The sequence below is a fragment of the Pleurodeles waltl genome, chromosome 7 (genome assembly GCF_031143425.1).
Source record: "Pleurodeles waltl isolate 20211129_DDA chromosome 7, aPleWal1.hap1.20221129, whole genome shotgun sequence".
Taxonomy (NCBI): Eukaryota; Metazoa; Chordata; class Amphibia; order Caudata; family Salamandridae; genus Pleurodeles; species Pleurodeles waltl.
This window is the reverse complement of record NC_090446.1, coordinates 802,069,108-802,141,196: the sequence shown is the minus strand read 5'-3', so window position 1 is coordinate 802,141,196 and position 72,089 is coordinate 802,069,108.

The window sequence follows — 72,089 nt, the reverse complement described above, 5'->3', positions numbered from 1 at the left end:
GCTATATGGACATGCCCCGAGATACAGACTTACTGGCAGGGGGTTGCTGGGGTGGCGGCCAGGGTGCTCGGGAAGGCAGTCCTGTTGGATCCCAAGTTGTTTCTACTCAACATAGTGGGGGAGGAATACTAGCAGAAACATCAGGAATTGTGGTTGGCCAAAGCTGTAATGGTAGCTAAGTGCAATATAGCGCAGGCGTACAGTGCGGAGTCTTCGCCCAGTATACAGGAATAGCAAACAGACCTGGACTGGTACCGAAGTGAAGAAAAAGTAATCTACCAGAGCCAGGCGTTGCCCGAGAAAGTGAGAGAAAATTTAGGGATAGTGGGGAGCCTACAGGAGTAAGGAGTGATCCTTTGTTAGGGTGGGCATTGTACCTGTTATACCAAACTAAGGGGGTCATTTCGACCCCGGAGGTCGGTGTTAATGTGGCGGTAAGTACCGCCAACAGGCTGCTGTTACTTACCGCCATATTATGACAATGTACCACTCTGACAGCCACGGCGGTAACAGCCGCTGAGCTGGAGATATCCAACTCCAGCCCTGCAGCTGCCATTGTACCTCCTGCGGGATTATGACCCCACCTACCACCAGGGTTTCCGTGGCGTTCGTAATGCCATGAAAACCATGGTGGTAGGCCATATCAGTGACAGGGAATTCCTTCCCTGTTACAGATAGGGGTCTCCCCCCTTTCCTCTCCAGTCACCCCTCCGCCCCTCAACCTCTCAAGACCTCCCCACCCTCCCCGCATTCACGCCCGTCACGCTAACGTCACACACACACGCATACACACACCCATTCCCACATGCTTACACGCATGCACACATCCATTCACACACACATCTGCACACACTTTACAACAAGCATTTATATCACACAACATACATGCACTCACACCTCCATACATGCACACACGCATTCAACACGCAACATACACCCACATCCATGCACACACAGTCACACACCCCCCCCCCCACACACACACAACACCCCGACCCCCTCCCCTGTCAGAGACCCGACTTACCTGGATCCAGGGGATCCTCCGGCAGGAGACAGGACGGGGCGCTGCTATCGCCAGCAGCGCCCACCAGCAGAACACCTTCAGGCCATATTATTGGTCATAATACGGCTGGAGGCGGTCTACTGGCGTGGCACTGCTGCTGGCAGCAGCGCCACCTGACTGCTATCCGCCAGCATGGCCAAAGCCAGATTCCTACCACTCTTGTGGCAGAAATACTGCTGTGATCGCCACAAACGAATCTCACCACACCTCAAATCTCTTCACTGGCTCCCCATAGACAAGAGAATCACTTTCAAGATCCTCATCCACGCACACAAATCCCTCCACAACACCCGACCTACCTCAACGAAAGAGTGAACTTCCACACTGCCACCTGCAACCTCCGATCAGCCAACCTCGCACTAGCCACAGTCCTCCGCATCCATCGAACCACCACAGGAGGCAGGGCCTTCTCCTACCTTGCACCAACCTCCGCAAAACCAAAGACCTCCTACTCTTCAGAAAAAACCTCAAGACATGGCTGTTCGAACAGTAACCCCCCTCACCCCATCCCCACTAGCGCCTTGAGACCCTCACGGGTGAGTAGCGCGCTCTATACATTTTTTTTGATTCATTGATTGATCGATCATTATATGGCAGACAGCTGATAGCCGTGGCGACGGTTTTTGGCGGCCGTCGCGGTAGGTGGTTTTTACCGCCAATGTAAAAATGAGGGCCTAAGTCCCCTGGGGAATTCCTGATCGAAATGCTATAGTTTTCATATTTGGCACCTATTGTAATCTTTCTCTGAGTTGTGATACCCTTTGTGTTCATGGTTGCCGCATGCTACATTGTGCAATGGCTGTTTTTGTTGTTTGATAAAAAGATTTCCAAAAAAAAGATTTTTTACAACTCAGCTAATGTTGCCTGTCACATCAAGGAAGGGGTTAAAAGCATTGCATCTGGGGTGTGAGTTATGATTTGTGAAGCTGTTGTGCCAGTGATGGCTTGCAGATACATGATAAGGAGAGCAGATCCATACATAAGCTGGTAACTTATTTAATTATGTTTTCCATGCGCAGCATGCATGAATACCGCTTCCGAATTAGCCAATTCAGGTTGATATTCTTTGTTTTCATCTGAAACCGATGAAGAATGGAACTTGAAAGCCTCTCTGCACAACTGGTGTCAGCGTTGGAATATCACAGTTTACTGCCTTCCAGCAGCGTGTTAAAAAAAGATTATACTTCCATTATATTGATACATATGTCAAACTTGTTTGATTTCTTTGCTTCTATGCGCCTGACAAAGAAGCAATATGGTTGCGTCCTTGATACAATCTAATCTGCATATGAACTCAGGCTCATGAAAGGAGTGATTTCATAAGACACTGCAGTGCTTCGCACCCTCTGGCTGTGTTGAGTGTTTTAGAATTCTGAGGCTACCATTCAGACGCAATATAAATTTAACAGCTTGGCAACCCCAGATTACAGTTTGCAATTTCTCAATATGTCCTTAGTTTGCCTACCCTGAGAGAATGGAAAGATGAGTCAATCGTGCTTGTATTTATTTGAATCTAATAACCCGTAGGGCCAGATTTTGTGCATTGCACTGATGACAGAGCAGTTTTGCCCTCGTGACAAGGACATTCTGCACTGCTATTTAATCTAACTGAAAGGTCTTTGGTGTAAATGTCATTCTTGACCTGGTCAGTGCAAATGCTTCCACAAAACTGCCTGGTGTCTACAGCAAGGCCCTCATTCCGACCCTGGCGGTTTCAAACCGCCAGGGTGGAGGGCAGAGGAAGCACCGCCAACAGGCTGGCGGTGCTTCCCGGGCCATTCTGACAGCGGCGGTAAAGCCGCGGTCAGAAAAGGGGAACCGGCTGTTTCCCGCCGGTTTTCCCCTGGCCCAGGGAATCCTCCATGGCGGCGCTGCTTGCAGCGCCGCCATGGGGATTCCGACCCCCTTCCCGCCAGCCTGTTCCTGGCGGTTTACACCGCCAGGAAGAGGCTGGCGGGAACGGGATTTGTGGGGCCCCTTGGGGCCCCTGCACTGCCCATGCCACTGGCATGGGTAGTGCAGGGGCCCCCTAACAGGGCCCCACAAAGATTTTCACTGCACCCGTCGCACCCCTGCAAATCCGACGGCTCCATTCGGAGCCGGCTTCCTCTTTGCAGGGGCTTTCCCGCTGGGCCGGCGGGCAATCTTTTGGAGATCGCCCGCCGGCCCAGCGGGAAAGTTGTAATGACCCCCACGGTCATTTGACCGCGGTGCGGTCTTTTGGAGGTTTCCGCCCGGCGGGGTCGGAATGACCTCCCAAGTTCCTTTCACTAGTATAGTGTGCATAACCTGGCTGGTCTCTGCTGTGTATAACTCAAGCCAGATAGACCAAAACAACATTTACTGCTATGAATGTCCATGTTTCCTTAGTTTACTCTGTACATCTTTAGAGCCAGATCCATCACCCCCTGTCCATTTGTTAATAAATAAAACCAGAGTCTTTCTGTCTAATGTTTATAAACGCCCCAACCTAAATGTATGTAACCTGTGCAACAGCTCTGTATTCCTTGTTTGCTGCCTTGTATGTTTTACTTAAATTCTAAATGTCTCTAATTGTCCCATGTCCACAGAGTTCACCGTGTCTCTGATCCAGTTCACAAGGGAGATGTGGGTTGGAAGTGTTTTAATTTATTTTGAGTTTATTTCAAGATATGAATTGATTCTACTAAACCTAACCCATAAATTAATCTCATACAGTTGATCTTCATACACTTTATGAAGAAATTCTCTATGCCTGTGTGGCAAGTAGGGCAGCCTATTTAGAATGCAGGCTCGCATGTCATGGAATGGTGTTGGGGGCATAATAACTGGAATGTAAGTTTTTGAAATTAATCAGCTCGTGGCTTTTCCCTGGAGAGAATGGTTGAGATGTCTTATCCTGAATTAAGGACCAAAGAAATCCTCGTTAATCTCTACAGACGGCTCTGGACTTATTTTCAGCACATTAATATATTTTAGCACTGGAGACGAGCTGGAAGAAGATAAGGCATCTCAACATCAAATTTAATTTCATCGCTCTGCTATAAATTTCTGCTTATAAGTGGGTCCCTTGAACTCACAATGAATCATCGCTGTTGGATCAAACATTGACGTAATCACATCGATATAAGGTACTATGTTGCTTACCTGTACTTTGTGAGTTTTGTGAACCGCAGTTGTACATGCCTCTTGTGCATGATGAAGTCCATGCTCACAAGACCTGCGCCAAGTACTTGAGTTCTACGGTGGAGCATGATGACGACGCCAATTACTCTGCAGAGGTCTTCCTGTGATGAAGCTGTTGTTGCTTCAGGGTCATGAGCAACTATTGGCTTGTTCTGATACCACGCACGCCCTGCCTACAAGTGCTATTTCCTGCAAGGATTGATGCAGGTTCAAGCCGTAACAAGCTCCACCGCCTACAGGAAGTGATGTTGGTCAATGTCCTGAAGGCCATATCTGTTTACTCTTTACCTGACATTGTTAGCTGGATATGCAGCGGTAGGCACGCCATCTGTAGTGCCTCGTATAAATTTGTGGTCAGCAAAGGAACACTAGGGAGCACTGAGAGTGCCTTGCACATTGATAGGCATGTCTTCACAGTGTTTGTCATCTACCTTGTATTGGTTCAGAATTCACAATGTTTTTCACAGCAATAAGCACGCCTAACTGGAAACGCATACTGTGGTTTTCGAAGACATTGTGAGTGCCTCACACAGCATAGGCACACCCATAACATCAAAAGATACATTATCTTCTCATTAACAAAAAAAACAGGAAAAACAGTAGAAATAGCTCAAACAGGCATTTTCCTTGTCACAGGGCATTTTAATGCATTTAATTTGCACTCTCATCTGCAATCTGGGTTATTATGTTCACTCCCTGCTATGTAAGTGTTCCTAGGTCCCAGTGAAGTGAAGAGTAGTAGATTCAAGTGACAGTGATGTCAGGAATAACTCAGATTTTGAATGTGGACAAATAGCCCTAGAGGCTGTAAACAAAAGTAACAATTGACCTCTAGACTACACTGAGGTTGGGGGAAAGAGAACCTGGGTTTTGTTTGATTCTTGGGCCAAGATCACTGTTGTAGCGAGTACATTTAACAAAAGTATTCTTTAAGTTAAAGTGTCACTATTGAAATTGGACATTAAGCCTTGCACTTATAGGGAAGACCCTGTAGAATTGCATAGATATTTTATGTGTCTGATTGAATATGAAAATCAATATACCCTATGGCAAAATTATGGGGGTCATTATGACCCCGGGTGACGGTGGTAAAGTTGCGAAAAGTACTGCCAACAGGCTGGCGGTACCTTTCTCCATATTATGACATTGGCGGTTTGGCTCAAGACAAACCTCCAATATACCACACCGTCCGCCATGGCGGTAATGACCGCTGGGCTGGAGACTTCTTTCTACAGCCAGGCAGCTGTCACTAGCCTGCCCGCGGGATTATGACCCCGCCTACCGTCATGGTTTTTGTGGCAACCTTACAGCCATGAAAACCATGGCGGTAGGCACCATCAGTGACAGGGAATTCATTCCCTGTCACTGATGGGGGTCTTCCCCGCCCCCTTCTCTAGATTCTCCCCAACCCACCCTCCCTCTCCAGATCTCACCCTTGACATACACGCACCTTCACTCACCAATGTACATACGCATACACACACTCATACCCACGTTCATCCACGCATGCCTACATCCATTCAGACACACATCCACACACACTGACATACATACATGCACACACGCATGCACACAACACAACATACACGTCAATCAGTCAATCATTTGTAAAGCGCACTACTCACCCGCTAGGGTCTCAAGACGCTGATGGGGGGGGGGGAAGAGAATGATACTGCTCGAACAACCAGGTCTTGAGGCATTTCCTGAAGGTCAGGAGGTCCTGGGTCTGTCGTAGGTGGAAGGGGAGGGAGTTCCATGGGTTAGCAGCGAGGTGTGAAAAGGATCTGCTGCTGCTAGTTCGGTGGATGCGAGGGACGGTGGCGAGGGCGAGGTTGGCGGAGCAGAGTTGGCGGTTGGGAGTGCGGAAGGTGAGTCGCTCGTTGAGGTGGGCAGGGCCAGCATTGTGGAGAGCTTTGTGGGCGTGGATGAGGAGTTTGAAGGTGATCCTCTGGTTGATGGGGAGCCAGTGTAGGTCTCTGAGGTGGGCTGAGATGTGGTTGCGGCGTGGAATGTCGAGGATGAGGTGTGCAGAGGCGTTCTGTATACGTTGCAGTTTCTTCTGGAGCTTGGCCGTGGTTCCAGCATAGAGAGCGTTGCCGTAGTCCAGTCTGCTGCTGATGAGGGTGTGGGTGACTGTCCTTCTGGTTTCGGTGGGGATCCACCTGAAGATCTTGCGGAGCATGCCGAGGGTGTTAAAGCAGGAAGATGAGACGGTGTTGACTTGCTGGGTCATGGTGAACGATGAGTCTAGGATGAAACCTAGATTGTGCGCGTGGTTGGTGGCCATTGGTGCAGCTCCTAGGGCGGCTGGCCACCAGGAGTCATCCCATGCAGAGCGGTTGGAGCCGAGGATGAGGATATCTGTCTTGTCTGAGTTCAATTTAAGGTGGCTCTTCTCCATCCAGTTGGAGATGGTATGTAGTCCGTCGTGAAGGTTGGTTTTGGCTGTGGTGGAGTCCTTGGTGAGTGAGAGGATCAGCTGCGTGTCTTCGGTGTAGGAGACGATGTTGAGGATGTGGGATCGGATGATGTTGGCGAGCGGTTCCATGTAGATGTTAAAAAGGGTTGGGCTGAGGGAGGATCCTTGAGGAACGCTGCAGATGGTCTTGGTGGCTTCGGAAAGGAAGGGAGGAAGGCGGACTTTCTGGGTTCTGCCGGAGAGGAAGGATGTGATCCAGTCCAGGGCCTTGTGGAGGATCCCTGCGTCGTAGAGGCGAGTGCGGAGGGTGTGGTGACATACGGTGTCGAAGGCAGCCGATAGGTCCAGGAGGATGAGGGCAGCGGTTTCGCCTTTGTCGAGCATGGTCCTGATGTCATCGGTTGCTGCGATGAGGGCGGTCTCGGTGCTGTGGTTCCTACGGAATCCGGATTGGGAGATGACCAGAGTGTTGTTGTCCTCCAGGAAGTGGGTCAGTTGGCCGTTGATGATCTCCTCGATGACCTTCTCCGGGAAGGGAAGGAGGGAGATGGGGAAGTAGTTCTTGAGATCTCTGGGGTCTGCTTTGGGTTTCTTTAGCAGGGCATTGACTTTGTTGGTTGCTTCCAACTCTCCAGGAAGGTGGCAGTCTCAAATGAATTGTTGACGATCATACAGAGTTGGGGGGTGATGATGGGGCTTGCTTTGTTGAAGACATGGTGGGAGCAGGGATCGGAGGGTGATCCGGAGTGGATGGTGTACATGGTTTTGATGGTGTCCTCATCATTAATGTGGGTCCAGGAGAGCAGGAGGTTGGTGTGGCTGAGTGCGTTTGGATTTGTGGTAGCTGCAGTGGTCGTGGGGGTCGAGGAGTGGAAGCTGTTGTGGATGTCCGTGATCTTGCGGTGGAAAAAGGAGGCGAGGGAGTCGCAGAGGTCTTGCGAAGGAGCGGGTCGGTGGAGGAGGACCTGGGGTTGGCGAGTTCCTTGACGATGCTGAAGAGCTCTTTGCTGTCATGCACGTAGTTGTCGAAATGAAATTAAGCTGGCCCTAGGTTTACTGCCAAGTTGCAACAAAGTTTGCGGTGTTCCCATAACGATAAGAGAAGAGATGTGAGCAGAGTTTAAAAAAACTTTAAACTCAGGGACTAATTGAGGAGGTGGAGGGGGTCATGTGGGTTGCTCCAGTGGTCGCAGTTAAGAAACTAAATGGGTGCCTGATATTGTGTGTAGATCTTTGCTGACGATGATAGGAGGAGGAAAGGTCTTCAGCATTATATACCTTACCTTAGCCTATTATCAAATACAATAGGATTAGACTTCCAAGGATCTCACTGCCTTTGACACACCGTTCAGAACATTCAGGTACACCAGGCTACCTTTTGGTCTAGTTTTGGTAGCATCATCATTCCAACGAGCTATGGAAATAATATTATGTGGGATAGATGGAGTTTGTATATACCAAAATGACATAATGGTGTATGGAAAGGATGACTCTAAACATGATGCCAGGGCCAGACAGGTGTTGGGTAAGCAAAGTGATCCTAACGTTCAGAACACTGCTTCTCCATCCACCAAGGAAGAACCTTGAAATGGCAGAATATTATAATAAGTTAATTCAGAATTTTGCTGATATCAGCTCCAACATGAGACAGTTACTAAGGAAAGGAGCTACCTTTGTGTAGAGTTCTGATTGGAGTGAAAGAGATTTAATTTAATTAAATAATTAAAAAATAGACTACCACAGGCTCCTAAACTAGAAAAGGTTAATCCAAATAAGAGTTCAATAATCACAACAGAGGCAGTCTTAAAGGACTAGGTGCTGTTTTGCAACAAGGAAAGTTTGGCACAGGAAATACCATCATGTTAATATCCAGGAGTTTGAAAGGAGCTGAAACTAGATACTCTGTAATGGAGAGGGATGCCCTTGCGGTTCATTGGGCAGTTAAAAAATGTGAGAACTTTTTGTGGGGCAGTGATAAACCCTTGTGTGAGGTCTTTACTTGTAAAGGCATTGCCTCTATTTCAGCTAGAATTTCAAAGTGGGTTGTAAATTTACAGGAATAGAATTTTCATATAAAATATATTTAAGGGAAAATGTGATTGCAGATACCTTGTCCCGATTAGTATCTGATTAGTATCTGAAGTAGGTTTGGAACAGGATAACAATTCAACGACAGGTGATCCCACAGATTTTGTATGTGAAGTTGACTAGGAAATAATCGCTAAAAAGAAGAGAAAAGAAGTGGTGAAAGGGGATAAATTGCTGCAAAAGGTGATGGATTTGATATGCACAGTTGGCATAATAAAGATCAAGGTAGTGTAGAGTGTGAAGACTTCTGGTTAGTGAAGGATCAGTTAACAGTTAAATTCTAACAATAATAAGCTGTTGAATTGTACCATATTAGTTCCTCCTACCATGCTATGAGAAGAATTGTTGAATAAAGCACACAGATGTCATTTGGGATTTTCAAAAACCAAAGAAAGACTATGCTCAACATACTGGTGGCCTGCAATAAATCTACAGGTAGAAGGCCCGTCAGAGATTGCATACAGGGTGCTGTGAACGAAAAAGCTATGAAGCCTAAATTGCAACCTATGATTATTAGTGTCCTGATGGTCAGTTGAAAGACTTCGGCCTGGACATTCTAGGGCCCATACCAGGAGATGGTCATGAAAGCTAGGTCATTGTTCTGATGGATTTATTATCCAGGTGGCCAGAAGTATGTTTTTCCAGGGGCGTTACGACGTTACATGTGACTACATTTTTTAAAGCCCTGATTGCATGTGAGGGTCTTCCCGAAACGTTGTTGACAGACAATGGGGTGCAATTTGTGTCAAAAGAGATGGAGAATTTTCTTCACGGATGTGGTATTAATCACAAGAAATGTGGTCTCTATCATACTGAGACCAACAGGATGGTAGGGAGTTTAATTGTGTGCTATTAGAAACCATCTCTGTAGCTAAGAACAATCAACTCAATTGGAAAGATGAAGTGAATCACCATTTGTATTGTTTCGGGGAAGGCATCCTAATACTATATTAGAGCACTCTTGAGTCAGCAAGTTTCTGAGTGGTGAGAGAAGGAAAGTTGTGTCTGAGGACTGGAAGTTGAAGGAGGACAAGAAAATGAAAAACAGTCAACATGTGATGTTGTCATGATTAAGAGTCCGTGTGGAATGAAGTTGGAGGCAAATTGTTGAAGCCTATGAGGGTTATAAATGTATTTACCAATGCCATCAGGACAGGGCATCACCGCCTGTGGAATCTCAGTTGTGTGGTGTTTTACAAAGGAAGGAATAGGGAGAATGCTGAGAAAGCCATGACAAAGGAGTTGACAAGAACACCAGTAGCAAGGCTGGTGGCAAACACCTCTTGTCAAAGAAGGCTGGCAGGAAAATACAGAGTCCTCCATATTTGGATGACTATATTTCTTAAGGTTTAATTATACAATAATTCTGCAGTAAAATGTGTTTTATTTTCTGTAAATTAGTAGTCTTCTTTTCAGTAAGCTTTCAATGCGTGTTATATTTTCTCATGTCATGTTGTGTTATTTTTATGATTATGTTATTATATGAGAGGGAGGTAGTGGTAACTAAGGCTGGCACCAGCTCTGGCATCAGCCTATTTAGAATGCTGGCTTGTGTGTCATGGAATAGTCTTGGGGGCATTCTTACTGGAATGTGGGGTTTTGAAAGTATTCAAATGGTGGCTTTCCCTGAAGAGGACCGGCGAGATGACTTTCCCTGAATTATGAACCAAATTAATCCTCATTAATCTCTACAATTGGCTCTGGACTTATTTTCAGCCCATTATTACACTTTAACAGCCTCCTTGATGAGGCCCAGGCACTGCTCATTAAACTTCTTTTTCAAGTCAGGAAAATTACTGGGTAAAAATCTTGCAAGAGTTTTATTTTTTATTTTTGCCAGGAAACAATGTAAATATTCAGTCCATGTTGTGATGTGTTTTTTGCTTACATTGTGTTCCTTCTCAAGATCCTGGCCTGTCTATATCAGGCAGAAAACTATGGGCCTCATTTATGGAGCCTGTGGAGCAGAGCGGCACAGCAAGTACCTTGTGCTGCCCTGTGCCACTGGGAAAGGGCAGAAATGTGCTCTATCTATAAGATATGGCACATTTCTGTCCTCACCGCCTGCGCTGGTGCATGAATTGCTGCCTAGCCCCAACACAGGCACAATTGCACCATGGTGCAAGGATGCCTGCATTGTTTCAGTGATTGCTTTTGTGCAGGAAGGCACACCTTCCTGCATAAAAGCAATCACAAGAGGTGTTTCCTCTTTCTATGGATGCTGCAGAAGGCAGCACCCATAGAAAGAGGAACAAGCATTTTCAATACAATGGGTCTCGCGCTTGTTCGAGTTAGAGCTATTAGCGTTGTAAAGCAAAAAAAACACAGCGTGATCGTGCTATGTAAAATGCAGGGCGATCGCGCTGTGTGGAAAATAAAAAGATAAAGTAGTCCGGACCCCAGGCTGAAACCATCGAGCCTCCTATGTTTTTGGTACTTTACTGGTGCTGTGTAGGTGGGCTAAACACCAGAAAATGAAAGCAAGCGGATTTTAAAAGGCAAGCCCACAAACCAATGTAAGTGACTAACGTGGCATGGGCGTGGTTTCAAGCCCAAAGAGAGATTACAGAATGGAGGGAGCGCTTTGCGCTCGCCCATAAAAATGGGGATAAATAAATGTATTTCTCCCTGTTGAGTCATTCTTACAGCACCCCTGAAGTGGTGTAGGAATCTGGCGCATTCCCAGACTTGTAAATCAGAGAACGCATCAGATTCCTTCAGGACCCATATGTGTTGCATGGGTACGCCCCAAGCAACACCCATGGAACGCTCCTTTCACACAGAGTTGTGCATGAAAGGGGTCTATATTTACAAGGCCATGAAAAGCCACTCAAGGTGGCTTTGTGTGGCCTTGAAAATATGGGCTGGCACATTGCGCACCTGGAGCTTAAAAAAAATGACACTTCGGTGGTGCAGTGTGCATCTAGGGCCTCATATATGGGGCCCTATGTGTTGGTTTCCAAAGTCAGATCATGTTCCTAAACATATCAATCTCAAATCACACAAATGTGTTTTGACTACATCTCGTGAAAATGTATATTTCTGTCACATATTAGTTTCTGTTATCCTAAAAATGCTTTTCATAAGTCACGTTTCTCACACCTCACGCATCGCTAGTCTGTCTACGCTTGTTCAATAAAACAATTTTCTCTTGAGATTTCAGTGCAGTGTTCCTAGTAATGCCTCTCTCTGGTCATCTCTCATGCCATGTTACCTCACACAGCTTTGATCTGCCTACCTGCCTATTTCAGATGGACAATGAGATTGATTCACAAAGGTATCTTCAACAGCAAACATGTTTATGGCAAAAACATTCCTCCATTTATCCTGCTAGTAATTTACAAAAAGGTTCTTGGTATGAGTAAACGGTTTTACTAGGCAATCGTCCCTACCACGAGAGCTGAGAAATCCACAGTAGTAAATCCAAAGCAAAGGGCCAGGAATTGGAGATTAGATTGTGTGACATGTCTAGTAAGACTGTGAACACGGATAAACATGTAGGTTTGAATTTATAGGCAAACTGCGATCCAACGACTTCCCAGCCTAGAAATTCTTAGCAATTTATTGTACCCAAGTACATTCCCATCCAGGATACAAAGGGAACTCATTGGCCCTCACTACAACATTGGCGGTAAATCCTGCTTACCGCCATGCAGAAGACTGCCAACACACCGCTGCGGCGCAGAAATCCACCACAGCTATTACGACCCACAGGCCGAATCCACCAAAATCCAGACACCCACACAAGTCCGCCACACCAAAGGTATGTGATAAACTGCCGATAACAAAACCTCCACCGTCACGCCAACAGGAATACGCCCACACTATCACGACCCACAAATCCACGCAGCGGTCTTTCAACCGCGGTATTCCATTGGCGGTACACACCCCGCTCTCAAAATACACACACATTTACAAAACACAACCACATTGGACAAATCGAAATACACACACCTGATACACATACACACACCACTCCCACACACCCAAACCAATATAAAACACACCCACATCACCCACGAACCCCTACGACAAAAATTGAGAATGAAGCACAGAGAGAGACACCACCATCAACAAACTAGCATCCACAGGCACACAACACCACTCACACAACATCCACGCACCTCACACAACACACAACACACAATACACACAAACACATCACACATCACAACACACATCACCTCACACATCACCCACACCACACCGTGGCACTGCAAAGACACCCCAGTTTCTCTGAGGAGGAGCTCAGGGTCATGCTGGAGGAAATCGTCCGGGTAGAGCCACAGCTATTCGGATCACAGGTGCAGCACACCTCCATAGCTAGGAAGATAGAGCTATGGCGCAGAATTGTAGACAGGGTCAACGCAGTGGGACAGCATCCAAGAACACGGGATGACATCAGGAAGAGGTGGAACGACATACGGGGGAAGGTGCGTTCCGTGGTCCAAGACAGCAGATTGCAGTTCAGAGAACTGGCGGTGGACCCCCACCTCCTCCCCCAAAACTAACAACATGGGAGGAGCAGGTCTTGGCTATACTGCATCCTGAGGGCCTCGCAGGAGTAGCAGGAGGAATGGACTCTGGTAAGTCAAATCTTAACTATTACATCCCTCACCCTACCTGCATGCTATCACATACCCCACCCTCACCCCCAGCACTCCAACACCTCACATATGTCCCACTATCACAACCCACACATCTCAATACCAAGCCCTGCATGCAACAACAAAGCATGGACACCCATCAGCAAAGCATGTCCACTACAGATACCCACACAGATCCCCAAACCACATAGCACACAAGGTCCTAGACAAGAATGTAAGCACTGGGGTACAGGGTCACCCACCCATTGCACACAATGGCACACACAGATGCAATAATCATGCCTTTACACCCCTGCAGGACCCCTACCCAACGTCACAGGGCAGGAGGTTCCAGACATGTCCACATCCCACAGAAGAGGCCCACAGTGATGACAGCAGCTCTGTCCAACTGGATCTAGATGACCAGCCCTGCCCATCTGGGACCTCGGGACAGTCGGTTCCCCACACACTGGCACATGCCACCACAGAGCCTCCCCCCTCAGGAAACACCAGCACAGCACCCACCCAGCTGGCCCATACCTCTGTCCCCAGGACACGTCAAGCAGCAGTGTGTCCACCACTACAGGGAACCCAGGCTAACCCACCACCCCAAGAACATCATGGACCTGGGGGCAGTGGCAGTGGGCACACGGTTCAGGGGACAGAGGAACAGGAAAACCGGGTAACTGGGAGGACTGCTGTGCGACAGGGGGAGGACAGGCCCAGGGAACCCACTCACCACGAGGCCCTCTCCAACATCATGGGAGCGTACCATCATTCCCAGGAGACGATGGCAACGGTACTGGCCAAGTTTCAGGAGACCCAGCGGCTGCAGGAGGAACAGTATTTGGGAATCAGGGAGGAACTCAAGTCCATCAACACCACTCTGGTCACCATTGTAGGGGTGCTGAAGGACCTTGTGAACACCAGGAGGGACACGGTGGCACAACAAGGGGCCTCTGACACTAGCCTCGATGATGAACAGCCCACCACTCCCACTGGCGCTAGTGGACAGGAGGCACCGCCACAGGACCACGACACCAGCACCCCACCCCCTGCAGATGGAGAGCCACCCCGCAAACGGTCCCTGAGATCCAGGACAAAGACAGAGAACAATGCCAAGACCCCCGCCAAGAAATGAGACCACCCTGAATGTCATCCTTCTGTCCCACTTCGTCACCCTGTCCATCCTTAAACTGCCCTAGCTTCACATACTATGCCCCTTTGGACAATGCACCTGTGAGACAAATAACTGGACTCTGCCATGGACATTCCTCCACCATCACTCCTGACCATTTTACAACCCCCTCCACTATTTTGCACTTAAATAAACACCTTTGAATCACAAAACAATCTGGAGTCAGTCTGTGCTTTCACAAATGTGTATTTGCCATAACTAAGGAAAATAGCAATGTCCATTGTATTGTCAACATACCTATGTCACACAGCTCTAGTCCATGAGGTCACACAGTGGAACCCACATCTGTGAAGTGGAAAGGCAAAGTGACAAGTCAGGGCCCATAAACTGGGTGAAAGTGACAGACATATGATAGGTCTAACAATTGTATGAGATGTAGCAGGCAGTGATGTCTTCTTACATGTGTCTCACTGGCAGTATTGCTGGATAACGTTGTTTCTGTTGTCGATATCCTCTTCTTTTGCCTCCTCTTCTTCACTGTCCACAGGCTCCACAGCTGCCAAAAGACCTCCTTCTGGACCATCCTCCTGCAGAAAAGGCACCTGTCGTCGCAAAGCCAGGTTGTGCAGCATACAGCAGGCCACGATGATCTGGCACACCTTCTTTTTTGAGTAGTATACCGAACCACCTGTCATATGGAGGCACCAGAATCTGACCTTCAGGAGGCCGAAGGTCCTTTCGATCACTCTCCTAGTTCGCCCATGTGTCTCATTGTAGCGTTCCTCTGCCCTTGTCCTGGGATTTCTCACTGGGGTCAGTAGCCATGACAGGTTGGGGTACCCAGAGTCACCTGCAAATGTCGAGGGACAACTGTTAGACACACACTAACCCTTAGGGACAACCCCAGACCCAGACAATCATTCACACGGTATAGGGTCCTTGTCCTCACCTATTAGCCACACACGATGCCTCTGTAGTTGCCCCATCACATAAGGGGTGCTGCTATTCCTCAAAATGTAAGCGTCATGCACTGAGCCTGGAAACATGGCGTTCACATGGGAGATATACTGGTCGGCCAAATGCACCATCTGCGAATTCATCGAATGGTAGCTCTTCCTGTTTCTGTACACCTGTTCACTTCTGCGGGGGGGGGGTACCAATGCCACATGGCTCCCATCAATGGCACCTATGATGTTGGGGATATGTCCCAGGGCATAGAAGTCACCTTTCACTGTGGGCAAATCCTCCACCTGAGAGGAAACGATGTAGCTGCGCATGTGTTTCAGCAGGGCAGACAACACTCTGGACAACACGTTTGAGAACATAGGCTGGGACATCCCTGATGCAATGGCCACTGTTGTTTGAAAAGACCCACTTGCCAGGAAATGGAGTACTGACAGGACCTGCACTAGAGGGGGGATTCCTGTGGGATGGTGGATAGCTGAAATCAGGTCTGGCTCCAACTGGGCACACAGTTCCTGGATTGTGGCACAATCAAGTCTGTAAGTGATAATGATGTGCCTGTCTTCCAGCGGTCTGTACACCGGAGGATGCTGCCATCTCCTCACCTGCCCCAGAGGACGTGCCCTATGGACGAGAACAGCGAGCACAGAGTCAGCCAACACTGAGGTCTTAAAAAAAGAATTTATTGCACACATTTGTCAATCCGCACTGTGCCTGTCACTGTGTGTATACAAGGCCTAGATAGGTGTGACGCATTTAAAATTAATGCCATGTGGCCCCCTGAAATGTCGGCTGCTTGACCTGTAATGTGGGACAAGGGGATATGAGGTGACTGCGCTGGCATTGTACACCGTCGCGGTAGGCGGTCGAAGACCATGGCGCAATCCTGCATTGGTTAACATTGGACCCTATGGGTCCCAGGAACCAATGATGATGTACGCCAGCGGTGATGGTACCCACCGCCGCAGACGTCACCACCATTTTCTATCTGTACACTCACTTGATACCTGACATTCAACAGGAGAGGACCTACACTGCAAGTGCTGCTGTGACCTCAGTCTGGAAGCGACAATGGCTCATGTTTCTGGGGAAAGGGCCGCTGCCTTCACTGCGGAGGAGTTGGAGAAGTTAGTGGATGGGGTCCTCCCCAGTACACGCTACTCTATGGTCCTGCATACAAACAGGTGAGTACACTGTAAGCATGCTGTATGTGCAATGCCAGTTTGGAGTGGTGTGGATGAAAGATACAGGGGAGGGGGGACTGAGGCCTGCATGAGTGGACGGTGAGTGTATGTGCGTCAGGGCAAGGGTGGGAACATGGGTCAATGACTGTGATGGTCCGGACGGTTAAAGAGTATCCTTTTCCCCTGTATTATTCCTCTAGGTCAGCGCCCACCAGAAGAAGGATATTTGGCGTACCATCGCCAAGGACGTCCGGACCCTGGGGGTCCACCACTGACGGAGCGCCGTAAAAGATGGGAGGACATTCGCCACTGGAGCAAGAAGACGGTGGAGGCCCAGCTGGGGATGGCCTCCCAACATGGGAGGGGTGCCCGTCGCACCATGACCCCCCTGATGTTCAGGATCCTGGCAGTGGCATATCCGGAGTTGGATGGGCGCTTGAGGTCATCAGAGCAGCCATAAGGGGGTGAGTACATTCACATCCATCTGACTCTGCATGCATTACAAGGTGTCTGGGTGGGGAGGTGGGCTGTGGGTTCCCCTAGGCCAGGGCGAGGTTTGTAGGCAAGGTCCCTTCGTGAGGCAGGCTATGTGGCACCCCAACCCCACCAGTGGTAAGAGCCATCTACACCTAGTCAGGCTCCTGTGACTTCCATGTGTGCAGCAATCGGGCATAGGCCTTGTACCCCATGTCCCTAATTAGGGAACTCTAAGTGCATGGCGTAGTGCAGAGGGCTGCTGTGTCTGTAGTGTCCGCCAACGGTAGCGGTATTGCATGCACTGAACATGTCTTTCTTCTTTCTTCCCCCCCCTTTTTGTGGTCTCCCTGTTCTTGTGTCCATCAGCATCATCAGGCAGAGGAGCAGTGCCACCAGAGCAAAAGGGAGCTGCATCCCACAATCCCACATGGCCCTGGAGGGCGAGACAACAGAGTCTGAAGTCACCAGTGGGACTGAGGGCGAGGGAAGCTCCACAGCGGGGACAAGAGCAGAGACCAGCGACAGCGATTCCTCCTCTGATGGGAGCTCCCTTGCGGTGGCGGGCCCCTCTGTGCCCCCCCATCAACAGGTACAGCCGCCACCCCCCCTACCAGCACTGCCCTCCCAGCAGCCCCTCAGCGTGTGTCCCGTGGCCGCTCACCCAGGAGGGTGGGTATTTCCTTCGCCTCAGGCCCTGCCCCAGTCAGCCCTGCTGCCCTCAGTGAGGAGGCTATTGACCTCTGGAGATTCCTCACTGTTGGGCAGTCTACCATTCTGAATGCCATGCAGGGTGTAGAGAGGCATTTACATCAAACAAATGCATACCTGGAGGGCATTCATTCTGGCCAGGCAGCCCAACAGCGAGCATTTCAGGCTCTGGCCTCTGCACGGATGGCAGCCATTGTCCCTGTGTGCAGCCTCCCCCCTTCAACCTCCTCCACCCAGACCCAATCCCCTGTACTTCAGCCTATCCCAAGCACACCATCAGACCAGCATGCACACACATCAACACACAAGGGTGGCTCAGGCAAACATAAGCACCACACATCCCATAGGCACTCACACAAGCATCATATCCATGCACACATACCAACACCCACTGCCTCCACTGTGTCCCACTCCTCCACGTCTCCCTCCTTCCTCCTTGTCTCATCTCCACTCACGCCTGCATGCACTACATGTTCAGCCACAACCTCCATCACCAGCACGCCCATCACCACACACCGCTCACGTGCACTCACCACCCCCACTACCATTCACACATCCCCTGTGTCCTCTACCAGTGTGTCTGTGAGCCCTCCTCCCAAAGTACACAAACGCAGCCACAGACCTACCCAACAGCCATTCACCTCACAACAGCCTCCAGCCCATGCACCTTCACCCAAAGTCAGCAAACGTACACCTCCTACATCCACTACCTCTTCCTCCACTCCCAAACCCCCTCCATCTACCCGTCCCAGTGTGTCTAAAAAGCTTTTCCTATCAAATGTTAACCTCTTTCCTACACCTCCCCTCGATCCCCTAGGGCCCGCCTTTCCAGGTCCCAACCCAGCACCTCAGCCACACATCACCGGGCACAGTGGTGCCAGCAATAGCGGGATTTTGGAGTGCGCCACGCAACAGGGCTGGCAGTGTCTCACGGAGCGAGGGCAAGGACATTCCACCACCTCCAAAAGTAAAAAAGTTGCCCACATCCTGGAGGGAGAAGGGGAAAACACCTGCCACCAAGGGCTCAGGCAAAACAAAAGTGGAAAGTGGCAAGACAGCTGCGCCACCATCCAAGGTGGGGAAGGGCCCGAAAATCAAGGGCAGGTCCACGTCCACGCCAACCTGCACGGCGGACAAGACCGCCACCAGCACCGACACCTGCACCGCTGCCACAGAGACCGCCGCCAGCACCGCAGACACTGAGCCCGCCACCAGCACCGCAGTCAGTGAGCCCGCCACCAGCACCGCAGTCAGTGAGCCCGCCACCAGCACTGCAGTCACTGAGCACGCCACCAGCACTGGCGCCACAAAGACCGCCACCACAAAGACCACCGCCAGCACCGATTCCACAGAGGCCGCCGCCAGCACAGATTCCACAGAGGCCGTCAACAGCACCGATGCCACAGAGTTTGCCGCAAGCACCGCCGCTAATGACACCGCCGCCAGCACTGATGCCACTGAGGCAGCCGCAAGCACCGCCGCGACTGACACCGCAGCCAGCACCACATCTGGTCCCGCGACATCCTGAGCCATGCCCCCTCCAGAACCAGTGGAGTATCACATCCACTACCTCAGTCCTTGGCAGGATGAAGCACTCTGGGCACAAAGCCCCCTCCAGAACCAGTGGAGAAAGGCATCCACTTGAGAGACTGTGGCTTTGCACTCCCCAGGATGCAGCAGTGGGCAACCCACCCACTGGAGAGACTTGAGAGACTGTGGCTTTGCACTCCCCAGGATAAAGCAGTGGGCAGCCCACCCACTGGAGAGACTTGAGAGACTGTGGCTTTGCACTCCCCAGGATAAAGCAGTGGGCAAACCACCCACTGGAGAGACTTGAGAGACTGTGGCTTTGCACTCCCCAGGATGCAGCAGTGGGCAAACCACCCACTGGAGAGACTTGAGAGACTGTGGCTTTGCACTCCCCAGGATGCAGCAGTGGGCAAACCACCCACTGCAGAGACTTGAGAGACTGTGGCATTGCACTCCCCAGGATAAAGGAGATTTGAGACACAGTGGCTTTGCACTCCCTAGGATACATCAATGGGCATGGAGCCCCCTCATGGAGCTGGCGTTGTGCACTCATTCGGCTGAGGTGCCCCCCCTTCCCTTCCCCCTGAGGTGCCTGTTTCATTTCGATCTAATGCCCCAGCAGCGTTCTCTCCGTTTGGAGTCTGGTATCGAGTGTGGGCCTCGCCCATGCATTTTGGGCCCAGTGGTCCACGGACTATGAATGGTGCACTATCCGGACTTGTATAGTTGGTGTACATAATTGTTTATACTGTATTTCAAGTTTTGTCTAATGTATTTTTATTGATTACATTTGTTACAATCATTTCCTTTTATCATTGCATTCTTCCAGTGGGGGTTGGGGGGTGTAAATGCAATGTTGCAGCATGTATTAGTGTGTGTGTTGTTGTGGGTGAGGGTGGGGGTGGGGGTGTTGCGTGTTGGGTGTGTGTGTCACTCTCTTTTCCCTCCCCCTCCCCTGTGTTCTAGGTGCAGTACTCACCATGGTCGTCGCCGCCGTCGTTCGTGCTTCTGGTAGAGGAGCAGGAATACTATTGCAGGGAGGATTTGGAGTTCTGGCTCCATGGCGTCCTGGTTCCTCGTGGGTTGTGTAGAGGTGAGTGTTTTCCCTTCCAAGTCCTGTTTCCGCCGTGTTTTTGTTCGCGTTGGTTCCGCCCCGGAAAAGGTGGCAGATTGGTCTCTCATAATAGTGTGGGCGGTACATTGTCTTCCGCCTGTCTGTTGGCGGTGACCGCCATGTTGTTTGTTGGTACCGCTGTGGCGGTCACAGTGTTAAAGTGCATGTCTATGTTGGCGGTTTCCGCCATGGTCGTGATTCAATTTCTTTTCCGCTGGCCTGTTGGCGGTCTTACCGCCGCTTTAACACCGACCGCCAGGGTTGTAATGAGGGCCATCATCTCCAGGTTTGTTAGAGGTGTATTTGAAGGGCTTTCTCCATAGAGAAAAATGTTTTCCTGCAGAGTAAAAAAAAAAATATATGAACAGCAGGCACAATTCCCACTGCTGCAGGGGGTAATGGGACCCTTTGCAAGATGTCACATTGCATTCCCAGGAGTATGCCTGGAAACTGCACCTGCCACAACCTTCAAGATGTTCTTCTTAGAATGTATGTGAATTGAAAAAAAAGGCAAAAACGTATATTCATGGTTTCCAAAAGTACTTTAGTTTTTTTGTGTATTGGGCCAAATGTAGTTTGTTTGATTACTTATCTTCAACTTTCCTTTATAACATTAACAACATCCGCAACCACCAGCTATGGCACTCACAGATTGTGTGCCATTTGAATATTTTCATGAAATATGAGAGGAGCATATTATTACACAGTTGTGCAGTGAGTCCTATATGTGCTTCTTGAATACTCTAAGCACACTTGAAATGATTCTAAAGTTATAGGAAGATGGCAATAGAGTCTTAAACATATTAGGACCAATTATGTTAATTTTTGCTATACAGACAGCACATTTGTGAATGAAAAACGTGAAAACATGACTTTACTTGGTAGAAAGGTTATAGACATGAACTTCATATTGCCCTCAAATAACACTCTGAAAACGCTATGCATCAAGAGGTTATGGTTATCGTGGATTCGTTTGTGCAGCAGCTGTGGGCAGACTGTCTTTCCTGGTGAAAGGCTATGCAAAGCAATGTACTGTATGTTCTAATCTCTGGCAGCCGTTCAGCACCAGACACGGCCAATGAGAGTGTCTGGTTTCTGTTAGGAAGGAAGCAGTGAAGCTTCATTAAAAATAATGAAAAAAAGGGAAAGTTAATGCTCAGTGCTGGAAATACAGGTCTGACCTGTTTAACCGACAAACCTAATAAATGACTGAAGGCAGCCAATGTTATGCAATCAGAGCTGAGCTCTGTTTCAAGCGCTTTGGATACATCTAGCTTCAATTATTAACAATTTTCTGACAATCTTTTTCAGATGAGACTGTGTAAAATGTGAATCCTGTGTTGTAATAGATCTGAAGCAGTGCACAAGCCACCCAGAACTAGATTAAGGGTGGAGCCCTTCACATTTATAGTGATTTTGATGGTAAAGTAGCACTTTAAGTCACAATTCTGAAAATGCTACTTTTAAAAGGTTTGCATTGTTTATCCTAACCATTTGTGCCTTCTGCCAGGGTCCTGGGACACATGACTGTGAACAGTTCTGCTGTTGGGGGTTTGTGTATTCTTCCAAACAGTGACACAAAGGGGGCTTAGGTGGGGACAGGATGGGCCATCCTGTTTAGATGAATGGAGAGGGGCTACACCTATCCCCACGTTGCCTTCAATCCACACAAAGGAATCTGACACCAGGCCTGCCTGCCTTTTGTGACACCCCAGACAGTTTGGTGCCTAGACAGAGTAAGGGGAAGAATTTTCCAGAACCAGTTATAGAGGTATAACAGGGAGTCCACACCTCACAAAGGCTGGCACCAGATATAAATATTAGACTGCCAAAGCCACTCAACAGAACACTCTTGAACATGTGAAAGTTACAGAAGAAGTGTTGCCTTTCTTCTAGAGGACTGCCTTCATGTCTGAGGAGGAAGAATGAATTTTATTTCCTTCATCCCAATCCAACCAGAATCCAAAGGGCAATTGGCTGGAAGGGACAAAACAGGCTTCAGAAGCCTCCCTGCAACTACCAAGCTGGCCAGCTTCAACTGGACGTGGCTGAGCCCTGCTGACCTCTGCTTGAGTGAGTGTCTGATCCTCAAGAGGTGCGTTCCCAGGTCCTGGATCCCTGTCTGGCAGCAGATATAACTCCTTTGTAAGAAAAGGTGAAAATCCTGAAGTTTGGGCTCCTTACAACCGCAAACAGACCCTATGATGCCAAAACTCTACTGCCCAGATTAAGTGAGTCCTGGTCTTCATCCTACAGCAAAGACAGCCACACTTTGCACTAAGAAATTATAGTCCACAGTGACCATAATGCAATACCCATCCAAGCTACAGCGACAAGAGCCCCCGATGCCATCCTGCTTTTCATACTACAGCAACAACAATCTATGACGCCCTACCTGATCCTCACAGCCTTCTTGTAGGAAGCTGGGTTCTCCCTGCAGTACCCCCTCACTTTCTGCCTGGTTTTTAGCTGTAACTTGGTCTGAAGTGCACTGGGTTCCTGTTAACCAGGTCCCCAATGCCAGTGTTCCTTCCCTAAAACAAGAAATCTGGTCACTTGATGCCCAACTGACCAGCCCTTCACCCCCCCATAAGTCGCTAATGAATGGTACCCGTGGTACCTAGGTCATGGGTACTGAAGAGGGCCCCTCAGAGCTGCAGCATGCCTTTTGCCAGTCCGAGGGACCCAGCACCAACCTTATGAAGGCTGCTATTGCAGGATGTGTGACAAGGTGCTCCCAAAATTAAAAACGCAACATGGCACACACGTGTGTGCCATGTCCCCTAAAACACTGCTTGTAATATTTGTAAGTCACCCCTACAGCGTGGCCTTCAGCCCTAAAGCAGGGTGCATTACATTACAAGTGAGGGCATATATGTATGAGCAAAGATGCCCCTAATATGTCTTTGTCAATTCTTAGACAGTCAGTGTACAGGGAAGACATTTTAAATACATGTGCTGGACACTGGTCAATACAAGTTCCCCAGCTGCATGATTCTCTGAACATAGGGATGTTTGGTATCAAACATCTTGTCTAAATAAACCTTCACTGATTCTTGTGATGGACTTATTAATAAATGCACCCATAGGGCACCTTAGAGGTGCCTCCCAGAAAACCTACCAACTGCTGGTGAGCTCACTGACTAGTTTTAGCCAGCCTGCCACCAACAGATGAGAATCTGACTTCCCAGGGGCAAAGCCTCCACTCGTGAGAGGTCAAAAACAAAAGCCTGTCCGGGCTGGAATGTTACCCAGCCCCTCCCCATAGGATGACCTGCATTTGAAGACAGAAGCTTCAAAGAAGCCCAATGGCTTTGATATGCAGAACTGGCCTTCCTAAGAGGAAGATGCCAATCCCCTGCCTCTGGGCCCATCTGGCAAGACGACCATCACCTACTACTTTTCATTCCCCTTAATGCCTCCTAAATTGAGTATTTACCCCCTGATACCAGATCCTCATATCTTCGCTGGACACAAAAGAAGGAGTGGACAAGAAGCTGCTGAACCAGAGAAATGAGCAGCATGACTGAATTGGTGCCAACCTTGCCGGCCTGTTTGCTGCACTGGACCCTTGAGGAGCAACTGACCTGTCCTGCCGCCCCTGCATCTGCAGGCACCCAAAAATCCCTGAGAGGACCGAGACCACCACAAACCCAACACAAAAGGATGATGAAGCACTCACCCCAAGTTACAGATCTGGGTTTAATCCATTGCTCTTTTGCTCACCATGCCACCCCATTTTGGACCCAGCCATATACAAATCAGTCTTGAACCTGTTCCCCTGTTTCTGGGGCTGGTTTCAGGGTATCATCCTTTATCAGCCAGGCTAGCTTGAATCCAGTGGCACAGTGAGCAAGAGACTCACATCTGGGTATGCCTTTCACACTTAGGGCAACTTTAGCAATACAAAAGGATGATGCATGATGTGTCTGCAGACCCCCTAGCAACCACAAGTGACCAGGAGGCAAAGATCCTACACTCTACAACACCTTTGCACCCGTTTGCCCCAAACCCAAGAGAAGAGACCTAGGTGTGCCCCCACATAACCCCACCTTGTCAGACCTGATCCCACTAGTTGGTTTGTTCAGAGTGGACCACCAGTCCACGCATGCAGAGTGTTTCTGCGCTCACCCCACAACAGCAAGAAACTGGACCCGGCACCAGAAGGCACCCCTGCAGCCACAACCAACAGCACAAGGAGGAGTGGACTGATGGTGTCCCCACATGCCTGAGGACCTCAAGGGGCAACCCTCCCTGTGGGATCCCATGGACTGTCTTTCTAGTCCATCCTTGCAGTGACTTTGTAACCAGACCGATCCCCAGAGACTTGAATGGGACACCTAATGCTGTAACACACCTCTGCACCCGGACACACCAGAGCTCCCCAAGGTGACCTGTTGGTGTGGCCTTAGACCATCCCCCAAATTCCCCTTGAGTCAAGGAGATTGGTCCCGTGAGTCATTGTTCTCTACCTGGATTGCTGTCCTTGTTTTCCTCCATAGGATTACATTGAAGCTTCCTGAACAATGCACAGTCTACTTTAAAAAAAAAACTCTAAACATTTTAAAGTGAGAATTACTCACCTGACTCCAGTGATCTTGGTATCAAACTTGATATAAAAGTATGTGTTATTTTTATAAATTGGTGTCAGATTTCTTTATTGAGTGTATCTCACTTACTGCATGAGTTTGTGCCTTACATGCTTAGCACTATCCTCTCATAAACCTGACTGCTCGATCACATTAACCAAAAAGAGAGCATTTGGGATGTCATTTATGCCTCTGTGATACCTCTGGGGATTGCTTGGACTCTTTGCACAGTGTACCTCTTTTTGGTCCACTGTATAAAGAGCCAACTTCCTACATTCCTCCAACTTCCTGTCAGTTGATTTGCCTCTGAAGTAATGAGGAATTCTTCAAATCTTTTCTCTGTGATGATGATGGAGTCTTCTGTATGGTCGAGAGTTGTTTGGTGTGGCAGAAAAGGAATTGTGTGTCATTGGGGGAGTATATTATTTGCTCAGGAATGTAGGGAGAGTTTGGAGAACATATGATTACAATATATTGTTTCTGTAATAATCTAGCCTAGGATAATATTTGGGATATTTTCACTTTTCTTTATTCTTTTTTCACATCTTGAGGATACTTTGTGATTTGGTTGGGCATTTAGATGAACATGGTTCAAATGATCTTTGAAATGTTGGAGACCAGGGTTGTCAGCAGTAGCTGTTAATATTTTCTCTCAATCATGAGTAGTGTTTTTGTTGCTCCTATAGATGGTCGAGATGCTTGAGCTTAGGGTGGTGATGTCCTTGGTAGGAGGAGAAGTTGTTTTCTGATTAAGCAGCTGAGTTTTCTGGTCTTCAAGGCTTGATTCTGGAAGGATTAGAGTTGTTAGGAATGTGAAATAGGATTGCTTGGTGGTTAGGCGAGTCTGGGTTAGAGTTATCTTTTCAGAAGGTGACATTGCCATTGTAAAGGCACTTTTGCAAAGGGATCAGAATTTAACCCCTCCTGGTGAGGCCCTTGGTGTTTTGTGTTTTTTGGGTGGGTCGTAGATTGTATCTATATAAAGGGTAACAATGCATGAAATCCTAATTGTTAGGTTCAGGCATTCAAAAGTATCATATGCATGTGCAGAGGAGGCCGTTCAAGTGATGGAACTTTTACTGATCATGTCTTTGCCCCTTCTATTTTGTGTTGTCTGTATGCTCTGTGGATTGTGTCTTATGGCATAAGGAAGTCTAAAATGGTGTTGGATTGTTCTTTCAGGCCTGATTCTTTGATGAAAAGTGTGTCAATATTATGATTGTTGATGAGGTTGAATATTTCATTGTGCTGTGTGTTTACTGACCAGGCATTTAAAAGGATGTAAAAAAATAATTACTGATCGTACCTATGTTGGCACTTTGTGATTGAATAGATCTGATGTGTCCAAAGTTTGCAAGGTCAGCTCTTTTCCAGGGTTGTGGAAGGTGTTTTTGTCTAGTGCTTCCTAGCAATGGTGTGCATAGTGGGAAATGGGAAGGCATCATATTTGTGGAGTTGTTGAATCTTGCTAAAGGAGAGTGCAGGCTGCTCTAGGAGTTTGGGGTAATTGGAGTGGGTGGAACTAAGATTGAACAGATGCAGTTGAATACCTAATGCTCTTAGTTGGAATTGGGATATCCAGGATTCAGTTTCAGCAATACAAGCTTGCTGTTCGTTTCATGGATAGTTAGATGTTTTACAGTTTTCTTCTGTAAAGACTCTGTTATTCAGCTTGGAAAATATGGCAAACTGGATGTGAAGTTTGTATGTGTTTTGCAATCAGATTGCACTATGACATTCTGGAGAATCAGTAATTAGTGTTTGAGAAGGTGGGTTTGTTGTGCCACTCTGAGTAATATCTCACTAGGTTTGTTCTCTGTTGTTTGAAGACTGACGATGTGAATAGTGGGGAGTTTTGTTTTGGCCATTTGGTTGCAGTGTAGTTCTTGTATGGAATAACAGATTAATAGTAATTTGAAGCTGGTACAAAAATCATGCTGTAGACAGTAAATGGCAGTTTGCTTGTTCTAGTGTTATGGGGGATGACAGTGACAGGACCATAACTATAGTATGGCTGGAGAGGTATGAAAGACAGAAATGTTAGGGAATAAGATGCTATTGCTTCATTATGATCATTGTGTTGCTTAGATTGTATTTAGGAATGATGTTGGTCCCATTTCAATTGTTATTGAGGATTTGCTAATGCATTTTTCTATTTATTGTTCAGAAATGGGAGGAAGAATTTTCACTAGTATTTCTGGTGACTTCAGGAAGTTCATGGATAAACAGAGAGTGATTTTTGTAAATTAGTTGGCTTATATTCCAGGGGAAACAGGTCCTTGTGATTCAGGGCCTGCAATGCCAGGCAGCAATCCCACAGGGATAGCAATAGAGGTTTTTGGTAGATGATTACCCACAAAGGTGGTGCAGAAGTTAAACTTCTTACTTAGGTAAACTTCTGTGCTGTTGAATTTCAGTTAAGCATTAGTTTTTTGTTGTTCCACAGAAAATAAATAATTCCAGCTGTGATACTCAAAGTTAGCACGCTCATTGTCATTGGATTATCTATTTATTTCACATGAAGCAATTTGTCCGAGAATTAATATCCTCAAATTTTGATATTTTCCCCTGAATTTCCTTTCAGTCACAATATTTAGTTTCATGCCCATTATATTTAAAATCAGTATTTCTGGTTTTAGAATTCCTCTCTCATGCAGCATAATTCTACAGAGACACAGTATGGCTTTGCAGTCTTTTCTATAGCTCAGTTTTTAATACATTACTCAATTACTCACTTTATTACAGGCCAGTAAATTCTGTCCTCTTATTTCTCAACTAACTTTATTTATTCCTCCTGCTATCTGGCATACCCTTTACACATCTGGTCCATTGTTCCACCTAGATTATGTTGTCTGTTAAAAGAAATACAGTTCCATTATTCAGTTATACAAAAGGTGCAATTTGCGCCAAATATTTAATTTATAACTTGACAACTTGTCTCATTATAATCCATTTTGTTTTTCGCCTTTTTACTTAAACTAGGAGCCTGATTACGAGTTTGGCGGTCGGTCTGGTATAAGAAGAGGACCCAAAAACACAGACTTTCGATACTTCTTGGGGTAGACACTCTACCTCACAGACACGTCTGAACAAGAAACCTGCTGGAGAAGAATCCCTGAACCAGACCTGCCAAGAGGAACTGCCTGGCTGCCCAAAGGACTCACCGGGTCTGCTTTTCTGACAAAGACTGCTGCCTTGCTGTTGGCCTGCTGCCTCGCTGCTCCCTGGCTGTGATGAGAAGTGTTCTCCAAGGGCTTGGATAGAGCTTGCCTCCTGTTCCCTGAAGTCTCCTGCAACTGGACTCCATGTGTGGCAAAAATTAAATGCACAGCCTGCTAAAAACAGCACACAGAAATTCACCGCACGCCGAACTGGAACGACGCAGCGCGACTTTGCAAGGAGAAGATCGACGAGGCACCTGCGATGCGACCAGAACTTAGACGCATAGCCCACCGGATCGATGCACAGCCGACCCGGGACGACGCAGCCTGACTTCCAAAGAGGAATCGATGCAGTGCCTGCCATGCAGGGGAAAATTCCACGCAATGGCAACTGGATCGATGCAGCGCTTGTGACTTTGCTTCACAAGCCCAGGATTCCACGCACAGACCCCGAGATGCCAGAAACCCCGCAACCCGAAGAGGAACCAAGTCCGTGAGCCAGAAATCGACGCAAAGCCTTCCCCTGCGTGGAAAATAATTATGCAAGTCAGTGTGCGAAGGGGCGAAACCGACGCACACCTCCCCATTTTCCACCCATCGCCTACTCTTCGGTCCCTTGCGGGGATTTTGAACACAAACCAGGTACTTTGTACTTGCAAGAGACTTTCATTGTTTTTAAGAGACATTTACTTGTTTTTCAAAGACTTTAGACACTTTGGGGGTCATTACAACATTGGCGGTAAAAGCCGCTTACCGCCGTGCAGAAGACCGCCAACACACCGCTGCAGCCTCCCACCACGGCCATTATGACCCACTGCTTGGAATCTGCCAAAATTCAGACACCCACACAAGTCCACCACACCAAAGGTCAGTGATAAACTGGCGAAAACAAATCCTCCACCGTCACGCCAACAGAAATACGCCCACACTATCACGACACACATTTACAAAACACAGCCACATTGGAAAATTCGAAATACACACACCTGATACACATACACACACCACTCCCACACACTCAATACAATATAAAACACACACCCACATCACCCACAAACCCCCACAACCAAAAATCACGAACGAAGGCCAGAGAGAGACACCACAAACAACTAACAACCATCCACAGGCACATAATACCATTACCCACAGAACTTCCACGCACCTCACACAACACACCACTAAATATCACCCCACCTATCACCACACACCCCACCCCACACATCACCCACACCACCCCATGGCACGCCTTCATAGCTAGGAAGATGGAGCTATGGCGCAGAATAGTGGACAGGGTCAACACAGTGGGACAGCACCCAAGAAATCGGGATGACATCAGGAAGAGGTGGAACGACCTACGGGGAAGGTGCGTTCCGTGGTCTCAAGACACCACATTGCGGTTCAACGGACTGGCGGCGGACCCCCTGCTCCTCCCCCACAACTAACAACATGGGGGGAGCAGGTCTTGGCGATTCTGCATCTTGAGGGCCTCGCAGGAGTAGATGGAGGAATGGGCTCTGGTAAGTCAAATCTTAACTATTACATCCCCCACCCTACCTGCATGCCATCACATACCCCCACCCTCACCCTCACCCCATCACTCCTACTCCTCACAAATGTTCCACTATCACAACACCAAGCCCTGCATGCAACAACAAAGCATAGATACCCATCACCAAAGCATGGCCACTGCACATACCCATACACCCCCCTAAACCATCATCACACAAGGTCCTACACAGGAATGCAAGCACTGGGGTACACGGACACCCACCCATTGCACACCATGGCACACACAGATGTAATAAACATCCTTTTATACCCCTGCAGGACCCCTACCCAACGTCACCGGATAGGAGAGTCCACACATGTCCACACCACCAACAGAAGAGGCCCACAGTGATGACTGCAGCTCTGTCCAACTGGATCTAGATGACCAGCCCGGCCCATCGGGGACCTCTGGACAGTCAGTTCCCCTGACACAATCACAGGCCACCACAGAGCTTCCCCCCTCTGGAAACACCAGCACAGCACCCACCCAGCGGGCCCATACCTCTGTCCGCAGGACACGTCAAGCAGCAGTGTGTCCACCACTACAGGGAACCCAGGCTAACCCACCACCCCAACAACAACAGGGACCTGGGGGCAGTGGTTAGTGGGCACATGGTCCAGGGGACGAAGGCCCAGGAACACAGGGGAACTGGGAGGGCTGCTGTGCGACAGGGGGAGGACAGGCCCAGGGAACCCACTCTCCATGAGGCCCTCTCCTCCATCATGGGAGCCTACCACCACTCCCAGGAGACGATGGCAACCGTACTGGCCAAGTTTCAGGAGACCCAGCACCTGCAGGAGGAACTCAGAACCATCAATTCCACCCTGGGCACCATCGTAGGGGTGCTGAAGGAAGTACTCACACCAGGAGGGACACTGTGGCACTACAAGGGGCCCCTGACACTAGCATGGACGATGAACTGCCCACCACCTCCGCCGGCACTATTGGACAGGAGGCACCGCCACAGGACCACCACACCAGCACCCCACCCCCTGCAGAGGGAGAACCACCCCGCAAACGGTCCCTGAGATCCAGGACAAAGACAGAGAACAATGCCAAGACCCCCGCCAAGAAATGAGACCACCCTGAATGTCATCCCTATGTCCCACTTTGTCACCCTGTCCATCCTAAAACTGCCCCAGCTCCACTTCATATGCCCATTTGGGGAATGCACCTGTGAGACTAATAGACTGGACTCTGCCATGGACAGTCCTCCACCATAAACGCTCACCGTTTTGCAACCCCCTCCAATATTGAGCACTTAAATAAACACCCTTGAAGCACAAAACAATCTGGAGTCAGTCTGTGATTTCGGAATAGTATATTAGCAATTACTGTGGCAAAATACTCTTACAATTGTAATGTCAACATACCTATGTCACACAGCTCTAGTCCATGAGGAATCAAAGCAGATGTCGCACAGTGGGACCCACATCTGTGAAATCGTAAGGGAAAGTGACAACACAGTGACCATACACTGGGTGAAAACGACAGACAGTAGAGAGGTAGTAGTGTTAAAGTACATGTAGTAGGCAGGTTTGTACTCTTACCTGTGTCTCACTGGAAATATTGCAGCATCACCGAGTTCCTGTTGTCCATGTCCTCTTCTTCTGCTTCCTCGTCTTCACTGTCCACAGGCTCCACAGCTGCAACAACACCGCCATCTGGACCATCCTCCTGCAGGAAAGGCACCTGTCGTCGCAAAGCTAAGTTGTGAAGCATACAGCAGGCCACGATGATCTGGCACACCTTCTTTGGTGAGCAGAATAGGGATCCACCTGTCATATGTAGACACCTGAACCTGGCCTTCAGGCGGCCGAAGGTCCACTCTATTATCCGCCGTGTTCGCCTATGGGCCTCATTGTAGCGTTCCTCTGCCCTTGTCCTGGGATTCCTCACTGGGGCAGTAGCCATGACAGGTTGGGGTAACCAGAGTCACCTGCAAATGGTGAGGGACAACTGTTAGACACACACTAACCTGGAGTGATATCCCCAGACCCAGACAACCATTCCCACTGACTTGCTTCCAGGTGCTCACCTAATAGCCACACATGGTGCCTCTGGAGTTGACCCATCACATAAGGGATGCTGCTATTCTGCAGGATGTAAGCGTCATGCACTCAGCCAGGGAATTTGGCATTCACATGGGAGATGTACTGGTCGGCCAAACACACCATCTGCACATTCATGGAATGATAACTCTTCCGGTTTCTGTACACCTGTTCACTCCTGCGGGGGGGGGACCAAAGCCACATGAGTCCCATCAATAGCACTTATGATGTTGGGGATATGTCCCAGGGCATAGAAGTCTCCTTTCACTGTAGGCAAATCCTCCACCTGAGGGAAAACGATGTAGCTCCGCATGTGTTTCAGCAGGGCAGACAACACTCTGGACAACACGTTGAAAAACATAGGCTGGGACATCCCTGATGCTATGGCCACTGTTGTTTGAAATGACCCACTTGCAAGGAAATGGAGTACTGACAGCACCTGCACTTGAGGGGGGATTCCTGTGGGATGGCGGATAGCTGACATCAGGTCTGGCTCCAACTGGGCACACAGTTCCTGGATTGTGGCACGGTCAAGCTTGTAGGTGATGATCACATGTCTTTCCTCCATTGTCGACAGGTCCACCACCAGTCTGTACACCGGAGGATGCCGCCATCTCTTCACATGTCCCAGCGGATGGTGCCTATGAAGGACAAAAGTGAGCACAGAGTCAAACAACTCAGAGGTACGTACCCACAGCTTACACAGAACACGGATCCTAATCCGAAAAGTGGCCTGTATGTGTGCTGAGTCTAGGCCTAGGTCAGTGTGACGCAGTTCAAAATTAAGCCATGTGGGCCACTGAAATGGCGGTTGCCTGACCTCTAAAGTGGGACAATGGGATGTGAGGTAACTGCGCTGGCGTTGTACACCATCGCGGTAGGCGGTCGAAGACTGTGGCGGAATACTGCATTGATTAACATTGGACCCTATGGGTCCCAGGAGCCAATGATGATGTATGCCGGCAGTGACGGTACGCACCGCCGCGGACGTGACCGCCATTTTCTATCTGTTCAATCACTCGATACCTGATCTTCGACAGGAGAGGACCTACACTGCAAGTGCTGCTGTGACCTCGGTCTGGAAGAGACAATGGCTCGAGTGTCTGGGGAAAGGGGCCCTGCCTTCACATCGGAGGATTTGGAGAAACTCATGGATGGGGTCCTCCTCCAGTACACGGTACTCTACTGTCCTCCAGACAAACAGGTAAGTACACTGGGCGCATGCTGTATGGGCTATGCCTGAGTGGAGTGGGGTGGATGAAAGATGGGGGGGGAGATTGAGGCGTGCATGAAACGGCGATGAATGCACGTGCCACGTGGCAAGGGTAGGGATGGGGGCCAATGACTGTGACGGTGCAGTTGGTAATGAAATTTCTCTTCCCCCTGTACAATTCATGTAGGTCAGCGCCCACCAGCAAAAAGATATTTGGTGTGCCATCGCCAAGGACGTCCGGACCCTGGGGGTCTACCACAGACGGAGCACCCACTGCCGGAAAAGATGGGAGGACATTTGCCGCTGGAGCAAGAAGACGGTGGAGGCTCAGCTGGGGATGGCCTCCCAACGTGGGAGGGGTGCCCGTCGTCCCATGACCCCCCTGATGTTCAGGATCCTGGCGGTGGCGTACCCAGAGTTGGATGGGCGCTTGAAGGCATCACAGCAGACACAAGGGGGTGAGTACACTCTCATCCTGCCGATTTTGCGCACAGTGGAGGTATATGGGTGGGGGAGGTGGGCTGTGGGTTTCCATAGGCCAGGGCGAGTTTAGTAGGAAAGGTCCCTCCATAAGGCAGGTCATGTGGACCCCACCCCACCTCTGTAGAGTGCCAAGTACACTTAGTCATGCCCCTGTGTCATCCATGTGTGCTGATGTCATCCATAGCCTTGTAGGCCATTTCCCAGGGATTGAACAGTGGAGCCAAGAGCGCGGCGTAGTGCAGGGGGCTTCTGAGTCTGTCGTGTCCGCCAACGGTAGCGGTAATGCATGCACTCGACATGTCTTTCTTCTGTCGTCCCCCCCCTTTTTGTGGTCTCCCTGTTCTTGTGTGCATTAGCATCATCAGGAGGAGGAGCAGTGGCACCGGAGCACGAGGGTGCTGCGTCACACATTGCCCCAGAGTGTGACACTACGGACTAGGAGTTCACCAGTGGGATGAAGGGCGAGGGGAGCTCCACGGCGGGGACAGTAGCTGACACCGAGCGACTCGTACTCTGATAGGAGATCCCATGAGGTGGAAGCAACATCTGTGCCCCCCGCATCTACAGGTACAGCCGCCATCCCCCTACCAGCACCGCCCTCCAGCAGCCCCTCAGCCTTTGCCTCGTGCCCGCTCACCTAGGAGGGTGGGCATCACATTCCCCCCAGGCACCTCAGGGCCTGCCCCAGTCACCCCTGCTGCCCTCAGTGAGGAGGCCATAGACCTCCTCAGGTCCCTCACTGTTGGGCAGTCTAACATTTTGAATGCCATCCAGGGTGTAGAAAGGCAGCTGCAACAAACAAATGCATTCCTGGAGGGCATTCATTCTGGTCAGGCGGCCCTTCAGTGAGCTTTTTTAGACTCTGGCCTCAGCACTGATGGCAGCCTTTGTCCCTGTTTCTAGCCTTCCCCCTCCAACTTCCTCCACCCAGACCCAATCCCCTGTACCCCAGCCTATCCCAAGCACACCTTCAGACCAGCATGCACACACATCAACACACAAGGGAAGCTCAGGCAAACATAAGCACCACACATCCCACAAGCAATCTCGCAAACATCACACACATGCAGATACACCAACATCCACTGCCTCCACTGTGTCCCCCTCCTCCTTGTCTCCCTCCTCCCTCCCAGTCTCGTCTACACTCACACCTGCATGCACTACATCTACAGCCACTACTGCCATCACCAGCACACACACCACCACACCCCGCTCATGTGCAGTCACCAGCACACACACCACCACACCCCGCTCACGTGCAGTCACCACCCCCACTACCATTCACACGTCCCCTGTGTCCTCTCCCAGTGTGTTGTGACGCCACCTCCCAAGATACACAAACGCAGGCACACACCCAACCAACAGCCATCCACCTCATGATAGCCTCCAGCGCATGCACCTTCACCCAAAGTCACCAAACGAACACCTCCTACAACCACAACCTCTTCCTCCACTCCCAAACCCCCTCCAGCTACCTGTCCCAGTGTCTCCCAAAAACTTTTCCTGTCCAACCTTGACCTCTTTCCCACGCCTCCCCCACCCCGTCCGTCTCCTAGGGCCCGACTCTCCAGGTCCCAACCTAGCACCTCAGCCACAACATCTTCGGGACCAGTGGTGCCTGTAGTCACCGGAATCTGGAGTGCACCGGCCACCTGGGCAGCCAGTGTGGCACGGAGCCACAGCACGGACAGTCCCCCACCTGTCAAGAATCTAAAGTTGGCCAGTGCCCGGCGGGAGAGGGGGAAGACTCCAGCCACCAAAGCTGCTCCCACGGGTCTCGGTGGGAGTGTGGAGTCAGCTGCGACACCTTCCAAGGTGGGGAAGGGCCACAAGAAACCCGGCAAGTCTGGGAAGAGCAACACGGCAGAGAAGACCGCCATCATCCCCGCTGCCCAAGAGGCCACCGCCAGCACCTGCCCTGCTGCCCAAGAGGCCACCGCCAGCACCTGCCCTGCTGCCCAAGAGGCCACCGCCAGCACCTGCCCTGCTGCCTAGGAGGCCACCGCCATCATCCCCGCTGCCCAGGAGGCCACCACCATCATCCCCGCTGCCCAGGAGGCCACCACTAGCACAAGCCCCGCTGGGCTAGAGAGGACCGCCAGCACAAGCCCGGCTAGGCTAGAGAGGACTGCCAGTACAAGCCCCGCTGGGCTAGAGAGGAGCGCTAGCAGCTGATTCGCTGCAAAGGAGCCCGCCGCCTCAAGCACCACTGAACAGGGCACCACCGCCTCAAGCACCACTGAACAGGGCACCGCCGCCTCAAGCACCGCTGAATAGGGCACCGCCGCTACAAACACCGATGAACAGGGCACCGCCGCCTCAAGCACCACTGAACAGGGCACCGCAGCTACAAGCACCGCTTAACAGGGCACCACCGCTACTAGCACCGCTGCACAGGGCACCGCCGCTACAAGCACCACTGAACAGGGCACCGCAGCCTCAAGCACCACTGAACAGGGCACCGCCGCCTCAAGCACCGCTGAACAGGGCACCGCCGCTACCAGCACCACTTAACAGGGCACCGCCACTACAATCACCACTGGCCCATGAGCGGCAAGGGCCCTTACGCTACTAAGTCCATCACGAGCAGGATGAAGCACTCTGGGCACAGAGCCCCCTCCAGAACCAGTGGAGACTGTCATCCACTACCTCTGTCCTTAGCAGGATGAAGCACTCTGGGCACCATGCCCCCTCCAGAACCAGTGGAGACTGTCATCCACTACCTCTGTCCTTAGCAGGATGAAGCACTCTGGGCACCATGCCCACTACAGAACCAGTGGAGACTGTTATCCACTTGAGAGACTGTGGCTTTGCATTCCCCAGGATTGAACAGTGGGCAACCCACCCACTGTATAGACTTGAGAGACTGTGGCTTTGCATGCCCCAGGATGGAACAGTGGGCAACCCGCCCACTGTATAGACTTAAGAGACTGTGGCTTTGCAGTCCCCAAGATGGAACAGTGGGCAACACACACACTGTATAGACTTGAGAGACTTTGGCTTTGCACTCCCCAGGATTGAACAGTGGGCACCCCACCCACTGTATAGACTTGAGATACTGTGGCTTTGCACTCCCCAGGATGGAACAGTGGGCAACCCACCCACTGTATAGACTTGAGAGACTGTGGCTTTGCACTCCCCAGGATGAAACAGTGGGCAACCCACCCACTGTATAGACTTGAGAGACTGTGGCTTTGCAGTCCCCAGGATTGAACAGTGGGCATGTATCCCTCTCGTGGATTTGGCGTCGTGCACTCAACCGGCTGAGGTGCCCCCCCTTTCCCTCCCCTTGAGGTGCCTGTTTTCTTGCTCTCTGATGCCCCTGCAGTGTTCTCTCCGTCATGGTCGGGGATCTTGTGTGGGCCTCGCCTATACCGTGTGGGCCCAGTGTTCCATGGACTTCATTGGAGCATTACCTGGACTACTAAGCTTGGTGTATATTTTGTGTTTGGTGTAAATATATATTTTTGCGTACTTGATTTTAATATATTACAATGGTTACACTCATTTCCTTTTGTCTTTGCATTCTTCCAGAGGGGTTTGGGGGGGTAACTGTAATGTATCATGCTGCATTTGTGTGTGTGTTGTTGTGGGTTTGTCATATGTATGCTTTCATAACTCCACTCCTTGACTTGTTCTTTGTTCAGGTAACTTAACCATGAGATCTTCATTTGGGCATTTCAGGATTGTGACATTGGGAGATACATCGTGCTGTTGGGACATCGGAAGTGAACATGGATTTTCCTTGGGAATGTGAATCACAGACTTTGGGTGCAGATGACTTGTGTGAAGACAGCTAGCACAGTGGTCGGATGAGAGTACAGAAGACTCCATTGGACTTATTCATTGTTGAATGGTGGTCATGATGCATCATGTGTGCCATCATGTGGTGAGTGAAAATGTAGTAGTGGTAGCACACTTTCATGTCAGGTCCCCTTCACATTGGCTGTACAGTCTTTTGGTATGAACTGTGTGTAGGTGTTGATGTATTTGACCATTGTTTGCCAAAGTGCCTGTGGCACATCACTGATAATTAATTATGTCATACCACCAGATGCAGAAGCACTGGATTGTAATGACCCTGTGATCACGTACTGCTGTACTGCTGTACTTCCATGTGTCTGGGTGTTGCATCCCATGAAGTGCACTTCCTTTTGAGAGAGGCTTTTTACCTATTTAACAGGACACTGTCTGATATGTCAATTATTGCAATGTTCTGGGTGTGTGTACCATTATATTTTGTGCTCCATACAATCTTCTATGCTCATGTCTCACTTTCATAGTTACTGAGATCTTGACATTCTATGTGCTGAACAATGTAAAAAGATCTCTGTGTTGGTGTATAATGTTATGTAATCCTGAGTAGGACACTGTGTATATACTACATATCCGTGCTTACACAAGTAGCTTGTATCTGCATCATATAGTTTGCCTGGTCTTGCGTTTCCACACAGATGAATGTGAAATTAAAGGCAGCAGACAATGAGTAGGTGACAGGTGTATTTATTTCAGTGAATATACATAAAATTAAAATTTGTGCATGAATAAAAATGAAAGTGAAGTGAAGGGATCAGTTATGTTGGATGAAATCATTGGAGTAGATGCCACACAATTGAAAGCCCAATGTCGAGAGTACTCCTTTGGAAATGGAAAGTGGTTTAGGATCAGTCAACAGAGTAAGTGTGTGGCACATTAAGGAGGACATTAAGGAAGAGTTCCCTTGCTGGCAGTGGTGTGTGTCTTTACATCCGCACCTCCTGGATTCTGTGCTGGACATCCCCGTTTGAGAGGGGGTATCAGCTGCTGCAGAGGCAGGAGTGGCTAAGGCTGGTTGTGCCTCTGGCAGGGCCTCCTTTCCTGTAGATACTGCAGATGTACTTGGCTATGATGTAGTTGCCATACAGGAAGGGGTAGAGGGTGGGAGGAGAGTCCTGCTCAGGTTGGTTTTGTTTCCCTCAGCACCCCTATCAGGGTGCCCATGGTGTTGTTATGGGCATCCATATGGTCTATCATAACCCTCTGTAGCTGTTTAATGTCCCAGAATTCAGTCAACACCTGGCCCATCACACAGTAGAACTCCTAATAGACCCCCAATACGTGGCTGGCTGACAGCAGCCCCAGTGGCCTCACTATGCTGGCCCACAGCATCCCTCCCATGTACTCTACCCCCATGAGCCTGTGCCGTTGGCACAGGGTGCCTTCTCCAACTGGGTCCTGAACCCTCAGTGTCATGAGTGTCAAGTTGCACCTCAGGATCCAAGACTGGGGGGCACAAGATGGTGAAAACTGTGCTAGGCACACAGGTTAGGGGTGCATTGTTACCTGGGATGTTGATGCAATAGAGATGGGAGGTGACATTGTGGGCACAGTGAGACTCACTATTGCTGTCTAACTGGGTTGCCCAGATGGGCCAGGCCCATCCTCCACGTCCACAAGTCCAGGAGTGTCGTCATCACTGAGGACATCATTCAGGGGGTAGTGCGAGTCTGTAGGGTGGCCTCGGTGTTCCCAGAAGCAGATTGACCTGTTGATGAAGGAAGCACATTGTTTCTGCTTGAAGTGTGACACCTACCTCCAAATCTTTGTGCTACAGTAAGCAGAGACACTGAACAATTGCAAGTTGTAGGTCAGCATTTTGTACCATGTTACCATGGTATTGGAGTATTTGACATGACGTGTGCAGAGCTCGCCTGGACTATTAGACTCAAGCAGCTAATGAGATGTGCAGATCAGTTGCACTTTGAATGATGGACTGTAAATGACATCTTACCAACAGTGAAGCCAACACAGTGTAGATGCAACATATGCCTTTGATCATTTGGAGGCCTAGTTGAGTGAGATACAGGCAAACACAGAACTTTATTGTATATGTAACTGCAGTCATCATGTGTGCAGTGTTGTGTCAATTTGTTTACTGCTGCTCCCAAACTGGTGATGGATCTTAATGCCTTAGGGACACTTGGTGTACAGATATGGTAAGGTGTTGTTCCTGTCCTCAATAATATAATACTGGGCACCGGGTCAAGATGGAGTTAGGTAGACACATTTCTGAGTTGTGCATGATCTGTGTATTGCTCAGTCACAGGTGGATACACTTCATTTGAAAGTTACCAAACAGAGGTGTTTGGACAAGTAAACACTAGGCTGGTGGTTGGAGTTAGAAACACAAGGCCTCCTGGGAGTTGCAAACAGGTCACTCCCTCTACAGCACATTTGACAAATGGTATAGTCCCAAGTGAGTACACTTCATTTGAGGGTTAATAAACAGGGATGTTTGGGCAAGTTAACACTGGGATGGTGTTTGGTGTTACAGACACTAGGCCTTCTGGGAGTTGCAGTCAGGTCACTCCCTCTACTGCACACGCTTGATGAATGGTATCCTCCTAGGTGAGTACACTTCTTTTGAGAGTTAACAAACAGGGATATCTGGACAACTGAACACTGGGCTGGTGGTTGGAGTTACAAACACAAGGACTCATGGGAATTGCAGTCAGATCACTCCTCTAGTACACCTACACTAGCCAAATTTGGGGTATTACATATTTGTAGGCAGACTGCCTTTATGTTTGAGCATACATTTACACGTTGAGACATACCATGATGAGTCCTGGGATTTTCTTTTACATTGTAAGACTTACAGGAACCTTTTAAAAGTATGGCATGTGATGGGCTTTGGCAGCTGTGCTGTTGGATGCAACAATACACATTGACAGTGTGAAATCTCAGATACTCTGGGTATTAAATGTTGGTTAAGTACATGAGCCACACAGGGGCAAAAGCTGAGCTATGAGTATGCAGGACATTGCAGTTTTGCAACAGTTTTTGTGTTGTGAGTTACCAGACTCCACCCCGCTTTTCTTCCTGTCAAGCCCGCAGGATGCAGAATGGCCAAGACCTCCTTCTCTCTGGGCAAGAGTATTATTGGGGGGCACTGCCATTATTGTTGACCTCCAACTGCTGCCTGGAGACCAGGGAATGGACCTTGCCCCTCAGGTCGTTTCACCTCTTCTTAATGTCCTCCTTTGTGCACAGGGTGGTGCCTACAGCATTCACTCTTTTGACTATCATTTGACACATTTCCATTTTCCTACTGAAAGGGGTATGCTGGACTTGGGTTTCAAACAATTGTGGCTCTACTCATGATTTCATCTACCATGACTTTCAAATTATCTCGAGTAAAATGGGGCTTTTTGGGATGTGACAATGGTGGACAACTGAAGTCGGTGACAGGGACCTAATAAACAGGGGTGGTGCAATAGAGAGTGAATGAACAAAAGTGTGTGCCCTGTCTTAAATGGGATGATTCAAAATTAGCAGGGTGCCTAATCTATGGAAAAATGAGAAAATGGTGGTCAGTCTTCTTCATAGTCAAGTGGAAATGCAAAGGATTGAGCTCTAAAAAGGGGTGTGTTTTATAGTGTGCTTTACAGGTGCGTGCACTGGGCCAATGTGATGTCAGTTGTATTGTTCTTGTATTCATCCAATAGACATTTGTTTGTTGCATTGCTAACCTTGTACTGCGGCAGATAGCCACTGTTGCCTTGCATCCACAAGGGGAACGCTACATCGACTGTGTGTTTGTAATAGACTCTGCGGTTGGCCACAGCACTGATGGTGCTGGAGGCCAGACCACCTACATAGCAGATGGCCGTGCTGCTGCTTGTCTGCCTTTTTTGCTTGGAGGGTGGCAGTTCTACCTGTATACATTGTAGTATGGCATGCTAGAGATCACCAAAGCAGCAGTCTTTTTGGGACCACTAACATGACATTCTGGCAGTCCACCCACCAAACATTTAGTCAGTCCCTGGAACTGTGTATTTTATTTCACTCATTGTTTTAATTTGAAAAAGTTGTACTACAAATTTCACTGAAGACTGTGAAATCTTTAGTCAAAGTCAGTGATTTACAACCAATTAGAATAGAAATAAAGCTATAGTCTTTGCCACAACTGCTGCAAAGTTTCCAGGTTTTATTGGTTTTAATGGTCATGATGTATATATGTCAGCAAACTGTATCTCCAAGATGCCCGTATGAAGTATATGTGGGTATTTATAAATATATTGGGTAGGTATAGTTAGGTCAGCATTTTCATTGGAACTATCTTTCTTGATTTGCAAATAACTTTAGCGCAGTTTCATGAATCTCCATGAAACATTCTAAAAAGTGTTCTTTTTCATGTAGTTTGTACATGGGTGATCCTTCAAGCGAGGGTCGATACAAAAAGGGGGTCCCAAAATTCAAAATCCCCATGCATTATTCATAGACTTCTCAAGGCTGTGATATTGCAGAAACTGCTGATTTTGTGTAAATACGTTTACACGTTTTTGAGGTATTAAGGTGCAAAATATTTGTATATCTGGATGGTTGGGACCTAGGGACCCCAGTGAAAGTCTCATGGGAGTGACAGTTTAAAAATCGAGCATTCTGAATGGCCCAGGGAGCTTTCTTTCCCTTGAGCTATCTCACTCCCGTAGGAGTCATATTCTCATGGGAGGGAACTTATCAACATCAGGGCAGTGCGCGCTCTACAGGCGACTAGAATGCAAAAACCTAGCAATTTCAAGCTAACATAATTTATGCATTGTGCTGATATGCTGTTGTTTAACCTTTTGCATTGCAGAGTTTAATCCTGAAGATTTATGTTCAGCGTGCATATAAATACTGTTCATATGTAATGTACTACTGCAGGCTTCCAGACTGTGTCTGGGTGTGGTCTCTTTCCAGGGCCTTCTAGAAGCTTTCCCTGCAGCATGCCTGGGTGTGGTTTATGGACTGGGCTAAGACTCTATAAAAAGGGAGCTAACCCAGCTCCACGTGCTCACTATTCAGAGGTCTCGGTGCAAAGCAGCAGCAACTTCCTGAGCTCCTGTTCCGGAGGCCTACTTTTGATCTTCTAGGCCTTTGCCCTTCATTACTTTGGTGATCCTTGATCAGAGCGGTAAGACGGAGGTCGGGCTGGGCCCCTGATCCCGTTTTCAAAGGCATTCAAGTTCTTGGGCCTAATTTTTCATGTTGAGAGATTTTACCTTGTGCGTGTGAATGTGCTCATGGTTTTTCTGGCATTTACATGTTGATATTCGAATCGTGTTCTGCATGTTTAACTTTGATATTCATTGTGCGCTACCATTTCTTGACAGTTACATGGTGGCATTCGAATCGGCAAGACGCGCGATTCATTCCTCGTGTTTAACTTTGACCTTCATTGTGCGCTACCATTTCTTGGCAGTTACATGGTGACATTCGAATCGGCAAGATGCGCGATTCATTACTCATGTTTAACTTTGGTATTTATTGTGCGCTACCATTTCTTGGCAGTTACATGGTGGCATTTGAACCAGCAAGACGCACAATTCATTCCTCGTTTTTAATTTTGATATTCATTGTGCACTACCATTTCTTGGCAGTTACATGGTGGTATTCGAATCGGGAAGACGCACAATTCATTTCTTGTGTGTGTAATTCATGTTATTCATTGTATGCTACCATTTCCTGGCATTCATATGGTAGTCTTCGAATCGGCAAGAGGCGCAATTCTTTACATTGTGTTTAATTCATGATATTAAGTGCGCGTCACCATTCCTTGGCATTCACGTGGTGGCCTTCGAATCGGCAAGACGCGCGATTCATTTCTTGTGTCTAAATCATGGTGTTCATTGTGTGTTACCATTTCATGACATTTATGGGCTGACATTCGAATCGGCAGAACACGCAATTCATTTTTTGTATTGAACCCATGCTATTCATCGTGCGTTACCATTTCATGGCATTTACTTTGGAGTGCTCCAATCGGCAATACGTGCGATTCATTCCTTGTGTTTAAAATCACAATGTTCATTGTGCACTACCACTTCATGGCATTTACTTGGTGGCCTTCGAATCGGCAAGACGCGCGATTCACTTCTTGACTCTAACTAATGTTATTCATTGTGCACAATCATTCCATGGAATTTACAACCTATGTTAAAATCTGCAATGTGCGCAATTCATGTTCCTGCAATTCAAGAAAACTAAAGTGCTAGAGTTCTTGATGTGATATTGTATGTGCATAATAGAACCTCAAGCACGATTCATTTGGTGGTTTAGAAATTCATTCAGATTATTTCCTGATTTCTCATGCAAAAGACTATGCTTGAATTTGAAAGTTGTATTTAACCTTTCTTGATTCCCTCACAGGTATCCAGTTATCTTGAAGCCTAGTTATTTAATTCCATGCTTAAGTTGTCCATGTTTTCAGTATGACAATGCTTAGAGTCATAGCCTAGTACTGGTTAATATGATATAATCTTGATATTGTGTGTTTTAACCTTTTGCTTCCCACAGGTCTCCTTCCCAGCTGTTCCCTACCTATTCCCCTTTTCCCCACTTGGACTCTCTTAGACTCTGTGACATTCTAATCAGAGTATTGGAGCTGTCTTGTGGTGGAAGTGTTGGGAACGTGCACAGACCCCGAGGATCTGGTGACTCTGACAGAACTCTCTGACAACATGAGAAAAATGTTGCTGGTAACCATTACAGGACTCCAGGAATTAGTACCCTATGTTGCATTAATAAAATGATGTAAGGCTGCCGGGTAGGGATACTCTGTCCACCAGGCCACATGGGCGGCACCCAGAGGGATCACCCTGGGGCCAAAATGTTAACAAATCAGCAGATTTTTTAGAGATCTCTGAAAGTGCTGCTGGATCGCAGCAAAAAAAATAATAATAATAAACTGGAGGGCTGCAACTTATAATAGATATTTAGGGAGGGGGCATCAGTAGGGACCCCCTCTCCAGCCCATGTAGTGCCATGGGGACCTCATAGACCTCGTGGGTATATTAAAGTGGAGGGGGACATGGGCCCCCTCCCTGAGCCTATGGTGGTACAGAGGGCTCCACCTCCAGGGGCCAGTTTTATTAAAAATGGGGTAAGGAACATGCGGCTCCCATCCCAAGCCTGTGAAGGCCCTGTGAACCCTATCCTATAGAACTGACCTTTTTAAAAAAGGGAGGGTGGCTGTGCAGTTCCCTCCATTAGCCTACATAGGCCCTGGGGACCCAATCCCCGGGGCCAAAACGTTGAAAAAAAAGGAAGGGCTGAGTAGCCCATTCCCTAAGCCTTCAAAAGGTCCTATTTCCCCTAACCCCCCATGATGGTAACTTAAATTAAAAGGGAAGGGTCATGCAACACACCTCTGGCTCCAGGGACCCCATCCCTCAGGGCAGGCTAAGTTACTGTGTCCTGAGGTGCCAACACCCGGGACACAGTAGTTCCCATGACTGCATCACTGCAGGCTGGGAAACATTTATTTTCTCCTTGTGCTCTATTTCCCTTTCTGCACTGATGGGCAGGGAAACAGAACCCATATTGTTCCCACCCAGAGGGAACAGCATAAATAGTTTCTGCCACCAGGTGGGAGAAGTGCCAGCTTCCATACCATGCGGGGAGCTGCCTGTGGCTGGGGGGGCAATAGAGGTCCTCCTGTGGCCCCCAACGTGGTGCTGGGTGGGTGCCATGGGTGAGCAACAGGGCACCCACTTATTATTATGGAGGCCCCAGATGATCCCTAATATGATCAGATAGGGGGGTTGCTCACTTCCTTTTTAAATAAGGAATGGCACCAGGGGATAGTGTTCCCAAACACTATGAGGGTTCGGAGAGGGGGGCACTTGGACCCCTACCCTTGGTAATTTATACAGACCCGGATATTGTCCCCCCCAAGTTCTAATAAATCTTTGGGACGGGGATCATGAGGCTCTAGTCCTCTTTATAATGTAATGCGGCCCAATGGAATGGGATCCCCAGGGCCTAAAAGGCTCGGGGAGGGGGTTACACAGCCGTCTCCTCTTTTCAAAAACAGACAGCCCTGGGAGATGGGGTGCATGGAGCCTGACAAGGTTCTGGGAAGTAGGGTGTGCAGTCCCTCTCCTCTTTTTTCTTACAATGAGCCCTGGGGGATGAGATCCCCGAGGCACAAGAAGGCTCATGAAGGGGCCTGCGTGGCCTTCCTCCCTTTATTATAGTATTGGGCCCTGAGGTGGGGTCCCTGGGGCCTATTAAGGGTCAGGGAGGGGGGCTGTAGTCTTCCCTCCCCTTGGAGTTTGGTCTCAAAATCCAATGCTTGGGGAGAGGGGTCGCACATCCCCTTCCCTGTTTAATTATATTTAGCCCTGAGGGATGTGTCCCCGGGACCTTTTAAGACTTGGAGAGGTGGGCTTTGCTGTCTCTCTTGTCTTTTTATTAGAACTGGCAATGGGGATGGGGCCCTGGAGGCAATTAAGGCTCATGGAGAGAGGCTGCATGCCTCGCTCCCCTTAATATATATGTTTTGGCCTTGTGGGATATGCCACACACACCAAAGGCTGTGCCCGTCGTGGGGTTAGCAGCCTGCTGGATGTATGGCCACTGAGCCTGGAGGCAGGTCAAGCCCTGAGACTAACCCCCCACATCGCACAATGCAAGGTTGTGGCTCACAGCAGCATGGTGTTCGCTGGTGGGTTTGCTGCCGGGCCTGTTTGAGCGAACACCCTGCTGTGTAGGGTCAAAGGCTGTGCCTGGGGGTGGGGTCGGCATTATGTATGGTAATTACTACTTTAGATTTTTAAAATGTAGAAATTCACTGAAAAAATAAATATTAAAGTAACATTACAGTTAGGTGTTATAAAAAGATATGTTTTGTTACAAAAAAACTCAGAAATTCACTGAAAAAAAATCAAAGACCAAAGTGACGTTATAGTTGGGTGAATATATCAGTGACAACATTAACATTTTGATCTCAAGAAAAAACACAGCAATTCACCACTTATAGTTAGCAAAGCTAGCGATAACTTGTGCCCCTGCCATTCACTGCTCACATGATACATCACTCATAACATATTCTATAACATCACTGATGACATCACAGATGACATCCTCAAATGAATGTGTTACTTTGTGTTACAGTTAACATAGTGGTGGGTAACCCATATAAACCTAAGTTAAATCAACCAGACTAAGAAAATGAATTTGCATCCACAGATGTATTCAGTGTTAACACAAATTTATCACATTTAATGCTGAACCAAACGAAGTAGAAACCACTTCCCTCATTCACATTTTGTAGTGCAAAATAAAAGCATTTAGGAAGGCACAAGTTACCACAGCACACATGTCTTTAAGGGAAGGCCCCTGAAAGGCTGCCTATGAAGAGAGCATTCTTCTGTTCGATCAACCTTAAACCAAAGAGGGAATAAGAACATTAATGTTCGAACAGGCGAAACAAATGATCATTATCACTCACCTTCTTAGAGTATCTGTAGAAGGCAGGTGACCCTTGGTTATGATGCCAAAGGTAACAAATAGAAAATCTACTGTACAAAGTGAAGCAGTTCTCCTTATGTAAATGGACAGGGCTCATTGTACAAACAGTAAATGCCAAAGAGATTTTCGAAAACAAAAGAGGGTGAAGGAAAAACACAGGTAAAACTAAATCCTGAGGTAAGTGAAAGGAAGAAGTTTTGGCAAGAAAGGAATGGTCTGGTCTGAAAACCACCTTGCCCTAAAAAAATCACAAAAAAAGGTTCAATAGTTAGCAGGACCCCAATTTCTCAAGTCCATCCCCAAGGAGATAGCCACAAGAAAGAAAGATTTCAGAGGCATGAATGTAATTTGCTTCCAAGGGCTCAAATGGAGGACTTTTCAAGTTTTGTAAGAACAAAAGGTAAATCCCAAGAAGGGACAGAAGAATGAACTCCCTGTCTTTCTAGGAAAAAAAACTTAATGACCAGGAGGCTAGAGATTCAAAAGCTTCAATTGCTAAAACTTTAATTGCCTTGTTTACTGCCCACTGCTATGCAATGTGGATACTGATAACCTCACCAAAAATCCATCTCTCAAATATTCCAAAATGACAGACCTTTCACAAGACACATGACCTTTAGAGATACCCAATGTCTTTTACACAACTTTCATGCAATTCCAATGTACTGAGTCTCCTCGAGTTCTGGATAGAGAAGGCTAGCCCCTGGAGAACAACCAAAAACACTGCCACTGCCAAGTCATTGTCTATACCAATTATGTTGACTTCAGAAAATATGCCCTTACTGCTGTTTAGCACTCCAACTGGAGTGAGGCTTAGTCGTTACTACAACCTTATCACTGCTACTTCTTGAAATCCGTTATTTGAAGAGAAAGAGAAGCTGAAGAATAAAGAAAAGAAGAAATATAAAAATTAAAAAAGAAAAGGAGACAGTGAAAAAGAAAGGCCAATGAGAAAGATAAGGATAAGAAAGAAAGAGAAAAAATAAGGAAAAAGGAAAAAACACAAACACAAATCTTTTATTTTCTTGTTGATTTCTATATATTTTTGTGGAAACAAAAATACTGTGAAGAACATCATTCATAGCCAATGTCATCTGATAGGAGACATAGGACGTCATTATGACCTTGGCGGTAAATCCTGCTTACCCACTCAGTGGACAGTCAATGGCAGTAAACCTTTGGCGGTACATACCGTCGTGCTCTGAATGGATACCCACATACAAAACAACACTACATTGGCCAATACCAAAAACACACACCTGACACGCATGCACACACCACACCCACCCACACACAGCACTGTAAAACACATACCCACATTAGCCACAACCCTTTACAAACAACAATTACTGCCAGGAGATTGACACGAACAGCACAGAGACAACTAGACACACACACCACTTACACTCATACATCCCTCACGCACCCCACAGCACACACCCCACCCCATAACTCAACACACTCTCACCAACACACCACACAAAACCCATGTACCCACAAAGGCACCTCCATTTCACTGATGAGGAGTTAAGGGTCATGGTGGAGGAAATTGTCAGGGTAGAGCCACAGCTATTTGTCGCACAGGTACAGCAGATATCCATTGTAAGGAAGGTGGAGCTATGGTGGAGAATCTTGGACAGGGTGAACGCTGTGGGACAGCATCGAAGAACAAGGGACACATCAGGAAGAGGTGGAATGACCTTCGGGGGAAGGTACGTTCCATTGAAGCAAGGCACCAGCTCACTATACAGTGGACTGGCGGTGGGTCCCCACCTCCTCCACTACAGCTCACAGATTGGGAGGAGCAAGTCTTGGCAATACTGCAACCTGAGGGACTCGCTGGAGTAGCCTGAGGACTGGACACCGGTAAGTCAATATTTACTACTTATCACCCCCCCATACCTGCATGCCATCACACCCTCTCACCCTCACTCCCATCACTCCACTACATTCCACACACTGTACCTACACATATGACTAACCCCAATGCCAAGCCGTGCATGCTATACCAATGCATGGGCTGCCCTCCCAGCCCTGCATGGACACCCATCACAAAAGCATGCACAGCATAGGGGAACTAAGATTCGCACAATGTATCACCATACACAAACAAAGGTGGCAGGGCAACAGCAACAATAGAGGGGAAGCCAGGGGTGTACAATATGTCACAGACTTGAAGCATAATAGATCACTTACAACCCCACAGGTGCCCCCATCCAATATCAGCGGAGAGGTGGTGCCACGACAAACCAGTCTCCCAACAGAAGATGCCCACAGTGATGACAGAAACTCTGGACTGCAGGATCTAGACCAACAACTTGGCCATCTAGGCACCACTGGACAGCCGGTCACCCAAGCCCACTCACAGTCACCACAGAGCCTCCCCATCAGTATCCAACACCACAGCACCCACCCACCATACCGACACCTCTGTCCCCAGGACACGTCAATCAGCAGCGTGCCCACCTGTACAGGGACCCCAGGCCACACCTCATACCCAAGACAATCAGGGACCTGGGGTCAGTGGCAGTGGGCACTCCATTCAGGGGACAGAGGCACATGCCAACAAGGACACTGGGAGGACCACTGTGCGCCATGGGTTGAGACATGACCAGGGAACCGACTATCCAGGAGGCACCCTCTGAGATCCTGGCAGTCTACCAACATTCCCAGGACACGTTGGGCCAACATCATGAGAGAGGCAACAGCACATCAGCGGGCCTCTGCCACTAGCAAGTCATTGACCAGTCTTCCACTTCCGCTGCAGCTAGTGGGTAGGAGGCCCCACCGCTGGACCCACAGGCCACCAGCACCCCTCCCCCTGCAGAAGGTGATCCACCCCGCAAACGATCCCTGCAAACCAGACAGAAGCCAGAGACACTTGCCAAGACCACCACCAGGAAATGAGACTCTCCTGATTGTCCCCCTTGTGTCCCACCCTGTCACCTTGTCCACTTTGAACTGCCTTTGCTCCCCTTCCTATGGCCCCTTAGAGACTGCGGTCCAAGGAGTGGATGGCATAGGTGCACTGCGAGCACCCCCTTTGATGCATGTTTGACTATAAGGGGACACTCCCCCTCCTGGATACCAGAGGCCATTAGCCTCTAGGGATAGGGCCGCCTCAAGGTATTCCCTTGTGTAAGGTAGGCCGTTTACTTTACACCTGACAAATCTTAAATAATTAAGAAGAGTTTCTTCTTTAACTCTTAATGTGAGTTTTAGGGATCTTAGGCCCTGATGAATGCCCCGAGACCTTCTTTGGCTCACTCCTGAGGGCAGAAACATGTTGACTATTGTTTATTAGATAGGTGACCCTGCGAGTCCTCATTCTCATGGAGGTGTCTCAACCCTTGTTTTAACCACACCAATCAGATACCATTATTAAATTGTAACTTCATACAGGTGTCTGTTTAGGTGTTTTTATTTTGACTAGATTAGCTGGATCCCGACTTTTCCAGACCAAGACTTTATTTACGCACTCCCTCCTGTTCTTTTAACAGTGAGGTTGAGTCCGCCCAGGTGGCACTGTCCTACCTGGGTGGGGCTAGGTGGTCAAATGATGAAGCATGACACTATGGGGGTCATTCTGACCCCCGCGGGCGGTGGTCGCCGCCCGCCTGGAGGGAGCCGCCATATGGCCGCTCCGCGGTCGAAAGACCGTGGAGGCCATTCTGGCTTTCCCGCTGGGCTGGCGGGCGACCGCCAGAAGGCCGCCCGCCAGCCCAGCGGGAAACCCCTCCCCACGAGGAAGCCGGCTCCGAATGGAGCCGGCGGAGTGGGTATGTGCGACGGGTGCAGTGGCACCCGTCGCGTATTTCAGTGTCTGCAAAGCAGACACTGAAATACAAAGTGGGGCCCTCTTACGGGGGCCCCTGCAGTGCCCATGCCCTGGGCATGGGCACTGCAGGGGCCCCCAGGGGCCCGCGGCACCCCCTACCGCCATCCTGTTCATGGCGGTAGGGGGTGTCAGAATCCCCATGGCTGCGGAGCGCGCTCCGCAGCCATGGAGGATTCACCCGAGCAGCGGAAAGTCGGTGGGAGACCGCCGACTTTCCGTTTCTGACCGCGGCTGAACCGCCGCGGTCAGAATGCTCGAGGGAGCACCGCCAGCCTGTTGGCGGTGCTCCCGTGGTCGGTGACCCTGGCGGTCACCGGCCGCCAGGGTCAGAATGACCCCCTATATAGTGTGTGAGACCACCTAGTCCGTAAAGGAAATTCCCCCGCTTCCCCTCTACACTTCACAGCACTCACTGACCTCACCTATCCAAATAGGAACACGAATAACCAAAGGCACAAATCGCACCCTTGACGTCTTCCATTAGAGAACCCCGTACTTCTTTGGTTTTTTTTGTCCCTTGGAGACTGGACCTGTGCTACAAACAGACTGGAACAATGAACTGGACCTTCCTCCATGATCACCCCATTCCATTTAACTTTTCTCTCAATTTCATAGCACTACAATAAACACCCTTGAACGCAACTTGACTACTAGTATTTTATGTTTTGAAAATGTGCATATATGGAAACAGTCACATCTAGTGCAAATGATCTGAACACTATGAGAGCATAGAAATAAGGACCTGTAGCTGTCTGTAGTCAGCATATCAGTTCACAGTTGTAACATCACCAACATCTGTAAAATGACAAGCCATAGGTGACGGTATGTTGAGATGCAAAGGAAGTTAATGCCATCATGTTACAGCCACATAGAATACACCAATAGTCAGAGGAATGGTCAGTTACACTGTCTCACCTGTGTGTCATTGGAAGTATTGATGGATAACTGATGTTCTGTTGTCCTCATCCTCATTCTCAGCCTCTTCATCCACATTGTCCTCAGGGTCTATTGCTGCCACAGGGGCATCTCCAGTCTCTTCCTCCTGCAGAAAGGATACATGCAGTCTGAGGGCCAGATTGTGCAACAGGCAGCATGCCACTACTATCTGGAAGACCTTCTCAGGTGAATAGCACAGGGATCCACCTGTCCGACGGAGGCACCTGAACCTGGCCTTTAGGAGGCCGAAGGCATATACTAACATACAGTGGATGAGGACCAAAGCTCACCTATTAGCCACACCCTGTGCCTCTGTAGTTGGGCCATCACATTTGGGATGCTGCTATTCCTCAGAACAAAGGCATCATGCACCGACCCAGGATACTTAGCATTGACGTGGGGGATTTACTGGTCGGCCAGGCACACCATTTGCACATCCAGTGAGTGGAAAATCTTACGATTCCTTAACACCTGTTCATTCTGGCGGGGGGGACAAACGCAATATGCGTACCGTCAATGGCCCAATAATATTGTGGATATGTCCCATTGCCTATAATCCGGCCTTCACAGTGGCTAAATCTTCCACCTGGGGGAAAGTAGTGTAGCTGCACATGTTTTACCAGGGCAGACAACACTCTTGCCAGCACGATTGAGAACATTGACTGTGACATTCCTGCTGCCAAGCCCACTGTCACTTGGAAAGAACCAGTTAACAAAAAATGGAGCACTGATAGTACTTGCACAATAGGGGGGATCCCAGTTGGTTGACGGATAGCAGATATCAGGTCTGGCTCCAATTGGGCACACTGAAACCTACCATGGCCCGTGTGACTGGGGAAAGGGGCCCTGCCTTCACTTCAGATGAGTTGGAGTGACTGGTGGATGGGGTCCTACCTCAGTACGGACTGCTGTATGGGCCTCCAGACCAACAGGTAAGTACACATTGGGCACAATGCATTTGGGATGGATGCATGGAGTAGTGTGTGCAAGCATTGTGTCATTGGGAGCGGGGGGTAATGTCATGTGGTGGTGTACATGGTGTGCGCCGGGCGATGTGTGTGCCAATGGTAATGGAAACGGGATTGGTGGGCCATAGGTGTGACAGGCTGGATTGTTTGGTTAATGGCCCTACCACTAGCAATGGACTTGCTAGTGGCTGTTGCCTCCCTCATGATGTTGGCCATGTCTGCCAGAACCCCTGCTATGGAGATCAGAGTGGTGTTAAGGCCTGCAAGTCCTCCCTGATCCCCTGATACTGTCCCTCCCGCAGCTGCCTGTTCTCCTGCACATTGTGAAGGATCTGGCCCAACGTGTCCTGGGAATGTTGGTAGGCTGCCAGGATGTCAGAGAGTGCCTCCTGGATAGTCGGTTCCCTGGTCCTGTCTCAACCCATGGCGCACAGTGGTCCTCCCAGTGTCCTTGTTGGCATGTGCCAGCTGAGGAAGTACATCCCTCACTACCAGCAAAGGCTGCCCAGGAAGCACCTCCATCTCCCACCACAGTGCAGCCATTACCACCAGGAGAGGCTGCCCAGGAGGCACCGCCATCTGCCACCAATGTGCAGCCATTACCACCAGCAAAGGCTGCCCAGCAGGCACCACCAGCAAAGGCTGCCCTGGAGGCACCGCCATCTGCCACCAACGTCAGCCATCACCACCAGCAGAGGCGGCCCAGGAGGCACCTCTATCTGCCACCAATGTGCAGCCATCACCAGCAGCGGAAGCCCTGTAGGCCACCCTCCAGGGGCTCCTGTACAAGGGGCACCCTCCAGAAGCAGTGGGAAAGTCAACCACCTGAAAGACTGTGGCCTTGCACTCCCCAGGACAGAAAATGGGCATGGAGCCCCTTATAGAAGCAGTGGGAAAGTCACTCACCTGAGAGACTGTGGCCATGCACTCCCCAGGACAGAGAAATAGGCATGGAGACCCCACCAAAACCAGTGAGCATGTCACCCACCTGAGAGACTGAGGCCTTGCACTCCCCAGCAGAGGGAAATGGGCATGGAGCCCCCTCCAGAAGCAGTGGGAAAGTCACCCACATGAGAGACTGTGGCCTTGCACTCCTCAGTAGAGAGAAATGGGCATGGGGCCTCCTCCAGAACCAGAACCCCTCCAGAACCATGTTTGCTAAGAGCTACCTAGACTTTACCTAGAAATGTTGACACCTTCCCTTTTTACCTACTTGCTACCTACTTTAGTTAGGTTTTTTTGCCCCAGATGCCTGTTTTTCTTTAGTTAGGTCCTTTTTGTCCTTTTTTGCATTTTACCATTTGCCCCACCATTTGTAGTTTAGCTCATGTCAACTAGTGACATGGTGTTTAGCGAGGTTTCTCTTTGTCCTAGCAATTTTATTTAGATGATTTTGATTTGCACTAATGTGTAAAAGATTGGACCAAAGCTTGTTCTCAGAACAACAGGTTTTGCTGTTGCTATTCTGTATTGCATTTATAGAGTGTTTAGTATGTCTTATGCTGATCTGCCTTAACTTCTTTCTGCGTTTCAGTCACCCTATGGTGATATGATTTGAGAATTGTTTACATTAATCTGAGTATTCATTTGTAATAAAACCATTTAAGCATATTTACGATTTGAGTTTTCATTGTGCAGCCAAATTAGTTATACTCTTAAGTTAAATGTTTATTCATGTCATGTATTACCTGATCGTCACCCTCGCTTGAATGAAAAGATTCATCAACCTCGACTGGAGGAAGATAACCTCTACATGTATTTCAGATCCAACTCCAACAAAAAGTCAGAGAGGATTTACACCTGATGAAATGTTCCCACAGGGATGTCCATCATTTTACATGGCACAATAGACCCTACTCCAAATATTGGCTGTAGTACCCCAAATAGGAGGTTACCTTTCAATATGTCAGAAGCAGAAATGTCTGTTTTAAATTCTCCCAGCTCATGTAAATTTAAATTCTTCCAGGTGAGAAATATTACTTACTACTCCAGTATATATGCAAGGTTTAGTGCTCAGGATTTAGATGATTTGCTCAAGAGCCTAAGGACTACAAATAAAGCAGGAAGCTCAGGACACAGTGCAAGAACATGTCAAACCTCCAAGAGAGAGAAAGGGCATTAGATGTGTCCATAATTAATTGGAATTGAATGAGATGAAATTGGGAACTCTTCACACAACACAATTAGACACCTACAGAGATGACGAATTACAGTTCATGTGCAAAAACATTACAAGATGAGCAGGACAATCTTGTGAGAAATTAGCAGACTTAGGTCCTGATTTTGAAGTTGGCGGTAATGGTCCAGCTGTCAAGTTTTTGACAGAAAACCCGTCCGCCGCCATGACAGTCCCCCCGTGTGTAGATATTGGCAGACCCATAGATTTTAACCCGCCTGAGTCCTGCCAATTTTGCTAAACATTCCCATCTACTGTGATGGCACCATAGGAAAGAGTGGCTGATGGAAGGACACCAGCTACACTTACCACCAAGCAGAATTGAATGTGCCTTACCACCAAGCAAACAGTGGCAGTCCACCCTCCACTTCTGACTTGGCGGATTGGAGGAAAAAAAGGGGTGAAAACTCACATTTTCTCCTGATCCAACGTCTGTTTCCAGCTGGATACCAATGGACAGGACCCTCTATCATTGCTGCCATGGGACCAAGTTAAAAAACAACCCTCATTGGCTGTCTTCTACACTGGGGGGGATCACTGCACATGGGCACAGGACCACTGCAGAAATATACATGTCACAGAAATTTTTTAGAGTGCTGTGAAATGCATATTTCGGGGACCCAAGTGGGTCAGATATGGATGGATGGGTACACACATTGCGACGTATCGAACACATACACAACTGTCATTATGGTGCCAGTATTCAATGCCAAATGAGTGCTGGCACCACAATGATGGTACAATCATACTTTTCAAATGTGTTCATGTCTGCGCATTGCAAGCGGATGTTCACCTCTCATATTGTGTTTCGAGTTGTGTGTGTGAATCAGGATGTGTATGTGTGTGTGATATGTGATTGGTTGGGGGAGTTGGAGGTAGATGTGGTGAGTCTTATGGTGGGATCTATATGTGTGCCACTTGCATATGGCATGGATGTTATTGTGTATGTTGTATTGTGTGTTGTGCTGCTGCGTACAACATTCAGGTGCATGTGGTTGGGTGGCATTGTTGTGATGTGTGTAGTTGTGCATGTGTGTGTGTGTATTTGTATAGATGAGTGTGCAGTTGTGTTTTTGTCATGTGTGGGTACAGTGTCAATAGTGTGTGTATATTGTGTTATGGCTGTACATCAATGAGTGTTTGTGGCATGTATGTGTTGTTTTGTGGTATACTGACAATGGATAATGGTATATATGTGGTGTGTTGTGTCCTTTGTGATGCAGGGACAAGCACAAGGCAAGTGTAGAGTGTGTGTGTGTGTGTGAGATTTACCTGTATTCCATGGCCACTGCCATTGTCCGATGTCCATTGGGTCCAGCGGTGTCCTCCTTCTGTCAGCAAACCACTGGCATTACACCGCCTGTACAACTGTAAAATCTAAATACAGCAGACGGGAATGCGCTTGCCTGATGACTAGGAAAGGCTCTCCGTTGTGGCGGTCGGTGGATCAGCCGCAATACATCTAAATACAGCAGGCGGGATGTCATCTTTTCGATCCCACCACTTCAGTAGTTTGGCGGTAACACTGCCAAGATCTAAATCAGTCCCTTAGCCCAGAAATATGAGGTTGATTTGGAGAAATCAAAAGTTTTACACAAAAGTTATCATTTAGGATTCATTGACAAGGACATTATGAACATGAGGCCTCCAGGAAATAATTACAAATTGGGGAATTATGTTTGAAAACAGAATGAACTAGACCGATTGCAAGGATAATGGGTAAAGAAGAAGTATGAGAAGAAAATGGGGTTTGAGGCGCTTTTGACTTGAGCAGATAATAGTGAGGGAGATGTGCAAATGTTTTGTATGAGAGAAGTTCCTCGTAGAGGATATGTTCATGTACTTTGGAGTAGAGGTGACACATTCCCATTCACAAATGATTTCCTGAAATTGAGAGAGAAGGCTGTGGAACGGTACAGACAGGTTAAACAATTTGTGAAAGCTTCAAAAGTTCTGTGGGAAGATTTGAATACTTTGGGACAGATTTACAAGAAACTGGCACATCGGCACTGATCAGCCATTTTTCTTGCATCGCTCCTGCCCCACCTTACAACACCATGAGTATGCTGCATTTACAATTTGGCACCCCATGGTGCACTTTAGGCTAATAGCATCAACATTTTTTACACATTGTGGCAATTTGCTGCACTAGTGTCAACATTTTTGAGGCTAGTGCAGCAAAGTGCAAGGAGGTTATTGATTAAAATAGATGCATCGCTCTAGTGCCTGCTTTGAGCAGGCATTACAAATGACTTGTAGATTTCATTGCACCATTTTTGCAAGCCTCCAAACACCAGAATGCCCCCCTTCCATACAAAATGCCTGGCTCAGGCAACATGTGGAACGAGGGGTCGCAAAGTGGCACAATGCATGCATTGCACCACTTTGTAAATATGGGGCAGTGAAAATTGCCTCCTTGAGCCACATTAGCTTAAAAAAATTACCCTAGAGAGGAGCAAGGAGGTGCTAGGGCATTGTAAATCCGGCCCATTGTTTGTTGTTCCAAGTGATTTGTGGACCAAATGTAACTTGGCTGTTAATAGGGTTTAAGAAAGAACCAATGAGACATCAGTAGACAAAGGCTCCAACTGATATTGTGATGAAAAAGTACAAGCAGGTGCTTGCATTTTTGAAAGAAAAGGTATCCACTACAGATATTGATTGGCTGAGGATTTATAGAATGACCCAGAAGACTAAGCAGTCTGCACATTCCTGTTATGAGAGATTGTTCAAGGCTTTCAAAAATTTCAGTGGTACAGTAACTATTGAAGTAAAAGACGTGTGTTCATGTTTGTGCAAGGATTAAGACTAGAGGAGAGCAACATGATTCAGCATCATCTGATTTGTTAGCAGAACAAACCAATTGATGAGCTCCTATGATACTCAAAGTATTGCAGCGACAAATTAGAATTGAAACAGTTGAAAGGAAATTGATGATAGTGCAATTGAAGGAATCAGGTGCCATAGTTTGTAGGAAATATTGCCAGAATGCAGGGAGTTTATCAGTGACGAGTTTCAATAATGCAAGGAGGTAATGGCTTTCAATAGTAGGGTAGAGGACAAGGTATTACTACTGATCCGAGTACAGGTGTGGGTGTGATAACTTCGAAGAGGACTAATCCATGTCTTGTGTGGCAAATTGGGTCATTGAAAGAGGGAGCGTCCCCTAATACGACTAATAATCAGATGCAGAAAGGTTGATTTGTGCAAATGCAGGTAACTAATCAGATTCAGTCACAGCAAATGCAGAGACCACAAATACAAAATTCAAAAGTTCCCCAGAGACAACAGATGCAGGTTTCACAAGCCTCGATGCCCCAACAACAGTCAAATGTTCCCCAACACAATTCAAATCATCTCAAATTAAATTTCAACCAAATGGTGACTCAGTTCCCTTTGATCCTGATGGATGATGAGTAATTTTTAGATAGTTCCCAATGATGGTTCCTGAAGGAGGAGGAGGAATGTATATTTGTCGCATCCCTTGAGGTAGACCAGAGGGTTCTATACGTTGAGGGAAATATGATTGGACACCATATGTCATTCTTGGTTGACACTGTTGATTCCCGCTCTACTAAAAGAACAGTAGAGGTTACCAACCTGCTCCTCTCAGGAAAGAAGATACAAGTTGTAGGAGTTGCAAATCAGAAATTGAAAAGCACTCTAACAGAAGCTGTACCTGTAAAAATAGAGTCCTTTGAGGATGAACGCTAATTTGTGGTGTGTTTTTTGAACCTGTGAGTCTACTTGGATGGGGCTTGATGTGCAATTGAAATTGTTCCATCTACTGTACTCGAAGAGGCATTGAAAGACAGACTCAGGATGAAGATGTGGAATTCAAAACTGCAAATGAAACCCCAAGTGTTACATTGTACCCCTTGTTGACATGTAATGATTTGCCTGCAGACCTGAGAGACACAGTGTTACCTGAAGTCTTGGACTTTTCAGCAAAAGAGATAAGACTCATCAAAGGTGTTGAGTCTATCAAAATAACTGGGAAGCCAAATGCTGAGTAGCTGAGAACCCCGCAATACAATTTGACACCTGAAACCATTACAGGGATTACCCTAGTGACTGATTCAGTGATTGAACAGTAAATACTTATGCAAGTGATGGAAAGTCCAGGTAACTCTCCCATTATATGACTGCAGAAGTCCAATAGAAAATAATGCATATCCCAGCACCTTAGAAAAATTAATTAAATTGTAGTTCCTTGTTGTCCCGTGATACCAAATCCAGCAGTGACTTTGTTTCAGATTCCAGGTGAAGCCGAGTGGTTCACCATGATTGACCTGTGACAAGCATTTTTCTCCATACCATTGCACAAGAAAAGTTGGCTACTTTTTGCGTTTCTATTTGGCAGGCATGTTCTGTCATGGTGCCAAGCCCCACAGGGGTTTACCGAGAGCCCTTTCTTCTTCAGCCAGATCTTAAAAAAGGAATCTGGTTTCCCTTGAGATCCTCTATCATTTAGTCTTGATTCAGTAGCTTGACAACCTGTTAGTGGAGTCAAATACCCAATAAGCTTGCAGAAGAGACACTATTGCCTTGTTAAACTACTTAGCTGATAATAGACATAAAGTTTCACCAATCAGATTGCAGTAGTGTAAGAAAGAAGTCAAATATCTTGGAAATCACATTGAGAAAGGCACAAGAAAGGTGTCAGAAGAGAGAATCTCAGCAATTCTGAAAATGAATCCCACATCAACTCAGAGAGAAGGAAGGATATTTTTGGGAATTGTTGGCTACTGTCATCAGTTTTTTCCAAACTTTTCCATTTTGGCCAACCCTTTACAGTGGCTGATACACAAGGATACGTCTGATGCAGCACCTTTGGATGACAACTGCATACAAACCTTCAAAGAGCTGAGAGAAAATCTCTATCATGCCCCTTGTTAGAAATGTCCTTTCTGCAGGGTCACCCCCAAACTTTTTGCCTTCCTCCTTCTCTTTTTCTGACCTCATTTTTGCTGGCTTTAGGAGTCTGCACACTTTACCACTGCTAATCAGTGCTAAAGTGCATCTGCTCTCTCCTTAAAACATGGTGACATTGGCTCATACCCAACTGGCTAAATTTAATTTACTTGTAAGACCCTAGTCAAGTGCAAAATATGTGCCCAGGGCCTGTGCATTAAATTCTACTAGTGGGCTGCAGCACTGGTGGTGCCACCCACATAAGTAGCCGTGTCTGGGTGTGCAGTTTCACAGCCACTTCGACTTGGTCTTTAAAAGTATTTGCCAAGCCTTAACCTCCCCTTTTTCTACATATAAGTCACCCCTAAGGTAGGCACTAGGCAGGGCATAGGGCAGGGTGCTCTGTAGGTAAAAGGCAGGACATGAACATGTGTGTTCTAAATGTACTGGTACTGTAAAACCTCTAAATTTGTTTTTACACTGCTGTGAGGTCTGTTCCTTTCATAGGATAGCATTAGGGATACCCTCATATATTGTTTGAGTGGTAGATCCTGATCTGAAAGGAGTAGCCAGGTCATATTCAGTATGGCCAGAATGCTGAAACAAAAATCCTGCTTAATGGTGAAGTTAGATTTTATATTACTATTTTAGAAATGCAACTTTTAGAAAGTGTGCATTTCTCTACACTTAAATAATTCTGTGCCTTCCAAACCATGTCTTTAGTTGACAGCTCCATTGTGCCTTCACTCAGACAACCCCAAACACAGGATGCTCAGTCACACTTGCACACATCTGCATATTGAATGGGTCTTCCTGGGCTGGGAGGGTGAAGGGCCTGACACTTACATGTTAAAGGACAGTAGCCTGCCCTCACACAAAGGACTGCAACACCCCGTACTGGGACCCTGGCAGACAGGATGGAACTGAAAGGGGACCTTGTGCACTTCTAAGCCACTCTTTGATGTCTCCCCCACTTCAAAGGCACATTTGAGTATTTAAACAGGGCCTCTGCTCCTACCAACTTCGACACTTCCTGGAGAAGAGAACCTGAACCAGAACCTGCAACCTGCCCAGAAGATCTGCCTGGCTGCCCAAAGGACTCACCTGACTTCTTTCTGTGAAGGACTGCTGCCTTGCTGTTGCCCTGCTGCCTTGCTGCTCTCTGGCTGTGCTGAGAAGTACTCTCCAAGGGCTTGGCTAGAGCTTGCCTCCTATTGCCTGAAGTCTCAGGTCCAAAAAGACTCCATCTCTGTAAGAAGAGCTTCTTGTGCGGCAAGAATTGACGCACAGCCTGACAGAAACGACACACAGCTTGCAGAACAGTGAAAAATTCACCACATGCCGAACCGGAACGACAAAGCCTGACTTCGCAACGGGAAGATTGACGCAGCGCCAGCGTAGCGACGGGAAATTTGACGCACAGCCCACTGGATCGACGTAGAGCTGAGCCGGAACGACTCAGCCAGACTTCCAGAGAGGAATCAAGGCAGCGCCTGCCGTGTGGTAGAAATTTCCACGCAATGCCCCCGGATCGACACAGCCCCTTTGACTTCATCCTGTCAGCGCCGGAATTCAACGCATTGTCCCCGGGATGTCCGAAAACTCTGCAACCCGAAGAGGATCCAAGACCGAGCGCCTGAAATCAACACAAAGCCTTCCCTGCCGTTTGTGGCCCGAGAAATCGACACACACCTCTCTGTTTTCCATGCATCTTCTTTTCTGCGGTTCTTTGCAGAGATTTTGAATGCAAACAAGGTATTTTATGCTTAAAAGAGACATTTATTGCTTTTAAGAGACTAAAGACACTTTGGCCCTCATTGCAACCCTGGTGATAAATGCCGCTTACTGCCATGCTGACGGCCGCCAACATACCGTGACCGCAGTGGTAATCTGCCACGGGTATTATGACCCACACATAGAATACCGCCACAATACAGACACCCACACATGTCCGCCAGACCAAAGGTCAGTGATAAACTGGCAATAGCAAAACACACACCGTTACGCCAACAGGAATACGCCCACAGTATCACAACACACAAATCAACGTGGCGGTCTTTCAACTGTGGTAAACCATTGGCGGCACACACAGCCGCGCTCAAAATACACACCCACAAAACTACACCACATCGGACAATTCAAAATACACACATCTGACACACATACACACACCACACCCACACACTCACACCACTATAAAACACACACCCATATTACCCACAACCCCTTACAATGAAAAAAAATATATAGCTAACTGAGAGAGACAAGGCAGGAGCATCCACTCAACCAGGGGCACAGAACACCATCACCCATACACCATTCACGCACATCACAGCATACACAACAACACATCACCCCACACATCCTCACACATATCACTCACACCACATCCATGGCACCCCAAAGACACCACAGGTTTTCAGAGGATGAGCTAAGGGTCATGGTGGAGGAAATCATACGAGTAGAGCCACAGCTTTTTGGATCACAGGTGCAGCAGACGTCCATTGCAAGGAAGATGAAGCTATGGCATAGAGTCGTGGACAGGGTCAACGCCGTGGGACAGTACCCCAGAACCAGGGATGAAATCATGAAGAGGTGGAACGACGGTGCGTTCCAAGGTATCAAGACACCAGATTGCTGTACAGAGGTCTGGCAGTGGGCCCCCACCTGCTCCCCCACCTGCTCCCCCGCAACTAACAACATGGGAGGAGCTAATCTTGGCGATCATGCATCCTGAGGGCCTCGCAGGAGTAGCAGGAGGACTGGATTCTGGTAAGTCAAATCTTAACTACTTCATCCCCCCACCCTACCTGCATGCCATCACAAACTGCTACCCCTACCCTCACCCCCATCACTCCACCAACACATATATACCCCACTAGCACAACCCACCCATCCCAATACCAAGCCCTGCATACACCCCCAATGCATGGACACCCATCACAGACCTGCAATGACACCCATCACCCCAGCATGCCCAATAGAGAGACTCACCCAGCCCACAAAATCACCACTCACACAAGGCCAAACCGACAGGGAAATCACAATCATAGAGGGAAACGCACCCATGCACAAGATGGCACACACAGATACATTAACAATGCATTTGTATCCCAACAAGACTCCTACCCAAAGTTACTGGAGAGGAGGTACCAGCTACATCCAGCCCCCCCCCCCAAAGAGGCCAACAATGATGACAGCAGTTCTGCACGCCTGGATCAGGATGACCGACCTGGCCCATCAGGGACTTCTGGACAGTCGGTTCCCCTGCCACAGTCCCATCCCACCACAGAGCCTCCCCCCTCAGGAAACACCAGCACCGCACCCACCCAGCGGGCCCATGCCACTGTCCCCAGGACAAGTCAATCACCAGTGTGTCCACCACTACAGGGACCCCAGGCAACCCCACAAACACAGGACGATCAGGGACCAGGGGCCAGTAGCAGTGGGCACACGGTTCAGGGGACAGAGGCACAGGACACCAGGGAAGCTGGGAGGACTGCTGTGTGACAGGTGGAGGACAGACCAAGGGAACCCACCCTCCACAAGGCACTTTCAGGGATCCTGGGAGCATACCACCATTCCCAGGAGACCCTGGGCCAGGTACTGGCCAAGTTGCAGGAGACCAACGGCTGCAGGAGGGTCAGTACCTGGGGATCAGGGAGGACCTAACAAAAAGTTACACCATCCTGGTCACCATTGCAGGGGTGCTTTCTGACATGGGCAAGACGCTGAGGGAGGCAGTGGCACAACAAAGGGCGCCTGACACTAGCCAAACCGAGGAACAGCCTTCCACCTCTGCCGGCGCTAGTGGACAGGAGGCCCGCCCCAGGACCAACAGGCCACCAGCACCCCAACCCATGCAGAAGGAGAACCACCGCGCAAACGGTCCCTATGATCCAGGCAGAAGACAGAGAACATTGCCAAGACCCCCACCAGGAAATAGGACTCTCCTGATAGTCACCCTTCTGTCCCACTCTGTTACCCTGTCCATCTTGAACTGCCATTGCTCCCCTTCCTATGCCACATTGGACAACGCACCTGTGATACCACAAAACTGGACTCTAACTGGACATTCCTCCACCATCACCCCAGCCCCTAGCACATACCCCTATACTTATTGGCACAAAAATAAACACCCATGAAACAAATACCATACTGGAGTCAGTGTAATGAATCTCAAATGTATTAGTACAACATTATCAAAACATTGCAACATATATGTTCAGTGAAATATACTACAGGATGACCTTTGGTGGGCAGCAGTACATATAGCAGGAGCCAGATTGGGGCACACAGATCTGAAAATCGAGAATCCAAAGGGAACAGTCAGTGACAGAGGGTAAGAGGCTGCCATGTACAATGGACAAACGATTACTGAAATGTAAACTGGAGTTACAGTCTCTTACCTGTTTGTCACTGGAAGTACTGCTGTATTATGTTTGTTCTGTTGTCCACATCTTCTTCCTCTGCCTCCTCTTCTTCACTGTCCACAGGCTCCACCGCTGCAACAAGACCATCTCCAGGCTCATCCTCCTGCAGAAAAGGCACCTGACGTCTCAAGGCCAGGTTGTGCAACATACAGCATGCCACGATGATCTGGCACACCTTCTTGGGTGAGTAGTACAGGGATCCACCAGTCAGATGGAGGCACCTGAACCTGGCCTTCAGGAGGCTGAAGGTTCTCTCAATAATCCTCCTTGTATGCCCATGTGCCTCATTGTAACGTTCCTCTGCCCTTGTCCTGGCAATCCTCACTGGGATCAGTAGCCGTGAGAGGTTAGGGTCACCAGAGTCACCTGTAAATATCGAGGGACAACTGTAAGACACCCACTAACCCTTAGGGACAACCCCATACCCAGACACCTACTTATACTGTGTGGGGACCTTGGGCTCACCTATTAGCCACACCCGATGCTTCTGGAGTTGGCCCATCACATATGGGATGCTGCTATTCCTCAAGATATGGGTGTCATGCACAGAGCCAAGATATTTGGCATTCACTTGGGAGATGTACTGGTCCGCCAAACACACCATCTGCACATTCATCGAGTGACAGCTTTTTTTATTCCTGTAAACCTGTTCATTTCTCCAGGGGGGGGACAAATGCCACATGTGTACCATCAATGGCACCAATGATGTTGGGAATATGTCCCAGGGCATGAAAGTCAGCTTTTACTGTGGCCAATTCATCCACCAGGGGGAACACAATGAAGCTGCGCATGTGTTTCAGCAGGGCAGACAACACTCTGGACAACACGTTGGACCCCGCCAACCCACCCTCGCAACAGTCCCCCGCATCTAACGCACCACCTCCGGTGGCAGATCCTTCTCCCACCTCGCCGCCAAAACCTGGAACTCCCTCCACACCAACCTACGCAAGATCCAGGACCTCCTAACTTTCAAAAAGCGCCTCAAAACTTGGCTCTTCGAGCAATAACACCCCCCGCACCCACAGCACCTTGAGACCCTACCGGGTGAGTAGCGTGCTTAAGAAATTTGATTGATTGATTGGTTGGAGAACATTGGCTGAGTCATCCCTGATGCCATGGCCACTGTTGTGTGAGAGGAACCACTTGCCAGGAAATGGAGCATCGACAGGACCTGCACTAGAGGGGGGATTCCTGTGGGCTAGCGGATATCTGACATCATGGCCCTCATTCCGACCCTGGCGGTCAAAGACCGCCAGGGCCGGGGACGACGGAAGCACCGCCAACAGGCTGGCGGTGCTTCCTGGGCCATTCTGACCGCGGCGGTAAAGCCGCGGTCAGAATACCGGGTCCGGCGGTTTCCCACCGGATTTCCCCCGGTTGCCCAAATCCGCCATGGCGCCATGGCAAGCAGCCATGGGGATTCTGACCCCCTTCCTGCCAGTCTGTTTCTGGCGGTTTTAACCGCCAGGAACAGGATGGCGGGAACGGGTGTCTAGGGGCCCCCTAACAGGGCTCCAGCCTGCTTTTCACTGTCTGCTATGCAGACAGTGAAAAGCGCGACGGGTGCAACTGCACCCGTCGCACACCTGCAACACCGCCGGCTCTATTCGGAGCCGGCTTCAGTGTTGCAATGGCGGTTCCCGCCATGCGGGCGGCGACCGCCGCCCGCCGGGGTCAGAATGACCCCATGTCTACCTCCAAAAGGGTACACAGTTCTTGGATTGTGGCACGATCAAGTCTGTATGTGATGATAATGTGTCTGTCCTCCATTGTCGACAGGTCCACCAGGGGTCTGTACACCGGAGGATGCTGCCATCTCATAATCTGCCACAGCGGTTGTAGCCTATAGAGGAGAAAAGTGAGCAGAGGGTCATATTTCCACACAGATTGCACTACTGTTGCTGAATTTATGTCACAGAAGCAGTATGTGAAGTCGAGAATCAGTTGATGTGCCAATGTCTGCTGTGAAGCAGTTAGGTGCCATGCCATGTGCCCCCCTGAAATGCGGCTGCCTGACCTGTGAGGAGGGACAAGTGGAAATGCGGTAAGTGCACTGGCACTGTGTGCCGTCGCGGTAGGCGGTCGATGACCGCCACGCAACATCGCATTGGTTACCATTGGGCCTTATGGGTTCCAGGAGCCAATGGCGATCTACGCTGGCGGTGACGGTATGCACCGCCACGGACGTCACTGCCATTTTCTAACTATTCACTCACTTGCTACCTGACCGTCAACAGGAGAGGACCTGCACTGCAATTGCTGCTGTGACCTGAGTCTGGAAACGACAATGGCTCATGTGTCTGGGGAAAGAGCCCCTGCCTTCACTGTGGAGGAGTTGGAGAAACTGGTGGATGGGGTCCTACCCCAGTACACATTATTCTACGGTCCTCCAGACAAAAAGGTGAGTACACTGTGAGCATGATGTGTGGGCAATGCATATTTGGAGTGGTGTGGATGTAAGCCACATGTTGGGGGATGCTGAGGTGTCCTGGCCTGAGTGCTGCATGAGAGGTGGTCAGTGTATGTCACAGTGTCCTTTCCTCGGGATCCGCACGTTGCTGAACAAAAGGCCCACTTTCTGGCGTCAGCAACTCAGAAAGCTATTATAGCACAGAGTTATGATGAAGCCAGTCGGGTTGAAGGGAATTAGGGTAGGGAACAGCAGGGAGAGAGATCTGAAGAGAAAAGGTTAGAACAAATATGCATTTACTCATTCATAGAAATATAACTCATCAATAGACTCTTGACTCAAATGCACCTCCGATATTTGATAGAGACCCCTTTTGAAATTAGGGCAAAGCCCCTTCTTCGAATCATGGAACAAGAATAAACTACGACCTCAGAACCAAGAGGTGGCAAGAACTTTAGACCATGATCATCATGGAACAAGAATAAACTACGACCTCAGAACCAAGAGATGGCAAGAGCTTTGGACTATGATTATACTCAGAATATCAATCCTGTAACATTTATGCATTCATAACATAAACCTTTGATCATGACCTAGAAAATCTCAAAGAAATAAATATGCTTTTTACATATTCTGCTTTCCCCAAAAAATATATGAAAACTATGATTTGCTTATATCCAGAAATACCTTCACATTCACAAATATAAAGTCCGAAAAGTTTTTACTCATTGAACTTGAAGCGCTTTACTTATGTGGCCTGAATCACTTTGATTGTTGTACCAAGAACCTTTTACTCCTGTGGATCGAAGCACTTTGATTGTCGTGCCAAGATTGCTTTTCATCTGTGAACTGAAGCACTTAAATTGCCATGCCAAGAGCTTTTTACACCTATGGCCTGAAGAGCTTAAATTGGTCTACCAAGAGCGCTTTACATCTGTGGACTGAAGCGCCGGAAATGCCGTGTCACGAGTGCTTTATATCTGTGGACTGAAGCGCCTGAATTTGCTGTGCCAAGATCGCTTTACATTTGTGGACTGAAGCGCCTGAACTGCTGTGCCAAGGGCGCTTTACATCTGTGAACTGAACCACCTGAATTGACGTGTCAGGAGCGCTTTCCACCTGAGGGCTGAAGCGCCTGAAAAGCCGTGCCAAGAGCGCTTTTTATCTGTGGACTGAAGCACCTGAATTGCCGTGCCAAGAGTGCTTTACACCTGTGGACTGAAGCATCTGAACTGCTGTGCCAAGAGCGCTTTACAACTGTGGACTGAAGCGCCTGAATTGCATGCCAAGAGTTCCTTACACCTGTGGACTGAAGCGTCTGAATTGCATGCCAAGAGCGCTTTACACCTGTGGACTGAAGCGCCTGAATTGCCGTGCCTAGAGCGCTTTACATCTGTGAACTGAAACGCCTTTGATCATCGTGCCTAGGCCGCTGTAACCTGGAAACTGGAAAACTCTTTGCTCGTTGTTCGTTGTGCTAAGGGGCGCTTTACTTCTGGAAATAATTACTTCCTCCAAAGTTGAAGTCATCAAGGCCTTACTGCTACGAGTATGACCTACTCGTTTTGAAATTCACCATGTAAAAAAGGATACTTCGATCTGATGCCACTCTGCCATGCAGGAACTCAGCTCTTCTTCAGAGAATCCCCCACGAGGTCTGACTGCATCGAAGTCTTCAAAATAGTGAACAACGTGCTTGGGTGTGGCTGGGCTTTATAGGCCTGCCACTCCCCAAGATGGCTGCTGCCTCTAGAAACATGGGAATTGTAGTCCCTTCATGGAATAGCAATGATAAGTGCATCTTGTCCACCATTGTCCTGAACCTGCAGCTCCATGAGCTTTGCCACAGGGCAGACAACGTTGATGGCCACGTTTGGAGCAAGAGGGGATGACAAGTGGTGCGCAGAAAGCGCCGCAGAGCCGCGCAGCGGATTTTCGGACAGTACTTGGACCGCGCATGGTCTTATTCTTTACATTACACCCCTCTCCAAAGTGCGGTCCAGGGCCCGGTTTACCAGGATGGAGGAGATGAAATCTTCGCACCAATCGTGGTGCATTAACATGTCTTGCAGGTTCCCAAGAGTCATTTTCCGGTCTGTATCCTTTCCAAGACACCAAATACCAAAGGGAAGACCCCCTATATTTAGAGTCTAAAATAGATCGCACCTCATACTCCCAATGACCTTGAACTAATAAAGGAGCAGGTTGTGTGACGCTTGAGGGCGAAGCAGGTTTAAGAAGCGAAGTGTGAAACACCAGATTAATTTTCAAAGACAATGGTAATTATAGCTTATATGTTACTGGGTTTACTTGCCGTAGTACTTCACAGGGCCCTATGATCTTTGGATGAAACATATTCTTATTTTTTAATACAAAGTTTTTTGTGGATAACCAAACTCTATCTTTGTTTGTATATTGAGGACCAGGCTAGTGTTTTTTGTCATATTGCATTTTATATTTTTTCTTTGCTTGATAAAGATTTGTTTGCAATTGTGAATGTACCTTTTTCATGTGTGTTAGCATGTCCATGACTGCTGGAGTGGTTTAAGTAGAGGCAGGTAATGTAACTGGCAAAATGTACGGATGACGTCCATATAAACCATAGAAAGGAGTTGAGTTTATTGAAGAGTGGTGAGAGTTATTAGAAGCCAGTTCTGCAAGCCACAAAAGATCCAGCAAGGTTTTAGGAGACTTTGTTGCGTAACATCGTAAATATTGTTTCAGAGTTTGGTTTAGACTCTCTGTTTGACCATCTGTTTGTGGATGATAACTAGTAAACAGAGTCAAATCAATTCGTAAAGCTTTGCACCATTGTCGCCAAAAACGTGCAGAAAATTGTGTTTCTCTATCAGAGAGGATAACTATTGGGAGTCCGTGAAGATGAACTATATTTTCTAAGATGATAGTCGCTAAGGTGTCAGAAGTTGGGAGTCCTTTACAGGCAATGAAGTGAGCATACTTGGTAAGGCTGTCTACTACCACTAGAATGGTTGTAAATTGTTTTATTTGAGGAAGACCAGTATTAAAATCCATAGAGACATGCTCCCATGGATGATTGGGAATGGGTAGAGGTATCAGGAGACCTTTGGGCTTGCTATGTTAGCTTTTGCATCTTGCACATACTCCACATGATTATAGCATTTGATTAAGGTCATGAACGAATGTAGGCCACCAAAAATACATTTTCTTGAGTTCTATTGTTTTTTGAGGACCTGGGTGACCTGCCAGAGGATGAATGTGTAACCAATGAAAAGATGTCTCTCTTAACTCCTCAGTAGGCAGGAGTACTCGAGATTCATGTAGAGGTAAGCCTTGCTGAATAGACCTCTTGGTGTCTTGTTGTAGCCACTCTTGCCACTTAGTAATGTGAAAATGATTACGGATGAGATTAAAAAATTTCTCTGCAGCTACTAAACACAACACTTTTGAAGGCGTTATAATAGGCATGGGTTTTTGTTCAATAGGTGTGATTGAAGAATCTTTTCTAGATAATGCATTGGCCTTACGATTATCTATTCCTGGTCTAAAAGTCACTATGAAATCAAATTCTGCAAAGAATAACATCCATCTTAGTTGTCTAGGAGTTAGTAGTCTGGCAGAACTCATAAATTGTAAATTTCTATGATCAGAATATACAGTGATGGTGTGTTTCGCTCCCAATAGATAATGTCTCCATTCTTTAAAAACATTATGAATTGCTAGTAATTCTTTTTCTGCTATGGTGTAATTCTGTTCTGCTTCATTCAATTTTCTTGATGCAGATGCTATCAGGTGTAATTGTCCAGTTTCTCAATGACATTGAGACAGGATGGCCCCAACAGCAACATCAGATGCATCGGCTTCTATGATGAATGGTTCTTCCACATTAGGGTGAGCTACAGTGGGAGCGGTAGTAAAGGCCTTTTTTAAATCTTGAAATGCTTCCTCTGTCTCTTGGGGCCAGTTGAATACGGCCTTTTTCCTTAGCAATTTGGTGATTGGTGCCACCTTTTGGGAGAAGTGATGGATGAAGCATTGATAAAAATTTGCAAAACCTAAAAAACATTAAATATCACGTACTGATTTTGGTGTGGGCCATTCGGATGCAGCTTGAATTTTTCTTCCAATCATTTGCATGCCGTCAGGTGTTAAAAAGACTCCTAGAAATTCAACTTCTTTGGTATAGAATTCGCATTTACTTAGCTTACAAAACAAATTATGTTTTTGTAGAGTTTTTAATACCTTTTAACATGTTCTTCATGTATATCTTCTGAATTTGAATAAATTAATATATTATCAATATAAACGAGGACAAAGATGTCTAGATATTCTCTCAGAACATCGTTTAGGAAATATTGAAAGGCTGCTTGGGCATTACATAGACCGAACGGAATCACTAGATACTCAAAGAGGCCATAACGAGTCTCAAAAGCCGTTTTCCACTCATCTCCCTCTTGATTTTTTTTTTTTTTTAATATTATTTTATTGTAAGCACTGCAAGATGGTACAAAACCCAAGAGGGACCAAGGTCCCAACATATATAAACAATAGTACATAATAAATCAAAGTATATAGGCAACAAATGGAGCATTGGGACATTGTTAATTGTTCTTCGAAACCGTTACCATAGTGATCACAATAATCACAATGATAATAACAATCAGAAAAAACAGTCAAGGGAACGGAGAATAGAAGGGAAAGGGAAATAAAGGACGGGGCGGGGGATAAGCAGAACTTCGTGCTATAGGACGCCCTTGTACGGGGGGCAGAAAGGAATAGGGGGGGTAGACCATTGTATAGGGTAGTGGGAGCTGGGTTACAGTGTCGTCTAGCCCCCGGGGAGTGGGGAGTTCACTCCTCGCTGTGCCGGTATCTGGATTGTAAGCAAGTCACAGTGCCTGTACACAGTTTGATATCAAATTGCGGTCGGATATCTTTACGTTGGAAGGCGGACTAACGGAGTGGTAGTATACGCCTGGGTAATGAATTGCCGAGATAGCGGATCAATCTGGATATCAGAGTCTGAGTTCTTTGGCTTCTCTCGGCACAGTTCATGCTTGTTACTTAGCGTTCTTATGTCGACTCAGATGTATGGGTCTACGATCGAAGCTTGCTGATAAAAGTAGAAGAGGCCTGGATCGTGCCCCTGACGAAACTGAGGGGGAGAGAGAGGAAGAAAGAAGACATAGAGAAGGAAGAGCAGAAAGAGGAAAGAAGAGAAACTAATAAGAGAAGAGGGAGAAGGGTGATCTATCAAAGGAAAAAAGAGAAGCGGAGGGTGGGGGATGGGAGAGGGAGGGGGAAGAATGAGAGTGGAGGGGAAAGGGGGAATGGTAGGTGGTTTCAGGCGGCCTACGGTCATCCCCCATTGAGGAAGGGGGCCCATACTTGGTTGAATAATTGGGCTTGGTCTTGTAGGTTATAGATGATTCTTTCGTGCATGGCGATGCGGGTCATAGCTATGACCCATTGTTCCGGGGTTGGGGAGATGGCTGATCGCCAGTGGTGCAGGAGGCAGATTTTTGCAGTGGCTAGCACTGTCTGTAGCAACCTCTTGTGCGGTCTGGTTAAGTCGGGGAGAGAGGTCGTGTCATGCAAAAGTATGAGGGAGGGGGAGTGGTGCCAGGAGTATCATAGATTCAGCCAGAGTGGAGCTCTCCACACCCCACAGCGATC